Genomic DNA, 72089 nt, shown 5'->3' with positions numbered 1-72089 from the left:
GTACGATATTATAGCAACATACAAACTAAGAAAACATGTTTAAAGCCAAATGGGCCAAATAAAAATAACATGTTTAAAGCCACTGGGCCGAATAACAAGGATATGCCAAAATGGGCAAAATAACAAGTGATAAGATGAAGGCAAAATACACCAAAATAGAAAGGGAAAACGAAAGCAAAGCATAACAAACAGAAGAATGAAAACGAAATAGGGAAAGGGTAGGATTAGGATCAAGGTTGTCTGATGTTGTGAGGGTTGACATAGCCAGGACGAGTACAAAATTCTAAGGAATCGAGACGGTCAAAGCAACTTCGAACATGATCAACTTGGGCAGTAAGGCATGTTTCAAAATTAAGAACCTTCAAACACAAAGCCTTCGTTGCTGCTAAAGTCATTGCTTGATCCACCTTAATATCTTTCTCGTCTTTGACCAAAGCACCTCCATGACTTGCAAGAAAAGTGAGACGATCACCATGGCTAAAGACTTCATCACGGACAGTCACTAATTCCCTTTCCAAATTTTGAAGCCTATCATCAATCCCCTCCATCCAGGCTACAAGCTGTGCATCAGAAATGGGTCCTGCAGTGGACCCGTGTCCAATACCGTAAACCACGGCAGTCAAGGCAGTTGTTTGTTCCTCAAGTTTCGCTATAACAGACCCCATAAACGAGTCAAGCCTAGCTTCCACACCCGTCATTCAAACCTCACTAATTCCCTTATCATTCCCCTTAGAAAACACCAATTCAGGCCCATCAAAACCGAGCCCCATCAACTTCATAACACGGTCACACATACCATCCTTAGGACCCACACCATTGCTTTCCCGACTCACAACCCTCTTAATTTCCAATAGCCTAGAAATACATATACCGTAAGAAAGATCGAGAGTAGTACAATACTTCTCTTTAGTCACAGTTAAGCTAGTTTGGACAATGCGATTAAATACTAGACAAGCCAAATTCACTTTCCTACCTTCTAACCACAAATAAAATATAATAGCTTCGTAGCTAGACACCTTGTCACGTCCCCCTCTTCTTGGAACAATTGTGTTCCACAAAAAGTTCAAAAAGAACTTGAGTTTGGGGGCGAGAGGACGAACCAAGATATTGCTATTTTCCGAAGCATGCTCATCAAAATACCTCTTAATGATCAACTATTGATCATCAGCCGCATTAGACCATTCTTAACCCGGGTTGATCTCGGTTCCATCATGAGGAACCTTGAATGCAGAGCAAAAATCAGCGATGGTGACAGTGATGTCGACACCATTAACAACCGCATGCAACACTCCTCCTTTAGCCTTTACCGTAGCAAAAAATTGAACAACCTCAATCGGGTAAGTAGGACCCGAGAACCAGCTAACATCATTCCATCCTTGGAAATCAAGAAAATCCACAAAGAACCTTAATGACGGAATATTAGACAACTAAGATTTCGGATAATACCTTCCGCCATTAATAGAATATTGTAAGACACGACAAACCAAGCTGCTTTCGTTCTTGGTCATTCGAACATGGTGAAATCCAGCTTTGGTTGCGCTCTTCGAAGGCTCTCGAAACATAGGTCTCGAAATTCCATCTCGAATAACAATCTCTGGTTCACTATCTTTCCCAATACCGTCTGCTACAACCTTATTCTTCCCCTTATTTAACCGTCTCCTTTTTCCCTCTGAAACGGACTCATCACAGCCATGAAACAAGGAGGAAGGTGATTATTGATGTTGGGTTGTTGGAGTGAAGGTAGGGAAAACGGGTTGATGGGATGATGGTGATTGTGGTTGATTGCATGGTCGTGGTTGGTGGTGGTTCCTGGTAGAGGAACGAGTACATGCATGGTGATTTGACATGTTTGAGGGACGGATGATGTTGATGGAGATGGAGTATGATTTTGGTATTGGTAAAAGTAAAAAGAAAGTTGTGGTTTTGACCAAATCATACGGTATAGGGGAGTATATATAGGTAGGTAGGAATCTAGGGTGAGGGGTAGGGTTTAGAAGTTTACACAGCTTAAGTAATTGAATTTGGTCAAAAACCGTATAAGGAAAGAAAATAAAAGATAGAAATATTGCAGCTAAAGGATAATGCGGGAAAGAATTTTGGATAGTTAATCTTGGGAGAAAAATTCTGTAAGAAATAGGAATAAAATTTGAATGGAATTTTAGAAAGGCAAGTATAAGGAAAATATTTTGGATAGAAATTGGTAAATAAAGAGATTTGGTGTATATTATTATTAAGGAGAATAAGTTTGTATGAAACACAATAACTTAAAAGCAGATAGAATATTTACGATAAATAAATTTCTAGAAAACAAAAATATTCAAGCAAAGGAATATACGGACACGATCATACAATCTTATCTTGCACTAATCAATCAGTGAGAGATTAGACATTTATAGAAGCTTAGGTACCACCAATTAAACCAATTTCCAACCGTAAAGTCTCAAAACGTCCTCTAGCTAAAGGCTTTGTCAAAATGTCAGCCCATTGTTTTTCAGTACTACAAAATTCAAGTGTTATATTCCCTTTGTCAACATTGTCTCGTATGAAATAGTGTCTAATTTCAATATGTTTAGTGCGCGAGTGCTGCGCGAGGTTTTTGAAAATAATAATAGCACTCGTATTATCACATAAAATAGGAATATAACCTACAATAACACCATAATCACATAATTGTTGCTTAAGCCATAATAATTGAGTACATACCAGTCCTGCTGCAATATATTCGGCTTCTGCTGTTGAAAGGGCAACTGAATTTTGCTTCTTTGAACCCCAAGTTATAATGCAAGGTCCAACAAATGTGGCAACATCTGACGTACTTTTCCCGTCTAAGGAACATCCTGTGTAATCGGCATCTGAATATTCGACAAGATCAAAATGGCACTCCATAGAATACCATATATATAGTTTGGACGTCCCAATAAGATATCGTAAGATTCTTTTTACGGCCGTCATATGCGATTCTTTGGGAGATGATTGATATCTCGCACAAACACACACGCTAAACATGATATCTGGTCTACTTGCAGTTAAATATACTAATGACCCAATCATTACTCGGTAAGTTGTTTCATCAACAGACTTACCATCTTCATCAAAGTTAATTTCTTGTCTGCGACCATTGGAGTAGACATTGCATGGGAATTTTCCATACCGAACTTTCTTATAAGCTCTTTGATATATTTTTGCTGATGGATCTTTATTCCCTCTTCAATTTGTTAAATTTGAAGCCCTAAGAAGAATTTTAACCCATCATACTCATCTCAAATTCCGAGGTCATCAACTTCGAGAAGTACTTGCACAGATTGCGGTTGGTTGACCCAAAAATAATATCGTCGACGTATATTTGAACAACCAAAAGGTCAGATTCCTCGGATTTTAGGAATAAGGTTTTATCTACAGATCCTCTCTTAAATCCACTGTCAAGTAGAAATTTCGACAATCTGTCATACCAGGCCCTTGGGGATTGCTTTAATCCATACAAGGCTTTATCTAATTTAAAGACATGGCCTTTAAATTTATTATCAATAAATCCAGGAGGTTGTTCAACGAAGACTTCTTCTTATAGATACCCATTCAGAAATGCTGTCTTGACATAATCTATTGCTTCTTGTTGATTATAACCTTGAACCACCAAACGTGCCTTAATTCGAACAATGACCCCAGCATCATCTAGTTTATTTCTGAACACCCATCTGGTTTCAATTACAGATCGGTCCTTGGGTCTAGGAACTAGGTGCCAAACTTTGTTCCGTTCGAATTGTTGTAGCTCTTCTTGCATAGCCACTATCCAATCTGATTCAGCGACAGCTTCTTTGGTATTCGTTGGCTCAATCGTTGAAAGAAATGAATAAAAGGAGCAAAAGTTATTCAAGGACCTTCGTGTTTGAACACCTCTCTGAAGGTTGCCAAGAATATTATCCATTGGATGAGAGTGCTTGTATTTCCATTTTGTTGAGACTGTTGGTTCTTCAGTGTTTGAGCTTGACCCAACTTCATGAGTTTCATGATTGAAGATTGTTCCCCCTAAATCTAATCCTAATGTTATAGTAGGATTAGGTGTAACTCTAGATCCATTACCATGATTTGGATTCAATGTTATAGCTTCATCAACTATAACTTTGGTTTGAAAATCTTTATCTTTAGGTGAAGTTATAGTATCATCAACTATAACTTTAGTACTCTTCCCTTTATTGGAATTATCAAGCTCATCATTTATTCCTCATCTTCCAACTCTGGAGGATTATTTCTGGATAGACGAAAATCAGGTTCATCCATGTCCTCTTCGTCGTCCTGTACAGGCTTATCAAACACATTATCTTTATCAAAAATAACATGAATACTTTCTTCAATACAAAGAGTTCTTTTATTGAAGACTTTATAAGCCTTGCTATGATCTGAGTATCCTATAAAAATAGCTTCATCACTTCTAGGGTCGAACTTACTTAACCTATTTTTACCATTGTTATGAACAAAACACTTACTCCCAAAACAACGAAGATGAGAGATATTAGGTTTACGACTCCTTAGAAGTTCATAAGGTGTTTTCTTTAGAATAGGTCTAATCATAGCACGGTTATGTATATAACACGAAGTACTAATGGCTTCAGCCCAAAAACTACGAGGAAGGCCACTATACAAGAGCATTGTACGAGCCATATCTTCTAGTGTTCTATTCATACGTTCAACCACACCGTTTCAGTGAGGAGTTTGTGGTGCCTAAAAGTTATGTCCTACACCATTAACTCTACAGTAGTATATAAAAGCTTGATTATCAAATTCGGTGTCATAATCCATACGAATGGAAACTAGATTAGACTTATACTTATTTTGAACGAGTTTCATAAGACAAACAAACTCATCAAAAGTCTCATCTTTAGAATGAAGAAAGATAGGCCAAACATATCTTGTGTAGTCATCTACGAGAACAAAGACATACCTGGATCCTCCTCCACTCCTTACCTTCATGGGACCACATAAGTCCATATATATCAATTCCAAGGCTTGATTTGTGCTTACCACTCTTTTAGGTTTGAACGATGACCTTACATGGTTGCAAGGGCACAAGTGTCACACATCTTCTCTTGATCGAATCTGATTTTAGGTAGTCCCTCAACCAAGTCCCATCTCTTGAGCCTATTCAAAATAGGTGAGCTAATGTGACCAAAACGTTTGTGCCACAAACAAGGATCATCAAGTGTTACTTTCATGCACGAAAAAGAATTAGTAGGCACAACATTTAAATCGACCATATAAATGTTTCTTTTCCTATGTCCTTCAAGAATGACACTACTAGTACCTTCAATTATAATGCGACAAACATCTGAGTGAAACACAACCTTGTTACCTTTGTCGCATAATTGTGATACGCTAAGTAGATTATGCTTGAGACCATCCACTAGATAAACATCACTGATTGCATGGGATTTAGAGATTCCAATTTTGCCAACACCAATCACTTTACCCTTCTTGTTGTCCCCAAAAGTCACCTTTCCTCCATTGAAAGGTTTGAGTGAAAGAAACAAATTCTCATCTCCAGTCATGTGTCTTAAATAACCACTGTCAAGATACGATTGGTTGTTTTATTTCACTATAACCTGCAAAAGGATTAGATACAGTTTTTAGGCACCCAAGCTAAGTTGGGTCCTTTATGGTTATTTATTCTATATACCATATCCTTTCGTACCCAAACTTGTCTAATAATTGTACTTCTAAACTTTGGGTAGTTTCGTCTAGGAGGAGTTCTAGGTCTAGGGACTTCTTGGGTCTCACATATCTAGTCTCCTTGTATTTGGGTCTATTTTGTTTAGGTTGACCAGGAATTTGTGAAGTGCTAGCACTACTACAAATATACGCAATAACAACGCCCCATTAACAACGCATATTAAGGCATTATATGTAATACCGTTGTTGATCAGGTTAGCGTATTTTGGCGCAATTTTGTGAAAAGTAATAACAACGGTTACTTCTTTGGAACCCTTGTTATTAGTAATTACAACGGGTTTTATTTTAGAACCGTTGTTAATAGTTGAAAAGTAATAACAACGGTTATTCTTTTTAAACCCTTTTTATTACTTTTAACAACGGTTTTTGTACATATAACCCTTGTTATTACTTTTAACAACGGTTTTTGTACATATAACCCTTGTTATTACTTTTAACAACGGTTTTTTTTACATATAACCCTTGTTATTACTTTTAACAACGGTTGGTTTACATATAACCCTTGTTATTACTTTTAACAATGGTTTTTTTATGTATAACCCTTGTTATTACTTTTAAAAACGGTTTTTTTTACATATAACCTTTGTTATTACTTTCGAACCAAAATATTTTCACAAACCGGATCCCTTATGTTTTTTTCGCTTTCTATTCTTTATTCATCTTCAACATTCACATCTTCATCTCCCTCACACTCAAAAACAAAACCCCTCACTCAAAACCCACCAAATCACCCCCAAAACACTCAAAAATTCCCCCCTAACTCAATCCTACATACTTATAACCACTTTCAAACCTTCAAAACCACCAAAAGCACTCAAAATCGACTTTTAGAAACCTAGGGTTTTAAAAATCCAGGATCAAGAAATTGATTTTTTTGTTTAATTTTCGCCTTATTACTTCTATTCATTGCTCATTGATTATTTCTAAGGCTCTATTAAGGTACTTGGATTCATTTACTAAAGGATTTGAAGCATCTTTTTGGGGTAGTATTTCTTGGGTTAGTATATAAAATGGTGAACACTAGAAGCAAGAGCAAGGCTCCTACCGGTGTTAAGGATTTGCAGGTGTTGTCTCTTATCCATATTGTGGTATATCATTAATGTGTTTGTTGTTTTTGTTAGTTACAAGTGATGTCATTCCCTTCTCCTTCTTTCATTCGGTGATTTTTCTATAGTGACCACCGCTGCCGTGCGTATCCATTGCCATCGCGTTACCACTAGCATCGCCGTCCCTCCTTTAGGTTCTCCTCACTTCTTTAATCAATCTACTTCAATTGTTGCTTAACTAGTTTGGTTTCTTAATTATTTTGTTCAATTAATTAGGGTATGAATAGACGTATTAGCTAAAGTAAAATTATGGTATTTTGATGCTGAAAATTAGGGGTTTTTACTTCAACACCAATTAGTTGTACAATATCGGTATAATTATGCTTATATGAGGACAAACATGAATTATTTATTTTTGTATAGTAGTTTGTTAATTACTCTACTGAATTTGGATGGAAAAACTCAGTTTCATCTAGTACTTTATAATTAGAGGTTTGTTTTTCTGAAAATTAGAGGTTTGTATTTTGATGCTGAAAATTGAACGTATACTTGGATTGAGCTTTTGTGCTTTTCTTCTTACTTGAATTGATATCAAATTTAATATGCCAAAAAGATGCGAACTTTGTTCTAGTCACATGATTTTGTTTGAGTTTGATTAGTTTATTTACTAATTTGCTTAGTTATGATGTTGGGTGCTTACAAATTAATATGGAGTACCATTTCTAAGTAAAAGGATAGAATCTTTTTTGTTTATCTCCCCTGAATTAGTCTAATAATAACTCTAATAATTATATTAGGTTGTGTTTATGTTTTCTGCTTTCTACTAATTTGCTTAGTTATGATGTTGGGTGCAGAATGTGTTTGTTGTAGACATGCATGTATTCACTGTTGTAGCAGTTGGCAACCTGCCAACCTTTTTCCAGTTTTCACATTCATCTTAACAGTTCTTTGTAGGTGGGTTCTCTTGTTTTTTCACATGTGTACTCTTGTTTTTTCATATGTGTACTCCGTATTACTGTTTTCGTTATACAAGTGGTGATCTGAAGGTTTCAAAATTGATTTGTATGAGGTAAGATATGCACATGATGTATGACAATTTTGATTCTTATTTTTACATTGCAGAAACTAGCTTCATCTTCTCTAAAGGTCAGGAGTCAGTCTTCCATTGCTTGACTAAAACGCGACATTCCTCCGGTAACTATATGTTACTTACATTTTGATATGTTTGTCAATTTAAGATGGTTTTTTGTCGGCAGCCAAGTAGTCTCGCCTCTTGAACCAATTTTTTTTAATATCCAGTCACGGATTGATTGGTGTAATAATGTAATTAGTAAATGTCAAATTTTTGCTTAGATAGAATGGATGTAACCGTGTAAGTAAATGTATATTTTTACTTCGTTATAATGGTTGTAACTATGATGTTAGAAGTTGTATTAGACGGCCAACCCATAATTATAATGTATGAATCTTGCTTATGCCTTCTCATTCGCGACTCATATAGGATCGATTTTATGCAGGTTCTCTAAATGTATGTCGTATTCTCAATTGACTTTCATATGTTGAACAAGATTCTGTTAGTCATGTGTGAAATGGAAGAGGAGCAGATTTTGGGATGTCTAGAGGAGCATCAACTTTAATGTCACTTCTACTATGATTCTGTAAGTGCCCTTTTTTTTTTATTAATTTCTCAGTGGATTTATAGTAAAACATAATTTTTCATTTCTTTTGGGATTTTTGGGAGACGATTCATCGTAGCAATTCTTGTTTGATTTATTTCTCCTTGGGTTTGTCGACCCACAATTGTGACGTACAAATCTTGATTGATTATGCCTTCTTATTGGTGACTTGTATTGGATTTCAACTTCTCTAATGATAGTATGAATATTTTTGCAGGTTCCTGTGCAATGGAAGATGAGTAGAGCTCGACTACCAAGAAGTTAATTTGGTGTCAACAAGTAGTCTCGCCTCTTCAACCTTTTTTTTTAAATTATGTCAGCTTATAAATTCGTTTCTGATTTTATTGATCGGTTACTCGGTTAGTTGTCTAAATTAGGATATATCTTTTAGTAATTGGATGGATTTGGATAGTAGGTTGATTGTGTGATGATATTTGTTGTTAATTATTAATTTATCTTGCATTTGAGAAAATCGTTGTGCTAGTGCATAAAACTTTGCAGGTGTTTAATTTAAGGTTAATCAATTTGAAGTGAGCTTTTGTTGTATGTTGATACTACTGCTGTTGTTGATACAAGATTTTGAATGCACTGATTTACATTTAAATTTAAAAAAAATATAAAAATAAACATCAATAACAACGGTTATATGTCACAAAACCGTTGTTAATAGTCACTTTTAACAACGGTTTTTTTTTACATATAACCCTTGTTATTACTTTTAACAAGGGGTTTTTTTTACATATAACCCTTGTTTATAGTCACTTTTAACAATGGTTTTTTTTATATATAACCCTTGTTATTACTTTTAACAACGTTTTTTTTTAAAATAACCCTTGTTATTACATTCGCACCAAAATATTATTTGCACAAGTCACTTCTTTTCACAACAGATAACACCAAATAACAACGGGTGTAAACCGTTGTTAATACTTTCCACAACGGTTTTTTCTAAAAATAATAACCGTTGTTAAAACCTTTAACAACGACCCGAACAACAACGCCCGCTTTTTTCTATAACAACGGTTAATAGCCGTTGTTGTCCCCTATATCTGTAGTAGTGTAGGCTTTTTGGTGTAATCAAAAGCCATGTTGTAGAACCAACGAAAGTTATTATTCCTCTCTTCGTTAGGTTCTTCTATAGGGGATTCATCATCCCTGACTGTTGTGTCAACCGTCTTAACAAATTCGGCATTTTTTCGTATATCATGTATACATTTGACATAATTATCTTGAATGTGACCCGTATGACCACAATAATTGCAAATCAGATACTCAGGAAGATCAGCATATTTTCTTTTTCTGAAATCTTGATCAGAAAGTGTTGATTTGCATTTAGAGTGATGTCTACGGCTGTAGCACTCATGTCCTAAACCCATCTTCATATTATTGTCAGATTGTTCGGTTAGGAAGTTTAGGACTTTTGTGCTACCTTCCCACTTGTCATGGACTTTCCTAGCATGTAAAAGTAAGTCCTTCAGGGTTGTAATCTCCTCAAGACATTTCGTGTGATCTACGTCATTATCCTTCTTGAAATTGTCACGAAAGTCTTGGAACCTTTTGTTAAGAATAAATACAACATCCGAATGTTGTTTCTTAACATTGATCATGTCAGTTTTAGATTCCTTCAATTGCTTTGTGAGAGAATCTATTTCTTTCTTTTGATCTAAAATCACTGCTTCATTAGTTGTGGCTTTAGACTCTAAAAGTTCTTTGGCTTTTTTAAGCTCTAAAGTTATAGCTTCATTAGCTATAACTTTGGCTTGAAGGTGCTTAATATTAAGCTTTAGCTCTGACTCTGAGGTTATAGCTTCATTGGCTATAACTTTAAACTCAAGTTTCTTCTTCTCAGCATTAGCAGAATCTAATGTTGTAGCTGTATTAGTTGTAACTTTAGATTTCAGCTTCTTAGCTTTCGTCTTTAAAATATGATTCTCTTCAGCAATATCAAGAATCTGTTCTTTCAGATCCTTAAGTTCCATATACTGTTCATGACATTTGTCAAGGGATTGCTAAAAAAATTCAATTAAGGCATTTCTAGATAATTTCTTAACTCTTTTCTTAAGTTCAAGATAACTTACCTCATCATCATCATCTTCATCTGATTCTCCTAGAAAGCAGTAATTTGAGCGAGAATCCAAGCTATCATTATCATTGTCAGAAAATAGGTCAAGACTGACACTGCTTAGACAAAGGTTGGCTACTTCGTCATCTTCAGATCCCTCATCGTCTTCTGAGTCGAGATCTCCTCAGCATGAAGCCATCATTACTTGTTTAAACTCCTTCTTTGTCTTCTCACGTTTTATCTTGTCCTTAATTTTCTCCCATGTGAGACAATCCTTGATCATATGATCAGACTCTCCCCACTTGAAGCAACCTCTGTTGACAAACGACGATTTAGATTTTGTTGCTTTCTTATTGAATGACCAGTTGGAAATCCCGTGCGATGCACGGGGCTCCCAATAGGATTATCTTTAACAATATGCATGTTGAATGTTCCAAGAATTTGTTGAACAACATATTGTAAACGTTGGTTTACATTGTCATGGTTTGGTAGCAGAAGTCAACTAAACTGGTTAATAAAAAAAAGTCGAACTATGTAAAAAATTCGAACGCACAAAACTTAGGGTTGGTTTAGTTGATTACTGGTGGATCTTCAGTCCCTGTAACGTAAACGGTAATCTCTTTGGTATTAATTATATCATTTGTATAACATCCAAAGAGACAGTTGTATTATTCAATTATGTAGTTACCTATTTTTATTGTTGTAGACACCATCTGTTTTTAGTTAACATAAAACGGTATTGCCAAAAATGTGGTTTAATTCCTCCAAAATAAACATGTGATAACTAAAGCTAACCTTTATGTGATTCGCAAATTAGATTAACCTACAACATCTACCCATATATTCGACTTTGTAAGCATAAGACGGTGTAAAAGCTGAATGGTGGTACGCAAAACAACAGGTATCTCAATCATATATGTAGCATGTTTGGAGAATTTGTTATATCTTTAACCAATAAAATTTGTTTTCATAATTTACAATTAAGACTGGTAATTCCCTATAAACTTCATGCAAAATATATAATATGACACCTAATTGGTAGATGTGTGAAAATTTCTTTGTAAACAATATCTTTCGTGTGGCACTAGTATACTTGTTCCCTATCATCAATGTAGAGCATTCATCCCTTGCTGATGTTGTTTTTGACGTTGTTACTTAAAGCTAACCATGACTAAAATCTAAGTTCCAACATATAAATTTCAACATGATTAAGTAACTGCCCCTTGCCTCTATTTATCGTCATGGCGAAGCATGACCTCAATGAATACTGTCTCCGCTTAAACACGAAATAGATTTTTGTATCTGAGAACCCATCACTCTCCCCGTGTACATGTATGAAGATATGAGTTATTAAAGTTGCATGTCTAGTACATAAATGTATCTTTATATCTTAGAGAATAACCAAATATTCCAATAACTAAATATTATATTTGTCTCAATAAAATGTTTACATATGCTTCATATAAATACACAAAGACCAAGGTACAAAGAGAGGGGAATTGATTTTAATATTTTTTAAAGATAAAGTAGAGTGATGCGACTCAAATTTGCGCACATTTAGTCCCCTAATTGAGCCTATTTTGCACATTGTTATAACGTCCCATAGCCACTTTATCCGTCAAATGCCTTCTATTTTGCTTCCCCATTGCATTGTGTATGTTTTGTAGGAAAGAAGACAATTAGGCGGAAATTCCCGTCTCTCGTGCATATTTGGAAGGTTATTAATGATAATGGGTGAACAAGTATGGAAGAAGAGGCAAGAACAAAGATAAACAACACAAGAATAAGAATCATGCGAAAGGAGGAAAAACAAGAAGCATTCTGAAGGACAATCCGAGCGTACTAGCATGAAGATGCTCGTCGCCCCCTCGTAGAATCCGAGCGTCCCGATCAATGATACGCTCGTCTCCCCTGCCCAAAATCCGAGCGTCTCCCTCCTTGGTACGAACGGACAGTGCAACTTCAGCACGATATGCTCATCTCCTTGAGGATACTTGCATTTCCCTATTTTAGAACTTAACATTGTTAATTACTAATTTATCCTTACTTAACCTAATGATGCACCACTATATATACTCCATTGTGTAATAATCAAAAGAGGGGGAGATTACATTACATTACATTACATAGTAGGAAGCTCTCTTAGATTAGGAGTAGATTAGAATAGATTACTCTTTAATCTTTCCACAAATCACACATTAATCTTTCCTTAATTATTGTTCAAGTCTATTACTTTTGAGTAATTGAAGATTATTGGGTTATTATTGGAGAATTGACAACTCTTCATCAATCAATCACTATTCTTTTATTCTTTGCTTTATTATTTTGGAATCTCCATAGGTATAATTCTCTTAATCCTTGTTTTAATTATTGTTAATCTTTCTTACCTGTTCATCATGTTTTGCCTTGTTGTGATGATTGACACCATTAATGACATGTTTCTCATGATAATGAGTGAGTAGTTTTCTTAGCTAGGGTTAGTGGGTAATTAGGGGAAACCAACATGGGGATTAATCATGCTTAATATAATATGTTTTCACAATTAAATTGCTTGCTTGTTGTGATGTCAACCTATGCACATGTTATGTTTGATGAAATGCTAAGCCTATGAATCCTTGCATTTTTACCCATCTCTTATCTACTTAACTTGACTTGTAAGATATAAACCAACTCGAGTCTTGTTAGATCATGCATAGAAGTGATTAGGAGGAAATTAAGTCGACTTGTAGGTGTTGTACAATCTAATCGATTCGGCTCCGGGACCCAACTCTTCCTAAGAACCGTAGGATATACACCAACTCAGTTCCTCTACAACAATAAGTGCTTGCATCTAGTAGAGAACATGTTTGTGTGATCAACTCCCATGAATCCCTTATGAACCCATGATATCCTAGTACTTTTAGTCACTTGTTTACATCTTTCCTTTTATTGCTTGTTTTACTTTATTGCTTGCATTAGTCTAGAACACAACTACAAACCCAAATCAATCGTGACACTAGCATAAATTGAGATAGATAGACTTAGAACCCAAAGCACACCATCCCATGGATCGACCTCGACTTAACCACTAAATAGTTGTTTGTTGAGAATATAAATGTGTTTGATTGGGAGACCCGACGATAGTTTATCCCATCATAGGGAGTATAAAACATACCCAAAATAGAAATGTAAACTATTGACTGAAACACTCAAAAAAGGATAATGTAAACTATTGACCAGGGAGGGAGTAAATGATTAGTTTTTTAGAGTTTAGAATGGATAGTAGGTACTACTTGTAAATCCGATTAGATCTAGATTAATTTTATTAAAAAAATTGATTATAGGATTAATTAACTGGCAATATGAGTTATATTAACTTCATTGTGTATGCACTTTATTGTGAAATTTCCAAGAGAAGTGGTGATTGACCCCCCATAACTTTATGCAATTGTGAAATTAACTCCCATAACTTTCAATTGGAGTGATTAGGCCCCATAACTTACATCATAAGTGAAATTAAACCCCTTTATCAAAATCTCACGAGAAATTCAATTTATCATATCGCAAGAGTAAAAATGCTTAGGTTCTTATGAAAAATACGAAATAAAAGTTCGGAAAATTAATAAAAAAATAGCATAAATTAGATAAAATAAAATTAAAAATATTTTACGAAAAGCAAACAATTTATTATTTTTATATAAAGTACATATTTTTCAAATTTTTGTAAAAAAATTCAATTGCAAAATATTTTGTTAGGTAGTTGTGTTAAAATCAGAAGTCGAAATAAAGGATTTTTATGACAAAAAAATATAAAAAAATATAATAGAAGGGTAAAAAAGTATTCAGATTTTTCTATTTTTCAACAATTAAAAAACGTTTACACATAAAGTTGTTAATTGTTTTTTTCCTAAAAAAATCATACCGATTTACATATGAATGTAAAAAATTGTTTAGTATGTAATACGTATGATTTTAGTATGTTATATGTATACTTGTTGGTATAGCTGTTGGTATATAATGATATTTTGGTGAGATTTTTGATTAATTTTTTTAAACTTTTATTTCGTATTTTTCATAAGAACATAATCATTTAACTTTTGTGATATGATAAATTCAATTTCTCGTGAGATTTAAGAAAAGGTTTAATTTCACTTATTATGCAAGTTATGGGGCTTAATCACTCCAATTGAAAGTTACGGAGGTTAATTTCACAATTGCACAAAGTTGTTGGGGTTTAGTTCATTTTCAACTTAAGATAGAATGAGAAGTTAAAGTTAACATTACTTATAAATTTATACTCACTAAACTCTCTATATATATGTGTGTGATTTAATAAATTTAATCTACTTAGATTAGGATAAAATTAAATAAAATTTATTTTGTTCTTAAGAAATCTACTTTTATTAAGTTATTTTTTTTAGAAATCTTACTATTATTAGGATACATTTAATAATATTTTAGTCATTTTTAACTTAAGATAGAATGAGAAGTTGTTACTTACAATTACTTATAAATTTATACTCACTAAACTCTATATATATGCGTGTGATTTAATAAATTTGATCTACTTATATAAGGATATAAAATTAAATAAATTTTTTTTTGTTTTTAAGAAATCTAGTCTTATTAGGATAATTTTATATTTTTAATATTTTTTTTTAGAATTCTACTCTTGTTAGGATAATTTATTAAATTTTTCTTTAAATTATAGGATTTCTTAAAAAGTTGGACTCTCTAATATCGCTCGAAAAGTTCCTGCTTTATATATATGTATTGATTTATTGTTATTAGCAGAAGATTTTGTTTGCTTGTTTCGAAAAATTCTGTTTTTAAAACAGCGAGCAAACAAAACGGTCTCATCCTCTATGTCAGAACTGACATCCTCACTTGCCAAGGCCATGCTCTTTCCTCTACTCGGTTCTGCTTCATCAGCATTTAGAGTGAGTTCATGAGCTATGAGGGCACCAATGAGTTCTTGATAGGATAGGTTTGTAAGATCTCTCGATTCCTCCATTGCAATGACCTTGGGGTGCCACTTTTTAGTTAGGCTCCTAAGAACCTTTCTTGCAATATCCTCGGTATCGAATTTTCTTCCTAGGTTTTTTAATTCATTTATGATACTTTAAAAACGCGCGGACATGCTATCCAAGGACTCATTTGGCTCCATACAGAATAGCTCATATTTCTGAATCAACAGATCTATACGGTGCTTCCTAACAATAGAAGTACCTTCATAAGCTAGTTCTGGGCCATCCCATATTTCCTTGGCCGTTGTGTAAGAAGAGAAACGATCGAATTCTGCAGTAGTCATGCCATTCTGCAATAGACTTATTGCTTTAGAACTCTTTTCGACCTTCTTGTAGTCAGACTCGATATAATCCTCTTCCTTTTTCTCGTAGGTAGTGCCTTCAGCGGATGCAACCAAAATTTTATGCGGTCCATTTTGGATAATTCTCCAGCACTCCCAATCATGACCCTTCACATAGTGAGTCATCATGTTCTTCCATAAACCATAATTCTTCCCATCAAAGATGGGACACTTGAGTTATTTGGAATCCATTTATCACGTGATAGGCAGCGGAATATAAAACGATAAGATAAATAAAGATAGACAGATCAGCCTCTTTGCGGTTAGGCAATCAAGAGCACGAGGCTCTGATACCAATTGAAGAGTCTATCGATCCGAAAAACTCAGGGGGGGAGGGGGGTGAATTGAGGATTAAAAACTTAGCCCACTTTTTAAACGATTTGTTTAAGCGTAAGGATTGATTACTTATTTAAAGTTTATTGATCAAACTTTAACCAAGTAATTGACCGAATTGAAAGAACACGAATAAACGAAAGAGAAGGAGAGTCACACGGATTTTTGAAGTGGTTCAGTTTCACAAATCGAAACCTACGTCCACTATTCTCGATTAATAAATTTAGTACCTTTCTACGGATTACAAATTTACTAACCCAACTCGTACAACTAACTAGAGGCGGCAAACAATGACATGACACGAAAATACGACACGAACCCGACACGAAACTAACGGGTTGGGTTGAGCCTTAATGACCCATTTATTTAAGTGGGTCGACACGAACACGACACGAAATTTAATTGGATCGGGTTTGGGTTGAGCTCTCTAAACACGAACTCGACACGAATGACCTATTTACTAAATTAATCCTATTTTTTCTTGATTTTTCATCACATAAATATACTTACACTTTCTAAATATAGAGAAAACACGAAAACACGACACGAACCCGACACGAAATTAAAGGGTTAGGGTTGAGGCTTGATGACCCATTTATGTAAGTGGGTCGACACGAACACGACACGAAATTTAATTGGGTCGGGTTTGGGTTGAAGGGTTTGTGACCCGTTTACATGTGACACGAATACGAACCTGACACGACCCGATCTGTTTGCCAGGTCTACAACTAACCCTAGTTGTAACTCAAGTGAGTATCGTTAAATACTCGAGTGACTAACTTACGTTAATAAGAAAGCACTAATGATTCCACTAATTTGTTCACGTTAATGAACGAGTAAGAATTCAATTAAGCACTATTATCTTATAACGATAACAATAAGAATGAATGCACACATTAATAAAATACACGACCTTTTCGAAAAAATAACAAAACGGTTTTCTTGCTTTAAAACACGGTTTTTGCTTTTTGAAATAAATCAAAGTTATGCTCAAAGGTCTCTGTTTCAAATGTAGCAAAGAGTAAAGTATTTATAGTACAAGAGGAGCAAGGGTGAGAGGAGTTTCGGTTTCTTTGAAACCCTAATATGGCCGAAACAATATGATATGAAAATATAATCATATCTTATTATTTTTATCCATAAAATCTTAGGAAAAGATATAAGTTGTTAATAGATTATCTTATCATATATTCACCTGATATTCTTTCCTCAAAGCCCTAGATATACCGAATGAAAATAAGGAAAAATCATAACAACTTTCCTTATTTTATTTAAGCAATCTCTTAGAAAAGATATAGGATAATTATAAGATAATCCAATCAAATATATACTTAATATATTTTCCTTAAATCCCTAGATATGATAAGAATTTTATCAACAAAATATCTTGTCATATATACTAACCATATTATGCTAATTATATAAGATATGTTAAGATAATTTATAGAATAAAATCTTAACAATATTTATCTTATAATAGTATGCTTACACGAGAACAACAGATCCCATATGCCTTTTTATCTCGTGAAACCCTAGCATATTATTAGGTTAGATTTAGTGTTTTCGAGTATTTAATATTAGAAACCCTAATTAGTAACATGACTCAACTCATAAGTTGATTCAATACAATTACTAATTATAAGCTTATCATAAAATCATCCTCAATAAGAATAGAACCTCACTTGTATAATAAATACTTTTTGCTAAAATCATTTAAAAGAAACAAGAACCTTTTTCAAAAACAATTTGAAAACATTTTAGTCGTGTATAATATAAATTGCACATCTCAATATTATAGTAGAAGAGCTATAACATTGAGTTCTTATAGAAGCAATATTATAGCTGTGAAGCTATAACTTTACCAATCTAAGAATTGCATTCTTAAGTTACCATTACGAAATAACAACCTACACTATTCTAATCTTCTTACGAGATCTTTGAATGTAGGCTTCTTCATTATTCAGGCTTGATTGATCATTAATGAGCTTCATCTTCTCATGTGCTCTTGAACAATACTTTACTAGCTTGTAGTATCTTGATCCTTGATTGAGGGCTTGATCATGATATGTTCTTGTATACTTCCATCACAATTCTTTAATGCTTGCGATTAGTAAGTCCAATCTAAAAGACTAAACAAACAATTACGCGCAACGAGTATATAGAATATAAAGCACTCTTGACATTATCAAAACATAAACATATATATATCTATATGGCCCAACATTAGTAATAGAATTTTTCATATATATAACTATTATGTTCACCCTAATTTTCAATTTTATTCAAAAAACTAGCACCTAAATTATACATAGAAAAGTAAATTAATTGTTTTGTTTTTTTTTCTTATATTTTGTATTAATTTGTTATTATCTTTTGTGTTTGTATTAATATTGCAGGAGAATTAGTTTCCAACTTTATTCAAAAATTGGTAGGTAAGGTATAGCTAAAGAATTAAATTAATTATTTCGCTTTTTATTTTATTATGTTTTAAATTAATTAGAATCTTATTAGTTATTTTTTTGTGTTTATATTAATATTGCAGCCTTGCAGAAGAATGAATTTTCAACTTTATTCAAAAAATTGGTACGTAAAATATACATAGAGAACTAAATTAATTGCTTCACTTTTTATTTTTATTATGTTTTGAATTAATTAGAATTTTATTAGTTATTTTTTTTGCGTGTTTGTATTAATATTATAGAAGGATGACATACTCACATATCAATAACAATGCACGAGATTCGAAATAATGGCTATGGATCTTCATTACAAATTTTTTCTTGGTTTGGATGACTCATTCATTTTTGTCGGTTTTTCTTTTTTCTACAATGGTGTATTTGAAATATCGAATGGTAGCAAAAATCTTTAATAAGTTGTTGACATGTTATTACATTATCGTCATTCATTCTCTCCTACACTTTAGTCTCCTTTGTAACACTTATGTTCTATTTTTATTTTGTCAAACAGGTTACAAATCAAATTGCTTAGCCAAACTGTTAAAGTACGATGCACATATGTCAATTTGATCTTATCATAGTGTTATAATATGCATAATAACTATTATGCATGATTAGTAATTAGTTAAAAACCGATTCTTAATTTCCAATTCATTATTCCAATTCCAATGCTTTCAAGCTTTTAAATCATTTTTTTCCCATCAAATATACTACTCTGTAACTCACAATATTTTTTGGATAAATATTTTTTTTGAATGATTTTTTTATATTTTATTTTCTCATGAATTAGGAAAGACTAATATTTCGTATTAAGTATAATAGGATTGTTTTGATTATAATTTTTGATGAATGATCGAATATGAAGAAGCTATGTTTGTAGTCGTATATGCATAAATCTCTATTTATTGCGTGATTCCGAGAAATGTGTAATTAGTTTTGCTCATCTTATACTACTAATAATAGTTATTAGAGTTCACCTATAAAGTTTTGATCCTTACTTTACTCTCTTACTTTTTGTCCCAAATCTAATCTTATATATACTACGAAATATATTATTAGAATACAAAATGTGATATTTTAAATATATGTAGCCTTTCTTTGAAATTATTCGGAATAGTTGTTAAAGTTGTTCACATAAAAGTTCACGACCGTTTATTTTCAAGATAAATATAGGGCCAAGTACTTTAAAATGCACCAAAACGATAATAAAAACAATATCTCCATTCAAGCAATAAAGAGGCAAGTTGCAATGTTTGTTGGTGAAAACAGCCATTCATATTCTATAATCTTTAAGCCGATCAAAGCAATGGTCAAATAATAAAGAGACAATTGAAGAATCATTAATTAAAGAGGCAATTGAAGAATCATTAACAACTCAAACGAGAAAATTGAGAGTCATTGATTTTCTTTCTATAAAATCTCATCCAAATACCAATTCATATTGTCTTATTTGATATCAGGTTGTCCAAACCAATATTACCCGTCCTTACAAAAGTTAATTTTTTTTCGTTCTCTCTGTAATTTAGAGTATTTTATTGGAATTTTGTGTCTCCTTTTTCCTTTTCTTTTTGTTCATGTAGCTACTTGAAATAATGTGACATGACAAATTTATTGTGATATGGCAGTAATATATAGTGACATGAAAATAATTTATTGTGACATGGCACTTATCTAGTTCTTTAAAAAAAATGAATGATTACTAAAAGTTCTTACGGAAATATCATTATATATCTTGTAACATACAAATAAAGAAAATCAAAAGACATCAGCAATCCTAACTAGAGTAGTACATTGATTTCATACATTTTTGGTAGTTTTCTCTAATTTCTTACAAAATAAAGTTCGTGTCCCTTCATTTGCCAAACATTACTTATAAAAACGATCAACTTCCTCCTTTAATTAGCATTTTAATGCTTTTGATTATGTGTTAATGTTCATGGACATCAAAAGTCTCTCCTCTACTGAATTCCAAAAATAACAAATTTAAATGTGACCTGGCAAATTTTATTGTGACATGGAATTTTTAATTCATTATTACATGGCATTGATTTAATTCACTTCTCTATAAATAAATCTATACAAGCAATCTAATTAAATGGTACATAAAATGATAAATTTTATGTTAGTAATTTAGACCAAATTAATACTCATCTTATGATATTAAAATTACAAATTAATTTAAAGTGGTCTAAATCTACATGCATGCAAAAAAATGTATAAAAGATGGTATTAAACCATCTTAAGACAAAAGTTCCTTACATTGCTATAAGGCAAAATATGGGCACTATAAAGGTCTCCTACCTTTATAGTTCTTGAGCTATGCAACTATGGATGATCCTCCAAGAACACCAATTACCAATATAGGTAATCTCCTTTGGTGGCACCCAAGAATAACCCAAAATACTACTAAAATTAATAACTAGTTAATAATAGTAGTAACCTTGTAATTGTATATTTGATGTACTAATTAATATTATTACTTTGATAATATTATTAGTTAGTTTTTATATGTGTTTTAAGATGAAAATGATGAACAAAATAAGAAAAAAAGTTGGTCTCTTGGTGATGAAGGTAAACCGGCCAAAGCACACAAAAAGGACCAAATTTTCTTCAAATTTTTCCAAAACATAAGAAATGGTGTGATTAAGTGGGTATTTATAGGCAAAAATGGGGAACAAAACTAAGTGGAAATTGCCACTTAATGGACACTTATTGTCCTCTCAAAAAATCGGTCAAGTGGACATATTTGAGTCCATTTCGGTTTTCGACATTTGTCCCACAAATGCTTATAAGTCTTATATTTAATTATCTTACATAATTAAATATTAATTTAATTATTTAACACTTAAATAATATAAATTAACTACCAATAACTACTTAACCATTAAGTAATCATAAGACCATTTTATCAACATACAATGTGTCAATATTATCCCACTTAGCTAATTTTACAACCTCTTGTAAAAATTAAATAGCTAATTAATTCCATTTCAAAACAAAAACACATATCGTATAAAATTAATTAATTAACAATTAATTAATAAATTCTAATTATTTATTATTTAAATATCACATAATTAAATAATAAATCTCCTTGTCTCGAGTTCGTAACCCGTCCTCAAATAATACTTTTACGTGACTAATTAAAAGTCAAGTAATACAAGGAATTAATTATCTCGTATCTCATACAAACAATTAATTTATTCTATTTGGGCGTCATCCTATAGGTGTGACCTAAAGGGATCACCGATCACCGCCGTCACACGACAAAGAATGTCAAACTCTAGTCAGCCAATCATTACCGATTAACGATGACCAGCTGACAAATAAATAAAATAAATCCCCGATATTCCTTTTACGAGATTTAATATGTAAACGCACTCATTGTGGAGGACACTACTCCAACATTTTAATGTGACAAAAGAATGTAAATGTAAATAAACTTTTTAGTTTTCTCTCATCTTTATGGAGGTGCCAATTCAATTAATTAAACTGACAATTTAATTAATAATGTTATTGTAGGAGGTATGTATATGTTAATGCTATCCTAACATAGATGTGCTTTGAACGTCGCGTAATTATTTTGCATACCCAATAAGCAATATTTTTATGAGACTAGCATAATTATCCATATTGACGAGTTTTAGGATTTTGACGGGAGTATTTATTTAAATTCTTATATCTGTATCACTGTATGTATACCTACTATAGGTGAAGTAATAAGAAGGTTATATTTTTGTAGAGAAAGAAAGGATAATGAATGAAAAGTAATCACGCTTTATATTTCGAAGTTAGGAGGTTTTTAATTGCATATGAAGTAGAAAATAAATTTCAATGCAATTTGTTCATATATGGAAGGGTGACTTCTTTTAATGTTTTGTTTTATTGGTAGCAACTTGTACTCATATTTTTAAATCCTTTGAAAATAGGGCACAACAATGGAGCGCAACTTCATGTTCCAATACTTCTATGGCGTCAAGATTGTCCATAAGACCACAAGTACCCGAAAGTTCAACTTGACGGACTGTATCCTCGCTTCAAAACAACCAAACTATTCACACTTTGGTTTGCCTATCATCTCGAATAAAAAATTTGAAGTGTATTAAACTTTTGTTTTAAAATACCGCTCCCTCAGTCGTGTTCATTTATTTAACTTTTTTTAAATTATTTGTGAATGGTTTTTTAATTAAAATTAAACAAATGATTGAGAGAGAGAGACTACTCCATGTAAGTTATTCACAAATTAAACACTTAAACACAGTCAATTATTAACGATTCCGTGATTTTCACGGGCTCTAAAACTAGTTTATGTTTATATTAAATTTCATAATAATGGAAAAATAATGCTCAAGTCATGAACCTTGATTCATATTTATGCCTATATTAAATTTGACAATAACGAAAAAAAGATGCTCAAAAGTCATAAAACGCATCCTCAATTGTTTATATATTTTTGATATAAGGCAAAATTTGTAAGCCAATTTTTTTTTTATCCCTATTGTCAGTAGAACTAAATTTATCACTAATCCTTCATATCATTCTATTCACATCAAGCTAAGTATACTAAGGTTTTTAAATTATTAACTAATTTTTTTTTTTATTTTTCTATGTATAAGTTCCATTGGGTTATGAAGTGCTCATCACATCGTATATATTTGTTTTTTTCTCATCATTTAGGGGCTATCAAGATTTGTGGTGCTGAGCTATTCAAAGGTTAATATACTTAAATCTCTATGACTTAATTCTAATTCCCTCTTTCTTTCACTATTTAAGAGGAAGTTTAACTTAATAACGATAATATAAAACAAATTTCACTATTTTGTTGGTTAATTACCACTAATTACCGAGTTACTGTTTTTTATAGGGACGATTCATTATTGGAGAAAGAAGATTATATAGAGAAGCAAAAGACTAAGATTGCTTAAACAGTTATATATTGCAGACTAACTACAAGATTGACGACATCAGTGTGAATGACTAATAGTTTTTAGTTTTTTTTTTTCAAATGTATATTTTATTTTGGTATTTGTTGGGTTTTTTCATCGTTTTACCTTTGAAAAAATAGCACTCTTCACCTACTTTGTAACACCCCTAATTTCCGTAATATAATTTTTTTAATTTTATTTTCCCATATTTCATATTTTATTTTCCGGGAAAATATCCGTCTCTTGTCTTTTAGCCCGTTGGGTTCGAAAACGGTGAATACCCGCTTTTTCCTTGGGTCTCACGTGATTCTTGGTGTAGATAGGTAAGTTTTGGGTCTAAGCTTGAAATAAACCCATTAGCTTCTCTATAAATAAGAAGGGAAACCAAACCCTTGCTTTTCTTTTCTCATAATTCTCAAAACCCTAAACCTAATTTCTCTCCTCTCTTCCTCCCTTGTGCCGCGCGTCCCTCGCCTAAGGTTTCATGCCGTTCTTCCTTTCTTCTTCGTTCTTCATCATCTTTCGTGCTTAGATCGATCCTACTTCTTGGATTTATCTATCTTCTTCGTAAGTTTTTATGTTTTCGCGTAGTTTTTGTAGTTTTTATAGTTTATTTATATATAGTTAGTATATTTATTAGATTCGTTATCTTTGGCACGGATGATTTTATGAAGGCGTGGAAGTTGCTCCTGGAGAGGACGTTTATATCGTTGAAGACGATCTTTAGGATTATTTGCTTAATAAGGTAACTAGGCGTTTCTCTTTTAATTGTGTTTATGCCAATTGATGTAAATAATATGATTGAATGATTGTTTTGCATGATTGGGTACATGTTTGATTATTTGTTATCATGATTAAATATGTTTCGCATGTTTGTATATGTTTTTATGCAAATTATATATCATATGTTGCTTATGCATTAAATTATGAGTGTCATGAGCGCAATTAGGGTTTACGAATAAACCCTAGTGGCGGCATGATAGGCGGCCAAGAGTGCTCTCCAAAGTTATAGCTAAAGCTAGTATAACCTTGATGATAATTCGAGTGTTATAGCTGAAGTTAGTACAACTTTGGGTTGTTACTCAAGTTATGGCTGTTTGAGGCATAACCTTGGAAATATGATTCAAGGTAATAGCTGAAACTACTATAACATTGAAGTACGAGTTAAGGTTATAGGTAGAACTAACGTACCCTGAGATTTATGGCTCGAGGTTATGGTTGGAACTAGTATAACTTTGAGTTTCGTGTCAAGGTTATAGTGGAGGTAAGTATAACTTCAAGTCGTATATGTTGAAGTTATAGTCGAGGTTACTATAACCTCGCATCTAGAGTTCATGTTTTGGTTAGGGTTACTATAACATTGAGTGGTTAATGTTAAAAGTTATAGCTAGAGTACTATAACATTGAATGGTTGATACTTGTTTCACACGTTATGTGGTGTTCAATTTCATTATATAACGCTATGTTTGCGTATATCGTTTATTACTCTTGTTCATATAATCATAGGATGGTCAGTTATATTATTCTATGATTTGATAGTGATGTTATTCAGATGTATGTATGGTCATTTATACTGTGCATCGTTTATGGGCTAGTTGTATAGATGACGTGAGGTATCAGTAACATACCGATCGGAATGAGTAAACACTACCCCTTGTGGGATTTGCCGTAGGTCTATGTTCGGGATTGGCTAGAGGCAGTTGTTATACGCTCTGGTCCCCGTGTGTCGTTCGGTGTACAATTATTGCACCGAGAGTCTGGCCATGTCTTAGGCATATAGGCAGTTGATATACGCTATACATAGTACCGTGGATGCAGTTGTTATACGATCCACACCGATGGAGGCAGTTGTTATACGCTCCGTCCGTTCAGAGGCAGTTGTTATACGCTCTGACAGTTAGAGGCAGTTGTTATACGCTCTAGCGGTGTTCGTTCTATACACTATGCTTGGGGTAAGTGGAGGCAGTTGTTATACGCTCCGTGGTTGGTTATTTGGTTCTTTCGTTGTTGATTTGTATGGTTAAGCAATGTTGTTGCGATGTGTTTATATCTTCGTATATCGTTGATCTATGATAAGTTGGTGTCGAGTTTTCATGAGTATAGATGGTCTCACATGTTTACTGTTTATGCATTTCAATTGTTATTGATTGTTGGTTATATTCGATTGTTGTAAACATGACTGGGAGAGCATCTAGTTACTCCCGACTGATTGTCGACCCCCATTCTCAGGTTGATCAGATGTTGCTGACTAGTTGATGCTTGCTTGGGGAATGTGTGAAGCGAGCTTAATAATAAATTAGGAGTGTGCCTTACGTTTTAAGAACCCTTTGAATACTGTATTAGTTGTTTTGATTTTAGTAGCAAACCGGATTGGTCAGGTGTTTCCGCCACCTTGGCCCTTTTATCAGTATTGTACTCTGATATTTACTTTATATAAGTTTTTCCTTTGTTTTATAATCCAGGTTGTTACATACGTGACTTATTTAAATATCAACATTGATCTTTATGTTAACATTTCAATGCCCTTAATTTTAGTACATGATCTATCATGAATTATTCGTGTGGTGATCTTACTATGTGGTTTGATATTTTATAAAATTTCAGTTACTAGAAACACTAAAAACATCATACCAAAAACAAAGTATCCCGTGAATTTGATGGGTTACAAAACTAGTTATATAGTATGTAGACTAGAGTAATTAAAGCAAGAAATTACATGATTGATGCTAATTGATTCCTAATATAATTGTTCTCTATATTTACAATATGAACATATATTGATAGCTTGATTCATGGGATTGTAATCTTGATTGATTGCTTGGAATATTATCTTGTATATTCTCAATAGTTACTTGACTTTATTTTGTTCTAAAATATAATCATCTTCATAATATTTAATACGGTAGGGATTATCGAAATATTTGGTTTGAGTAATTAAGGTCATATAAATTTACTCCATACTTATCTTTTTAATGTACCTCGAATCAGTATTTTCTACCACACGCGTAAAAAAATATCCTTCCGCCCTATAAATTATGATTGAGAGACCACGAAAACGAGTCACTACTAATCCCATCGGGACATCTAGTTTGATACATAGAAGATTAACATGGACCCTGCACAAGGATGACACACATAAATCGAGAAAACGTGTCATTACTATCTCCAAGACTCTTAACAATGCATTATTGCATCAAAAGAACATTACTGTAGGCAAAAACTTGTACAAATGCAGAAACAACTTAGACAAATGGTGCAATATCTCTTAATTCAAATTTCTGGCAGGTCCATCCTATGCAGATAAGCTTAATTAATCTTCAAGCAAAAGTTGTTTTGGATCAACATCGGCCTTGTTTACATAAAACTCAGCTAGAAACTTCGAAAGGAAGTTTTCTCTCAAGAACCTCATCCCGACCTAATTACATTCTTGTAAGAAACCCACCATATGACCTGTAATGGTAAGATCAAATGCTCGCCATCTCTTCTGTCTCGCATAATTTATTAATACAACCTTGATATCCTCATAATTGTCTTGTGGCGGGTAATGTTGTTGCGACTTGAGGACGACTGAAGCTAGGCATCTGGCTAGAATGACTGCGTCCTCAAGAGCAGTACACCCGCCTTGGCCAAGGTATGGCGGCATTGGATGACATGCATCACCAGCAACACAAACATTGTCTTTGCTTATGTTTCCAAACAGTACATCCCACACGGTTCTACATCCGATGGACGAACGCACTATTTCTTCTGCTTCACTGCTTTCTATAATCCCTCTTATTTCTTCTGATCCTTTCCCAAGTTTACTTAGCACAAATTGCTTCAGCTTCAATTGATCCGCGTTTTCCAGTAATTTGTTTTCTGATAGATGCAACACAGTAATGCACAAACTTGAGCAGAACATAGCATATGAGTTACTGGCACGTTGCACTTACACTCGACACAGACCCGACTCAATTGATCCAATTCTCATTCACCCACTTCGATGACCTCAAATCCTGATTGATCCGAACAGACAGATTCAAGTACAAAGATACCCAAAATAACTTGATACAGAATTACAGACTGCAGAAGCTATCCCCATCCTAACCGTCTTATTTAATAAATCGCGGCTATAGTTGTACAAAAAAATGTATATACTGAAATAGGTATGCATACCTTGGGTGGAAGGGTAGAAGGTAATAAACCAAAACACGGCAGAATTATGGCATGGAATAATACCATATCTGTACCCGTTTCCTACCAATAACTGAAATATTGGTTCAAACTCATGTCCTTGATTGTAATATGTGCATCCCCTTATCGCCATTTTTCCTGTCATTGATGGCTGCTTGAAGCCTAGCCACTTGGCCACCACCGAGTTCACCCCATCGCTTCCTATCAACACCTATTTGTGAGGGTCACATCACCATTTAAACATCAGTACAATTCAATTTACCCTATACTAGTCGTCGTTATTTGATCCAAAACAAATCGACAATTAAAAGGCTAGAGATCATCTTGGAACCTTGGTTTTGAGTTGAGAACCATCAGCAAGATGCACTAGCTTCGATAAGGCCGTAGATTCTTGTATTGCAACCACCTTAGATGAGTACCTTATTGTATCACTTGGTAGTTCTTTAGCAAGTGCTTCTAATAACACCTTTCTTTTCAAACAACCAACTTCATGATTTCCGCTGCATTATATGCTAATATCTGAATATCTCTATCATTGAGGCGCATGCATAAGTTATTATAAAACTGTTTACATCATACAATAGTTTTATTTGAGAATTTGCGTGTTCTATTAAGCAGGCCTTTTAATGACTCAAATCGAGATATCGAGAAGCAATGAAGGAAACTAAAGAGAGTACTTACTATGTTCCTTTATGTAAAAATATGATAATAATGGAGCATAATATTGTTATAGAATATATTGAATGTATGAGATATAACTTTGTATTATAATCTTGTGTATTACAATGATAGATGTGAGCTTATATTTATACTGTTAGCTCTACCATCTAACCGACATACTACAACAAACTTTGACTATCTTTAACTAACTTTGACTTCTTTAACTAACTCTTCTATATCTAATATACCCCCCTCAAGCTAGGTATTGGATAATGAAAGACCTAGCTTGCGAGAGAAAAAACGATGCTGATCAGTCCCTAGTGCCTTAGTCATAATGTCTGCAATTTGCAGTCCTGTCCTGAGATATGCTGTAGACAAGAAGCCTTCATCTTGCTTCTCCCGTACGTAATGACAATCAATAGTTAGATGTTTGGTTCTTTCATGGAATACGGGATTAGCAGTTATATGTAAGGCAGCTTTATTGTCACAATGAAGAGGAATAGGCTTAGGGACTGTGATCCTTAAATCAGTCAACAATCTATCAAGCCAAACAAGTTCAGAAGTAGTGAAAGAAAGGCTTCGATACTCTGACTCTGCTGAACTCTTGCTGACAGTGGGTTGTCTTATTGTTTTCCATGACACCAAAGATTCTCCAAGGAAAATACAATAGCCACTGAGTGATCTAGCTGAGTCTTGACATTTGCCCCAATCTGCATCACTGTAAGCTGTGATTGCAGTACTGGATTGGGATTTATAGAAGATACCAACATTGATAGTCCCTTTGAGATATTTCACAACATGTAGAGCAGCTTGTAGGTGGGGTTGCCTGGGCTGACTAACATATTGACTAAGATGCTGAACTGTGTATGAGAGATCAGGTCTAGACAGGTTCAGATAAAGAAGCCTGCCAATAAGCCTTCTGTACTGATCAGGGTCAGTTAATAGGTCTCCTTCTTCTGTAGACAACTTTAATCCTTGTTGCAAAGGAAAGCCAGTAGGTGTGCAGCTCTCCATTTTTAAATCCTTCAGAATGTCAAGTATGTATTTCCTCTGGTTGATCATAATCCCAGACTGATTTCTTGATATCTCCAAACCAAGGAAATACCTCATTGTACCTAAATCCTTTATAGAATAAGCATTATGTAACTGTTGCTTGACATTGTTGATTTCATCAAGAGAAGTCCCAGTCAGAAGTATGTCATCTACATACACCAGTAGGACTGTAAAGGCTTCAGTAGCAGGATCATACTTGGTAAATAAAGAGTAATCCTGCTTTGACTGAATATACCCTAAGTTCTGCAAAAATCTTGTAAGCTCTTTGTTCCATTGCCTAGAAGCCTGCTTTAGGCCATAAAGTGATCTTTTAAGTTTGCAAACCAAACCATTCTCAGCATTATAACCCTCTGGTATCTTCATATAAACTTCTTCATCCAAATAGCCATGTAGGAAAGCATTGTTTACATCTAACTGGTACAAAGGCCACTCTTTTAAGGCAGCAACAGCAAGCAATGTCCTAACTGTTGTCAGCTTTGCAACAGGAGAAAAAGTATGTTTATAGTCTCGATCTTTGACCTGATTGAAGCCCTTAGCAACTAACCTTGCCTTGAACCTTTCCACAGACCCATCAGATTTGTACTTGATTTTATACACCCACTTTGAACCAATTGGTTTCTTACCAGTGGGTAAGGCAACTAACTCCCAAGTGTTGTTCTTCTCTAAGGCTTGAATCTCATCTTGCATTGCCTTGACCCATCTAGGATCTTGCTGAGCCTCACTATATCTATATGGCTCATGTTCTTGCATTGCAGATGCTAGAGATGCAATATATTCAGAATCATAGTCTTGTAATTGAGATAGTACTGTAGCTTGAAAAGCAGCAAAATTTGCAGCACTCTTATTATGTGCAGGAAGCTTCTGGGTGCAATGATAATCCTTGAGCCAAGAACTTACTTGCCTTGGCCTAGAAGAAGTTCTCACTGGAACCTCAGCAGGAATAACAACAGGATCATCACCATGTTGTGCTTCTGATGTTGGATTGAGAACTGAATCCCTTGCTGGCAAAGGATTCTCTTGGGAACCAGACTGACATGAAGTCTGATTGTATAATATTTGTGCAGAAGAAGCTGGATTTACCAGACTAGATGATGTAATATGGAATTCTTCATTTGGCTTGTTTAAAAAATAAAATTCTTTTTCTTTGAAAACAACATCACGACTGACAAAAACTTTGTGCAAATTGACATCATATAGCCTATATCCTTTCTGATTGTGAGGATATCCTATAAAGACACACTTTCTAGCTCTATTTCCAAACTTGTCTGAGAATGTAGGTGGCATTGTGGCAAAACACACACAGCCAAACACTCTCAAATTATCATAAACAGGATCAACCCCAAAAATGAGTTTAAAAGGAGTATTGTAATCAATCACTGGAGAAGGCATGAGATTTATTAAATGAGTTGCTGTTAAAATGCAATCTCCCCAAAATTTAATAGGCAAATTCCCTTGAATTTTAAGTGCCCTAGCAGTCTCAAGAAGGTGTCTATGTTTTCTCTCCACCCTCCCATTCTGCCGAGGAGTCCCTACAATGCTAGTCTGATGGACAATGCCCTTAGATTTAAACATTTCAGAACAGTATTGCTGCAAAAATTCTGTGCCATTATCTGATCTCACAGTTTTGACAGTCTTATTAAACTGAGTATATACATAAGATAAGAAGTCCTTAAACAAACCAGGGACCTGATCCTTATTTTGAAACAATATGGTCCAAGTGTTTCTAGAATAGTCATCTAATATTGTTAAAAAATACTTTGCTCCAGAAATAGAAGGTATCTTATATGGACCCCATACATCAATGTGCAACATATCAAAGCAAGCATCAGCTCTCTTAGTGCAAATAGAAAATAGAAGTCTATGATGCTTAGCAAGAATACAAGTTTCACAAGAGAAATCATGTTTTATTTCTTTCTGAAAACCAGGAACATATCTGAGTTTATTTACAGACAAATGACCTAACCTATTATGCAAAAGAGATAAAGAACTTGTCATTGCTGCTGAGCACAGCTTAGTATTTGTACCAACAGATATTTTATTGCCTAGTAATTGCTCAACTAAATTGGAAATACTCTTTTGCAGTATAGAATTGTCATCATAAAACCTATACAGATCAGCTACTCTCTTTCTTGTAGCAACCACACATTTACTTGAACGGTCCTGAAACAGGCAATCAACAGAATTGAACACAACAGACAAAGCATTGTGGTCAATTAACTTACTGACAGACATCAGATTTTGTTTAAAATCTGGTATATAAAACACATTGAACAGTCTGATTCTGTCTGTTAAGTTAACTGTACCAGTTTTATAAACTAACTTAACTGTCCCATCTGGTAGGCCAACTTTAATGGGAACCTGATGGTTCTTTATATCAGTAAGAATACCTAAATCATAGGTCATATGGTCTGAAGCCCCAGTATCAATTATCCAATCATTTAAAACAAAGGACTTATGTACTGATGAAACAGAAGAATGTGAAACAATACCTGCAAACTGAGAAGACGAAAGACCTGGTTGCTGATCAGACATTCTTTGCATAACCTGATCAATGACAGATGTAATAATACCATTCAACATATCAGAAGATAATCCAGAAGCTTGAGCATTTGAAGTATTTGCTGAACTTCCAGAGGCAAGCAGGACCTCATCTTCCAGTGGTGAATTAAAACTTTTAACATCAGCAGCATTAGCCGTGTTCTTAGAAGTATAATGAGCAGGATTAGCAGTTGCAGCAGACTTAGGATTAGCTGCTTTGCCTTTCCCTTTTCCCTTGTCATTGGGAAAACCTTTGATGACAAAACAATTTAAGGGATTGTGACCAAATTTGTTGCAATGTGGACATTTATTCAGGCCAAAACATGTAGCCCTTGTATGCCCAGCCTTCTCACAATGATCACAGTACTTATCAGAAGTAGGTGGATTCCCAGATTGACCATTAGTATGAGCAGCATTCTTCTTGTAGTCTTGTATCTTATGACTGGCATATGCACTAGCCTCAGTAATAGTGTGTACAGATTCAGTAATCTGCTTTTGTCTTTCTATTTTTTGTAAAAAACCCAAAGCTTTATTGATGGAAGGCAAAGGATCCATGGATAGGATTTGAGATCTGACAGTATCATAACCCCCATTTAATCCCATCAAGAATTGGATTAACTTTGCAGTATTCTCTCTTTCAATGATCTTCTTAAGTAGAGAGCAAGTGCACTGATCAATCTTTCCACAAGAACAAAGTGGTATAGGGTCTAAACCATCCAAAGTCTCCCAAAGATTCTTCATTTTGCCATAATAATCAACCAAGGACGAATTATCTTGAGAAATTCCCTCTAACTCTTTTTTTAATTGATAGACTTCTAAAGCACTTGCTTGTCCATACCTCTCAAGCAATTCAGACCATAACTCCCTCGCAGAATTCACATACTTCAAACTGTCCTTAATTGACTGTACCAAAGAATTTAGTATCCACTGTCTAACCATGAAGTCACAGCGGACCCACTGACAATATTTTTTATCAGTTTTAGGTGGTTTGTTAAGGGTACCATCAACAAAACAGTCTTTATTCTTGGATGTTAAAGCCATTAGAACCTCTCTACGCCACCCCAAGAAATCATGCCCACCAAATGGATTAGTGACAAGATTTGCAGTGGGGTGATCAGATTGGGACAGAAACAAGGGGTCATCAAAGTACTCATAAGATGAACTAGATGCAGTAGTAACATCAGGCATAATGGAAATTTGATAAAGAATCTAGCGATGAATTTGGTAGCGGAAGCGTGTAATAATTGTGAAAAACAACAAACAAACCCAAAAATCTTGATAGAGAAAGAAAGGAGATACCAGAAATGGAATGATAAATCCTTAAACAGAACCAAAAAACCCAGAAAAACGAAAGGAAGGAGATGAATTTGATGTGTTAATCCCAGAATTCGTAACTCTATACTGATACCATGTAAAAATATGATAATAATGGAGCATAATATTGTTATAGAATATATTGAATGTATGAGATATAACTTTGTATTATAATCTTGTGTATTACAATGATAGATGTGAGCTTATATTTATACTGTTAGCTCTACCATCTAACTGACATACTACAACAAACTTTGACTATCTTTAACTAACTTTGACTTCTTTAACTAACTCTTCTATATCCAATACTTTGTCTGTAAATGAGACATATGAAGTCAACTCCCCTGTTACTATAGATGTTGTTCATACCCTACATCCAAAGAAATTAACTTGAGTGATACAGAATACTCGTACTTGATTAGACGATCATGACCTGATTTTGAAACCCGTTAACTAAAACTCTACGCTAACCAAAAAAAAATTGTTACTCAAATATCTTGTGTAAGAGTGACAGGGTACTGTAATAAAAACATATGTTGTGCCCTAAGAGAATCGCCAATTCCGAGAGAGTCTAACGCTCTCCACGCATTGGTCCTTGTTGTAAACGCAATCCCTGTAGCTCTAAGACACTCCGATGATTCGAGCACCAAACTTTTTATTCCCAACTTGTAAAACCAATGACATATTTTAGTCTCCATTGACCAATCACGAAATTGGCGGGAGTTTCGGGAATTCACCAATGAAGTCCTAACGCTGTTGCAAGACCGGATATTCCAGCTCCAACGATCACAATATCACTCTTTACTTCCATTTTCCTCTATGTTATTATGAGTACCTTTCAAGGATCGAAGTCAACTTAATTTTATCTAGACCTATCATATACTCGTATTGACTAATTATTGAGACAAAAATTAATTTACGATAAAAATAATTGCAAATTAAGTAATATTAGAAATTTAGTCGTTGGAAATGCATCCCAGTAGCTGGAAATTAAACAAATGTTCCAATCCAAGAATAAAAAACACATTAAAACTAAACAATTAATTAGGAATGACCCTTAGGTGAACCGAGGGCCATAATATTTTGATTTAACGCGTAATGCATACACTAGAGTGCATCATATATTCATATACACAAGTCGCTTAATTTGATCAATGCTCGTGTCTACAAGCCAACCTGCACATGAATTAATTTCCCTTTAAATATGAACTATGTCAACACGCGAGTGATATCGCCATTTTGGAAGGGACATTAGCCATTGCAGGAATTAGGGTTCGTAAGTCCACAACTTGATGTATCGGCCCAATGTTGAGCTTTATTGGATGCTACTGAGTTTCAGTATCACCCTCACGTACATTATATGCTATTTGTTTTTGTATTTTCATAAAAACAGAACCATTTTTATTTTTTTGATATGATAAATTGAATTTCTCGTGAGATTTTGATAAATGGGTTTAATTTCACTTATTATGTAAGTTATGGGGCCTAATCACTCTAATTGAAAGTTGTGGGGGTTAATTTCACAATTGCACAAAGTTATGGGGGTTAATCACCACTTTCCCGAATTTCTAGAGGGTAGTACTAAAACTCTATTAGTAAATATTGTAAAGATATTTCCGTATATTCCATTAGCTATAATTAGTTAGATTGATATGGGAAATCCCTAGATTTCCGATGTAACTTTGGTAATTGTATCATGTAAATGTTTATATATATTGTTAATACAACTAATCACCCTAATTAGGGGATTACATCATAATATGGTATCAGGACTAGGTTTAGCATCAATCCTAAACTAGCTGTGCCTCTTCCTTCTTCTCCTTCATTTTGTGTGATCTCACAGTCATGACTAACCCAGTGGATAATCCCCCACAAAACTCCATCCCGTATACTCCGTATCTAACATTCTACATAAGGTACGGGTTCTTGATGGAACCAAAGTTATGTACTCGTCATGGGTCAAGTTATTCAAGCTCCATGCCCGTGGGTACAAGGTGCTCTCTCACATCGATGGAACAACGGCACCGGCTACAACCGATGCTACCAATGCGGACTGGTTCGAAATCGACGCACATGCCCTCAAATGGACCTACGGGACATTGAGCGATGATTTTCTAACCCAAGTTCTTGAAGAGGACTCGACTACCCATGCCGCTTGGACCCGTGTGCAGAATATATTCACCAATAACAAAGGCGCACGCGTTGCCACTCTTGAACACGAGTTCATCAATCTCAAGCTCAGGGCCATGCCCTCCCTTGAGGCCTATTGTTAGCGTCTCAAAGAGATTGCTGGCCAACTTAAAGATGTCGATGTCGCCGTATCCGATCAAAGACTCATCCTGCAATTGGTTCGCGGCTGTTGGACCTTTAGTCCTAATTAGTTGTTTTGATAATGACAGTAATGATTTGTATGTGGACTTAATATTATAAACATATGCGTGTAATTGTGTGCTCAAGTCTTAATATAGAAAGGAACAATTACAATGACGCAAGCTTGAAGTTTGGCCCAAGGAGGTATAACTTCAAAAAGAAGCAAGCTTGAAGTTTGGACCAAGGAGGTACAACTTCAAAGACATTTGATCGTAATATTCAAGATCAAGATCAAATAACAACCACGAGACTCAAGATGAGAGACTTGTGAAGAGACGATTCGTTTACTGAAGATCTTCTGAAGATTAGATAGTATAGCTCGTCATCCGGTAATGGTTTTACTTTGTTTGATTTAAAGGTTAGTAAAGTTATGACCTTATAGCCATAACTTTACTGCTAGACAAAAATGATGCGTTAATTTTTGGAAGAGATATTTTTAACGTTTTATAAGAATAAGAGAGTATTTATATAATTGGAATTATTTAATTAGAATTTAAGTTGGATGTACTATCGGTTTGTAGCACGATATTTATGTCGTCATGCAACCTAAGGTTTCAACTAAATTCTATCTCGATTTTTTGTGAACAAGTGGAGGCCAAATTGGACTCATGAGAGCCCAATGATGGGCCGGCCGAAACCCTAGAGGCCGAACCACCAAACCCTAGCCACCTACTTGTTCGTCAAGTTATTTAGGGTTTCACACCTTCCAGAATATTCTAGACCCTAATCTAAAAACTATAAATATCTCTCTTCATTCAACAATTATGAGAGATACACATCTACAACTTTCAAGAGAAAAATATTTAAGCAAAAATTATTTGAGCTTTAATTCTTATTTTACAAATTGCTTATACAAAAGTTGCGCATCATATTTGTCAATCACTCAAAGGAAATCGTTATAGGATACTAAGTACACAAAGATATTATACTCACTCGCATAACGTGAGATTAGTATTTATCGTTGTGCTTTTCTTATTAACGTAAGAGCAATCTAGAGTATTTAGCGATACTCAATCTGAGTTATAATCATAGTGTTGATTATACGAGTGGATTGATAATTTTTGTAATCCGTAGAAAGGTACTAAAAAATTATTAATCGAGAATAGTGGACGTAGGTTTCGACGTGTGAAACTGAACCACTTCAAAAATCATGTGTGTCTCTCTTTCTTTCTTTATTTTTGTTATTTCGATTTTGCGTTGATTATTAGTAAATTAATTAGTTGATTTAATCAATAAAATCAAATAATTAATTCTACATCATATATTTCGAAAAAGTGGGCATCGTTTTTAATACTCAATTCACCCCCCTCTTTCGTATTCGATCAATAGACTCCTCAATTGGTATCAGAGCCTCGTGCTCTTGATAGCCTAACAGCTAGAGTCTGATCTTTTTTTTTGAGTCTATTTATCGTTTTTCCGCTGCATTTATTTTTTATCAAATGGATTCCAAACAGCTTAAGTGTCCTATATTCAATGGGAAGAACTATGGTTTATGGAAGAATATGATGACCCATTTCATTAAGGGTAACGATTGGGAGTGCTGGTTGATTATCAAGAATGGTCCGAATAAGATCTTACTTGCAACTACTGATGGCACTACCGTCGAAAAGAAGGAAGAGGATTATATTGAGGCGGATTATAAAAAGGCTGAGAAGAATTCAAAAGCAATAAGCTTATTTCAAAACGGTATGATTTCAACTGAATTTGTTCGTTTGTCAACCAATTCATCTGCCAAGGAAATATGGGATGGTTTAGAATTAGCCTATGAGGGAACCGTTGTTGTCAAAAAGCAACGTATGGCATTACTGATGCGAAAATACGAGCTGTTTGCCATGGAGCAAAACGAGTCAGTTGACAGCATGTCCTCTCGCTTTTCTAGTATTATTAATGAGCTAAAGAATTTAGGAAGAACATTCGACTCTGAAGAAATTGCTAGGAAAATTCTTAGAAGTATGTCTCGCAGATGGAGACATAAAGTGTCTGTTATAGAGGAATGTAAGGACCTAACTTCGTTATCCTATCAGGAGATACTCAGAACCTTAATGACTCACGAGATTACTCTGAATCAGGATGAGGAGGATGCTGGTACAAGCAAGAAAATGACCTTACAAGCTGAGTCTAGCAAAAAGAATGATTCTTCAGATATTGAAGATGAAACTGTGTTATTGGTCAAATGACTTAGGAAAAATTTCTTCAATCGAAATCAAAATAAAACAAATAACAAATCAAAGCAAACTTCCAAGAAAACTTCTGAGTCAAAAGGGTCTTTCTCTAACCGTGGATGCTTCAAGTGTGGTGATAATGATCATATGATCAAAGATTTCCCCACATGGAAGAAAATAAAAGACAAAGATCAACGTAACAAGACAAAGAAGGAATTCAAGTAAGTTATGATGGCATATTGTTGGGGAGACTTGGACTCTGAAGATGGCGAATCCGAAGATGAAGAAGAAACTGCCAATCTTTGCCTAAGCAACGTCAGTCTTGACTTATTCTCCGACAGCGACAATAAAAGTAATGTTTTTAATGCTGAGATGTGTCTTGTTGGAAATTCAGATTCAGATTCAGAGGATGAAGAGGTAAGTTTTCTTGAACTTAAAAAGAAAGTTAAGAAACTTCCTAAGAATGCTTTAATTAAGACTTTTGAAAAAACCCTTGATTATTGTCATGAACAGAAGTTAGAGTTAAGAGACCTTAAGGAACAAATTCTAGACATTGCTGAGGAAAACCAACTTCTAAAAGCTAAAGGCAAAAAGCTCAAGTCTAAAGTTATGGCTACCCCAGCTATAACTACAGACATGACAAATGCTGAGAAAAACGCTCTTGAATCTAAAGTTAAGGCTAGTGATGCCATAACTTCAGAGCTCAAACTCAACATTAAGCATCTTCAAGCTAAATTTACAGCTAGTGATGCTATAACTTCTGAGCTGAAGAAAGTCAATGAGATTTTAAAAGATGAACTTAATGGCAAAGATAGTGTGGTTTCCGAACATAAGAGAGAAATTACATTTCTGTCTAAGCAATTGAAAGAAGCTAGTGATAGTATGTCTGAACTTAAGAAACAACATGATAATGAGAAACGTGTCTTGAATGAACGCTTTGATAAATTTCGTGAAAATTTTGAGAAAGGTAACTCTCCCAAGGATTCAAGTGTAGATCATTCGAAATGTGAAAAAGAAATTGAGTCCTTGAAAGAATTACTCTTACATGCACGAAAAGTTCATGATAAGTGGGAAGGAAGCACAAAGGTTTTAAACTTCCTTACTGAACAATCTAATAATAACATGAAGATGGGACTTGGTCATGAATGCTATAGCCGTAGAGACCATGATAAATGCAAATCTAATCCTTCTTATCACGATTCCAGAAAAAGAAAATATGTTAATCTTCCAGAATACTTCATTTGCAATTACAGTGGCTCTACTGGACATATTCAAGTCAATTGTGTCAAACTTGCTTTGGATAAGCAAAAGAATGTCGAATCTGTTAAGACTTGTGATTTCATAGTGGAAGATGATGTCTCAACTATAGATGAATCTAACAACAATGAAGAACGTAATAATGAGTTTAGATGGACTTATGATATGGCTTTTGATTACTCATCTGTTCCTCCAAAATCAAACAAAATAAATGAGAATCAAAAGCATACATTCAAGTCTAAAGTTCATAACACTAAACCTAGAGTGTCTCATGAAGGTATTAGACCCAGAGCTACTTTTGTTAGAACAAAACCTAGAGTACCTTATGTTCCGATTGTTAGACAAAGACCAAGACAACCTAATGTTAAAGCCAAAAGAATAATAAGACAAGTTTGGGTTAGAAAGGATCAAATCTAGAGAGTCACTAACCATAAAAGACCCAACTTAGCTTGGGTACCTAAAAGCCTTATTTGATTCATATGCAGGAAGTGGTGAAAGAAAATAATCTATGGTATCTCGACAGTGGATGTTCGAGACACATGACAGGAGACAGAAATCTTTTTCTTTCACTAGAGCCCTTCTTTGGTGGCAAGGTTACTTTTGGAGATAACAAGAAGGGTAGGATTATTGGAGTAGGAAAAATTGGAATTCAACCTCTCATTTAATCGATAACGTATATCTGGTAAGTGGTCTTAAACATAACTTACTTAGTATTTCTCAATTATGTGACAAAGGTAACAAAGTTGTTTCTCATGCCGATGTTTGTCGTATCATAATTGAAGGTACTAGTAATGTTTTACTTGAGGGTCACCGTAGGAGGAATGTGTATATGATTGACTTAAATGTTGTCAATACAAATTCCTTCTCGTGTATGAAAGCAACCTCAGATGATTCTAGCTTGTGGCACAAGAGGTTTGCACACATTAGTCCAACTATTTTAAAGAAACTTAAGTCTATGGATTTAGTTGAAGGCTTGCCCTCAATTAAATTCGAGCAAGAGAAAATGTGTGACTCATGTGCCCGTTGCAAACATGTTAGATCCTCAGTTAAACCTAAAAGAGTAGTTAGCACTAAACGACCACTTGAGTTGGTACACATGGATTTATATGGACCTATGAAAGTTAGTAGCCGTGGTGGATCAAAGTATATATTTGTTCTAGTCGACGATTACTCAAGGTATGTCTGGCCAATCTTTATTTCTTCTAAAGTTGAAACTTTCGATGAATTTGTGGCATTAATGAAGCTTGCCCAAAATAAATATGATAAAAAGCTAATTTCGATTCGGACGGATCACGGCACGGAATTTGATAATCAATTGTTTATAGAATTTTGTAGGGAAAATGGTGTAGGACATAACTTCTCCGCACCACGAACCCCACAACAAAATGGTGTCGTGGAACGTATGAATCGAACCCTAGAGGATATGGCTCATAATATGCTTTTGTGTAGTGGCCTCCCTAGAAGTTTTTGGGCAGAAGCTGTTAGTATCACATGCTATGTGCATAATAGAGCTATGATCCGACCTATTTTGAAAAAGACTCCCTATGAACTTTTAAGAGGGAGAAAACCCAATATATCACATCTCCGTTGCTTCGGGAGCAAATGCTTTCTTCACAATAATGGAAAAGACAATTTAGGAAAATTTGACCCCCGAAGTGACGAAGCTGTTTTTCTGGGATATTCGGATCATAGTAAAGCTTACAAAGTGTTCAATAAAAGAACCTTGTGCATAGAAGAAAGTGTTCATGTTCGCTTTGACGAACATAATGTGTTTGATAAAGCTGAACAGGAAGAAGATGATCCAGATGAGCCCGATTTCTTTTTAGCAAGAAATGATCCTTTAAATGAAGATGAAAATATTCAAGGTATCAATGATGAACTAGATAATTCTGCAAATGATCCTAAGAAAAGTGATGAGTCCGTAGTTAATAATACTATTGACCCTTTCTTAAATAAGAAAAAAGATCTTGAAGTTATACCTAATGATGTTGTAACTTCCGATCCAAATCATGATAATTCTAATGAAGTTAGTGATACTTCTGAAGAAAATCCCGAGTCTAACTCAGGGGGAACAAGTCATGATTCCTCGTCTGCAGATGGTGCGAGTTCATCAATGATAATGAGACTAGAGTTCTCAAAAAGTGGAAACATCAAAGCTCCCACCCTTTGGACAAAATCCTAGGGGATCTAGAACAAGGCATTAAAACTAGAAGGTCCTTGAATAATTTCTGCTCGTTCTTCTCTTTTCTGTCAACCATTGAACCTACCAATATCAAAGAAGCTCTTGTTGAACCTGATTGGATAAATGCTATGCAAGATGAGCTTCAACAATTCGAACGCAATAAGGTATGGCACTTAGTGCCACGACCTAGTGATCGAACTGTTATTGGTACAAGATGGGTGTTCAGAAATAAACTGGACGATGCAGGACTTATTACAAGAAACAAGGCACGACTAGTTGTCCAAGGCTACAATCAACAAGAAGGGATCGATTATGACGAGACCTTTGCACCCGTAGCAAGACTTGAGGCTATTCGTCTCATTATTGCCTTTGCTGCTCATAAAGGAAAGAAATTATTCCAAATGGACGTTAAGACTGTATTTCTTAATGGCTATTTGGAAGAAGAAGTTTATGTAGAACAACCTCCCGGATTTTTAGATAGCAAGTTTCAAAACCACGTTTATAAATTAGACAAAGCTTTATATGGTTTGAAACAAGCTCTGAGGGCATGGTATGACAGATTATCCAAGTTTTTATTACAAAATAATTTTAAAAGAGGATCTGTCGATAAAACCTTGTTCCTAAAATCCGAGGGTTCTAATTTACTTGTTGTGCAAATTTATGTAGACGATATAATATTCGGTTCTACTAATGAAAAATTGTGCAAGTATTTTTCAGATCTAATGACTTCTGAGTTTGAAATGAGCATGATGGGAGAATTGAAGTACTTTCTGGGTTTACAAATTCAATAAACAAAGGATGGTATAAAGATTCACCAACAGAAATATATCAAGGAACTAATTTGAAAATTCGGTATGGAAAATGCAAAATCTTACGATACACCTATGGTACCTGATAAGAAGATGATTATAGATGAAAATGGTAAGTGTGTCGATGAGACTACATATCGAGGTATGATTGGTTCACTTTTATATTTAACTGCAAGTCGTCCTGATATAATGTATAGTGTATGTGTCTGTGCGCGATATCAATCGTGTCCTAAAGAGTCACATATGATTGCAGTTAAACGTATCTTGAGATATTTAATTGGTACATCAAATTTGTACTTATGGTATCCACTTGAGTGTAATTTCGATCTAGTAGGGTATTCAGATGCAGATTATGCAGGATGCTCTTTAGATAGGAAAAGCACTTCTGGGTATGCAACGTTTGTTGAACCTTGTATCATCACATGGGGATCAAAGAAACAAAATTCAGTTGCAATGTCTAATGCTGAAGCCGAGTATGTATATGCTGGACTGGTATGTTCTCAATTACTTTGTTTAAAGCAACAACTATGTGATTATGGTATAAATGTAGGTCGTATGCCTATTATGTGTGACAATACGAGTCCTATAGTAATTTCTAAGAACCCTGCTCAGCACTCGAGGACCAAACATATAGATATTAGACACCATTTTCTACGAGATCACGTAGAGAAGGGCAACATTTCACTTGAATTTTGTAGTACCGAAAGGCAATGGGCTGATATCTTGACTAAGCCGTTAGCTAGAAAACGCTTTGAGTTATTGAGACTAGAGATTGGTTTAATTAGCAATAATTAAATCCGTCATAATTATGTCTGGGAACCTGAATGACTGGCTAGGAAGATGAGATTGTACGATTTTGTCCGTATGTTTTGTTGCAAGTTTAATTATGTTAAATAATGTTTATTTTACGTGATATATCTTGCTTATGTGTATGGTAATATTTAATATTCTGTATATTCACATATTCTTACAAAAATTCGACAAAATCTACAATAAAATGCCTAAATATAATAAAGATATTTCTATCTTATTATATTCCTACACAAATCTCTATCTTTACCATATTCTTGTAACCACCTCCCCACAATCCTACCTAAACACCAACACAAAAGATTCTTTCCTTATCTCACAACAAATAGAATTCTTTTCTTATTCTTATCATATAAGAAAAAAGGAGATAATACCAAAAATAAAAAAAATTGTGCCAAAAAAAAAACGAGAGTGCGAAAAAAAAAGAAAGCACGAAAAAAAAAACACAAAAAAAGGAAAAGGCACCGAAAAAAAAAAGAAGGAAAGTTGCCGAAAAAAAAAGGGCACCGAAAAAAATATAGAAATTGGTATTATTTTCTTTCCTTAGAATTCTATGGTTACCAAAACACAAACTCCTTAATACTATTTAAACCCTCTTAACCCCTCCGTAATTCTCATCAATTTACTCATCTTCTTCACCTAATACTTCTTCAAAACCTTCAAAATTAATAATGACAAATCATCCTACAACCCGTTTTCAATCCAAGAAACCCGTTGTTGTTGGAAAGAAGGTAACCCGATCACCCTTGAGAACCACCCGCTCCGTCACGCCACCCGAGACCGGTTCACGGTCACCTCGGTCCGCCGCCGACGGCACCGACACCGCCAATTTACCTATAGTTAGCAAGAAGAGAAGGTTGATTAAAGGTAAAGGAAAATTGGTTTCGGAAACTGAGGTAAGCTCGAAAACTGAGAGCTATATACTTCAAGATGGTTCTTCACGTGTTCTTTACGCACAACATATGGATGATTACACTAACAATGGACTAAATAATCTTCGATTAACTCAAGTAGAACGAAGGAATATCAATCAAGTTGCTCAATACCGCATTCACGCAGGACGAGTATATTCCGTTGATTGGTTAAAGCAATATAAAGCACTTGGGTTCTTTAGGAATTTTCTCAAAGATCAAGGTTGGGAGAATATTGTTGCTGTAAGTGGTCCGGTCTTTCCTATTGAGGTATATCAATTTTATGCTACTGTTCAATTTAAGGAAGGAAATTTACTTGCTGTGGTTAATGAGACGTCTATACGTGTCTCAATTGGTGATTTTTGCGACTTGGCTCGAGTTCCTAGGGAGGGAATCGAAGTTAATCCAAGTGTAGAATGGGGAAGTATGTCGGCTGATGAGAGATTAGTAGTGAAACGGTATTTCAAACAAGATGCGACTTCGTCTGAAACTATCTTAACAAGTAAATTGTCGCCTTCTTTGAAATTCTTTTTTACTTTTATTTGGACTACTATTGTTCCACGAAAAGAAGGTCGAGATAAATTTGGGGTTCACGAGATGATTATTATGAAGGCATGGCTTGAAGGAGAAAAGGTTAGTCTACCTATGCTTGTGTTTCATAAAATTATACAAGCTAGTGTAACGGCTAAGTAGGACGATTTAGCTTCTACATTGAGTTTGCCTTATGGAAATTGGATTTCTTGTCTTTTAGAAAAGAAAGAAGTTATTGGGAAACATAGCTATAGAGTTATTGCAAGTGATGAATGAATGATATTTATTTATCTTATATGAAGCTTGCTATTAATGGCTCGAAATTGTGTTTTGAAACAAAAGGAGAAAAAGGAGGAAAAAGCAATGTGAATTTGGAGATGTTGGATTCTAAGATGGAATCAAATTTTACTAGTATTCTTGGAAGACTCAATGAGCAAGATAAGAAATTATGTGAGTTGTTTGATCTTGTTACAAAGGAAAGGAGAGTTGATTCTAGTGGACCGAGTAGTGTTAGCCCGGCGAGATTATACACCATGTTGTCACGGTTGGACACGCAAGTCGACACCGCTTTAAAGGCAGCCATGCGAACACACTCCGAATCTACTCATATGAGGGAAGGTATGGATAGTTTGGTTAAGTTTGGTAATGAGCTATTACAATCGGGAAAGGAAATGAGGTCTGAGATGCATAAGATATATGAAGCACTTAAAGCTATGACTTTGAGGATTGTTAATTTCGACGCTCGATTAGCTGCTCAAGCTGCGCTCCTAGACCATTGTCACACACGACTTGAGGATTTGGAGTATCGGACCCGTCCGTGGTCACGTCCACCGAGCCCATACAACCCGTGACCACCTCGCCCTACCCATCCAAATTTCCAACCTAGCCTTATCTTTTTAATTCCTTTGCTCACAATAAAAGTCCATTCTTATGGATATTAGCTTTTTCAATTCCGTATTTTATTCCTTGTGTGATTGCAGGTTTATAATATTATTATGCTAATTAAGAACTAGATTGCGTTTAATATAATATGTTTTTCATGATTAATTCTTGTCTCATAATATATTATTCTAGTTGTTTTATGTTTGTTCTCATCTTTTCAATGATGCCAAAAGGGGGAATTGTTTTTATGATTTGCGACCGTCTCAAGTTAATTCTCTCAAGGCGTTCTATAGTTATAACTTTGAAAATATTATTAGTTTCTGCGCTCAACTATTCTATAATTTGAGAAGTATTATGTTGAGGGGGAACTAGACTTAGACACAAATCATAGGAGACTTGTCATCATCAAAAAGGGGGAATTTGTTGGACCTTTAGTCCTAATTCGTTGTTTGATAATGACAGTAATGATTTGTATGTGGACTTAATATTATAAACATATGCGTGTAATTGTGTGCTCAAGTCTTAATATAGAAAGGAACAATTACAATGACGCAAGCTTGAAATTTGCCTAAGGAGGTATAACTTCAAAAAGAAGCAAGCTTGAAGTTTGGACCAAGGAGGTACAACTTCAAAGACATTTGATCGTAATATTCATGATCAAGATCAAATAACAACCACGAGACTCAAGATGAGAGACTTGTGAAGAGACGATTCGTTTACTGAAGATCTTCTGAAGATTAGATAGTATAGGTCATCATCCGGTAATGGTTTTACTTTGTTTGATTTAAAGGTTAGTAAAGTTATGACCTCATAGCCATAACTTTACTGCTAGACAAAAATGATGCGTTAATTTTTGGAAAATATATTTTTAATGTTTTATAAGAATAAGAGAGTATTTATATAATTGGAATTATTTAATTAGAATTTAAGTTGGATGTACTATCAATTTGTAGCACGATATTTATGTCGTCATGCAATCTAGGGTTTCAACTAAATTCTATCTCGATTTGTTGTGAACAAGTGGAGGCCAAATTGGACTCATGAGAGCCCAATGATGGGCCAACCGAAACCCTAGAGGCCGAACCACCAAACCCTAGCCACCTACTTGTTCGTCAAGTTATTTAGGGTTTTACATCTTCCAGAATATTCTAAACCCTAATATAAAAACTATAAATACCTCTCTTCATTCAACAAGTATGAGTGATACACATCTACAACTTTTAAGAGAAAAATATTTAAGCAAAAAATATTTGAGCTTTAATTCTTATTTTACAAATTGCTTATATAAAAGTTGCGCATCATATTTGTCAATCACTCAAAGGAAATCGTTATAGGATACTAAGTATACAAAGATATTATACTCACTCGCATAACGTGAGATTAGTATTTATCGTTGTGCTTTTCTTATTAACGTAAGAGAAATCTAGAGTATTTAGCGATACTCAATCTTAGTTATAATCATAGTGTTGATTATACGAGTGGATTGATAATTTTTGTAATCCGTAGAAAGGTACTTAAAATTATTAATCGAGAATAGTGGACGTAGGTTTCGACGTGTGAAACTGAACCATTTCAAAAATCCTGTGTGTCTTTCTTTTTCTCTTTCTTTATTTTTGTTATTTCGATTTTGCGTTTATTATTAGTAAATTAATTAGTTGATTTTAATCAATAAAATCAAATAATTAATTCTACATCACATATTTCGAAAAAGTGGGCATCGTTTTTAATACTCAATTCACCCCCCTCTTTCGTATTCGATCAATAGACTCCTCAGCGGCCTACCAAGCGAGTATGACACCACGACCGCCTAATGTATCTAAAATTCGGTCTATTTTTGTTGGCAATGGTCATAGCATTCTAGTTCGTGGAACGGGAAAATCCACAATACCCACAATAGACCGAACCCTGTATCTCCATAACGTCCTGTATACGCCTAACATTATAAACAACCTTATCTCCGTCTGACAATTTACTAAACATAATCATGTCTCCGTTGAATTTGACCCCTTGGTTTTTCTGTGAAGGATCTCCAGACTGGGAAAACGATTCTGAGGAGCAATAGTCATGGCGAGTTGTATCCAGTGTCATCATCTGCGTTGTCCTCCACAAATACTCCCTTTGTCGGCTTAACTACTTCCACGTGGCATCACCGTCTCGGCCACCCCAGCCCCGTGATTGTCCAACGTCTTAAGGGTCTTTCTCCTATTAGCCATAATAAAGAGCATGTGTCTCATCTTTGTTCGTCTTGTCAAATCAGCAAACATCGTCGTTTACCTTTTGTCGAGTCTCAGAATTCTACTCTTACGCCTATTGATATTATCCATGCTGATTTATGGGCTTCCCCAATTGCTAGTCACACCGGTTACAAATATTACTGTAATAATTTGTAAATTAAGAAAAGAGTGTTAGGAATCGATGTTGGATTAGTGTGGGAATCGATGTGGGATTAGTGGATTAGTAGCGTTGGTACTATGGAACTTGATAGATAGTAATAATGGTGTTGCGGTAGTGAGAGTCACTTGTAAGGTTGACCTTGTCCTTTGAGTGGATGCTACGAGTTTATGGGACATCTTTCAGATAGTGTTACCTTGGCTTTGTGAAAGGAGAGTAAGGACTGAGATTGTGATGGGATATAGAGTATGTAGTTAGTAGTACCTTGTTAGAGTCAAGTGTGAACTTCGGGGATGAAGTTCCTTTTAAGGAGGTAAGATTGTAATACCTTGTAGTTTCTAAGGTGTTCACTCGATCGAGTAGACCAAGTGGACCGAGTATGACCTATATTAGACTTAGTGGAGTTGTGATCATGCCTGTCTGTAGAAGGGTTGCCTTAAAACTGTCATAAATTGATATCTAGACATGATATTGATGTGATTCTAATTGGAGGCGATATCTTGTTCTCTTACGATTCTAACGGTAGGTCACACGCCCAAAATGACCAAGAAACGAGTGAGATATGACTGTTTTACGAAAACTGGTCATTGCTGAGAAATGCGTCGCACTCGACCGAGTGAGTGACACTCGACCGAGTGGCGCTGAATCAGAACACGAGATAAGGAAATTTATCCACTTATCCTCATTCATTCTATCTTCATCCTTATCTCTCCAAACTCTCTCCCTTCTCTCTAAAACCCTCACAAACACCATATTAGGGGATTCAAGCTTGCTCTAGGGGATTGTTCACCTTATTCATCATCCTTTCTACCTTGTAAGTAAAGATCTAACCTTTCTTATCTTGTAGTAAACCCTAACTATTGGGGGTTTTGATTTAGGTAATTAATTAGTAATTAGTATGTGTAATATGGGTAATTAGTGGGTAATAATAAGGGGTTTTGTATTGTGTTATAGTGTAGGATGGTTTGTGATAGTTATTATGCGGTATTGTAGGATGAGACAGTCTTATGAGACGGATCTTGCTCATTAATTGGATTGCTGGTGAAGAATGCTAAAAGGTAGGTTAATCCCACTCGGTATCAATAATGTGATTTTGTTTATGTTGATGTTGTAGTTAGTCTTACATAATTAGGGCATTTACAATATAAAATGTTTAGTGGTAATCACATCATTAAGAGGATGATTATGATATGTTGGTTGTGGTTTATGCATTGGTCATTATCATATATGTTGTTGTTGTTGTTGTTGTTGTTGTTGTTGTTGTTGTTGTTGTTGTTGTTGTTGTTGTTGTTGTTGTTGTTGTTGTTGTTGTTGTTGTTGTTGTTGTTGTTGTTGTTGTTGTTGTTGTTGTTGTTGTTGTTGTTGTTGTTGTTGTTGTTGTTGTTGTTGTTGTTGTTGTTGTTGTTGTTGTTGTTGTTGTTGTTGTTGTATTGTTGTTGTTGTTGTTGTTGGAGACGTAAGACGGTTGGGAGACCGTCTTACGCTTAAGTCACCTAATGGAGTTTATCACTCCAAGAGGGATGTGCACATTAATGGCTTGAGTTACGGAGGGACTCGTGTGGTTGAGATACAACGTATGGTAGCGGATCCGGTTGGTTTCCGGACCCGGTACGTCTGGGCGTTTCCCGGTACCTATTTGTGGTTGTTGGTATGTCTGGGCGTGTCTCGGTACCAGTGTGGTTGTCGGTATGTCTAGGCGTTTCCCGGTACCATGGTGGTTGTGGGTACGTCTGGACGTGTCCCGGTACCGGAGTAGTTGTTGTTTGATAGCGTCTCATTCATGTTTTAGTCATATTGCATACTCACACGCATGAGTTGAGTCACACGGTATTTATTTATTAAAACTGACGTATGTCTGTCTGTGTAAATGTCACCTATTTCCGGGGTGGCCTGTGTCGATCCATATGATATTTCCGATCATATGGGGAGCAGGTTAAGTACAGGTTTGCTTGTTGACGTGATCGGGATTCGGACCGTGCTACGGACTTTGGAGTTGAGTATATAGTCACTAGGTAGATGACATAGTCATAGACGAGTTGTATTTCATTTATTCATTAGTTTATGTTTGTAATAACTAAACTTGTTATTTATTTAATAAAGTTTAATAATTTTAATTCCTATTTCACTGCCTCGGGAAATCGAGATGGTAACATCTCCCAATTACCTTGGCCGGGTAAGAAGGAGGTGTTACAATTACATTGTGCTTATCGATAATTTTATACATTTTTTATGGGTGTGTCCGCTTAAATTTAAGTCCGAGGTATTCAATAAATTTCAACATTTTCAGTCCCTCGTTAGAACCTAATTTAATCGCCCAATTAAATCTTTTCAAATGTGACTTAGGCAAAGAATTTGACAACAGCTCCTTTCGAAATTTTGCTCATAGTCATGGTCTTATTTTCTGTTTTTCATGTCCACAAACGTCACCTCAAAATGGGAAATCGGAACGTATGATACGACGTCTTAATGAAATTATGCCCGTTCTTCTATCTCATGCCTCCCTTCCACCTAAATACTGGGTCGACGCCTTACATACAACCGCTAATCTACATAATATCCTCCCCTCTCGTCTCCTCAATTATCGCTCACCAACTTCCACCATTTCTCTCAAAGAACCCACCTACACTCACTTTGTACTTTCGGTTGTGTCTGCTATCCCAACTTAACCGCCAAACAACGTGACAAACTCGCCTCACATTCCACCACTTGTGTCTTCCTTGGTTATCCATCTGAAAATCGTTGTTATAAGTGTCTCTGTTTATCCACCGGTAAAATCATCTTGTCTCGCCATGTGACCTTCGATGAGTTCGTAGTCCCGTTTGCGTTATCCTTCACAGCTCAACCCGACACCTATACGTTCCTCCACCCCATGAACAACCCCCCCTCCCCACCTGTTCGACCATTACGGCCACCCTCAGCCTGTCCCTGATACGGCAGAACCTAACCTCAACTCACCCACCTCTCCACCTCTGAACAATCCTCTACCACCAGTCCCGTGACACCACCCACCCCACCAACTGCTCACAACACCCCTCCCCAGCCACCACCTCCTCCACCAAAGCCTCTCGTCCTTACCCACACTATGACCACTTGAGCAATTAATGGTATTTTTAAACCAAAAGCTCTCACCATCGAAACCAAACCGACCCTTAGGCCACTACCCAAAAGTTCTCATCTCGCCCTACAAGACCCGAACTGGAATGCGGCAATGAAGGTCGAATTCAGTGCATTACAGGAGAATCATACATGGGACTTGGTACCCCGTCCCGTGGATGCTTCAATTATTCGCTGCATATGGTTGTTTCGTCACAAGCTCCGCTCCGACGGAACTCTTGAAAGGTATAAAGCCCGACTCATCGTTAATGGTAAAACTCATTAAGTCGGCATTGATTGTGATGAGACTTTTAGTCCCGTGGTCAAATCGACCACCATCCGGACGGTTCTTAGTCTAGCTGTGTCCCGTTCTTGGCCTATTCATCAGCTAGATGTTAAGAACGCTTTTGTTCATGGCGATTTAGCAGAGACCGTTTATATGCATCAGCCACCTAGCTTTGTGGATCTCTCGGTACCATCTCATGCTTGCCGCCTCCATGAGTCCTTATATGGTCTGAAACAGGCACCACGTGCCTGGTATCAGCGTTTTGATAACTTTGTTTTATCACAGGGGTTCCGCAGCAGTGTATGTGATACTTCATTATTTATTTTACATCATGGGTCCGACACTGCTTATCTGCTTCTTTATGTGGATGACATTGTCCTTACGGCCTCCAGTCAGTCCCTTGTTCGTCGCATTATTTCTGATTTGTCAAGGGAATTTTCTATGACGGATTTGGGTGTCCTCCATCATTTGTTAGGCATCACTGTTTCTCGCACTTCAGCCGGTTTATTTCTCTCCCGGAAACAATATGCAAAATATATTCTTGGTCGTGCTAAAATGACTAATTGCAATCCGACATTGACACCCGTTGAACCGGGCTCTAAACTAAGTGTCGATTCCGGTCCTCTAATTGATGATCCTACTTTATACCGCAACCTTGCTGGGGTGCTGCAATATTTGACTATCACTCGGCCCGACATTTCATATGTCGTCCAACAAGTGTGTTTATTTATGCATGCTCCTCGTGAACCGTATCTTCATTTTTTGAAGCGGATATTACGTTATTTATAGGGCACACTTGATCTTGGACTCACCCTTACATCGTTCCGTTCTCATACACTTAATGCATACTCCGACGCTAATTGGGCCGGTTGTTCCGACTCCCGCCGCTCTACTTCTGGCTACTGTGTGTTTCTCGGTGATAACTTGGTGTCTTGGTCCGCCAAACACCAACCTACCCTATCTCGTTCTAATGCCGAAGCAGAATATCGAGTCGTCGCCGAAATGAATTGGCTTCGTAACTTGCTTCTCGAGCTTCATGTTCCTATAAAAAACGCCACACTCGTGTTCTGTGATAATATATCTGCCGTATATTTGTCCACCAATCCAGTCCAACACCAACGCACTAAGCATGTCGAATTGGATATACACTTTGTCAGAGAAAAAGTTCAGGTTGGTCTTGTGCGTGTGCTCCATGTTCCCTCCGAAGATCAATATGCTGACATTTTTACAAAGGGGTTGCCACGCCATCTTTTTACGCAGTTTGGTACCATCCTGACCGCCCGTCCTCCTCCCGGTCCTACTGCGGGGGTGTATTTGTAAATATTGTAAAGATATTTCCGTATATTCCATTAGCTATAATTAGTTAGATTGATAAGGGAAATCCCTTGATTTCTGATGTAACTTTGGTAACTGTATCATGTAAATGCCTATATATTGTTAATATAACTAATCACCCTAATTAGGGGATTACATCATAATAAACTCCTTATCATTAAGTGTTCATTTACACAAATTGTCAGATAAGACTGTTTACCATAAGATAAGACAGAGAGGTCCATGTGAAAGTTGACCCAATAAGAAAGTAAATTTTCATAATTAAATTGTCAGCCTTATGGAAAACGGACGACGTTATCTTTAATTTCTTATCTCTTTCCTTCTAGAGTAATAATCTCAAAATTACAAAACAATGATGGTGGATCACTTCGAATCAACATCTTGTTTCCAAAATGTGAGTATCTATACCCTTCTTTATCTGTATCATTGTACGCCTTCTTGATTTTAGTTGGTCATTTCGTACGGTATACACTAATGCTTTTAACAATCTTAATTTCTATTGAAAATACTTTGAGTTAGAAAAATCGAATCTCTAATTTAGATATATAATTCTTCTCACTTTACAAAAATTAAAGTAAACTGTCAGATATTTTATGGACACTATCATTGGATACTATTGCAAATGACTTGCGATTCTATGCGGGCAATTGAAGATTTTATATTGATGGTTATAAGATGAATACTAAATGCAGACCCGCAATGTTTGTTTGTTGCTCAGAACTTCTGCTTCTATGGTCTTAACTGATGGTTATAAGATGAATACTGCTGTATTTATATCAACAGCTGCTTTTATATTGAAAACTTAGGGTGTTAGTCTTAATTCGTTGATGCACTTTTAGCTTGAAAACTAACTTTCTTTGTTCGATTACATGTATGTATCTTACCAGATTTGGTAATCAACTAGTCAACATGTCTCAATAACACACTTGAGAGATTACTAGATGTTAAAGACAACTAATGTTGATTTTTTGATTTGTTTGATGGTTTCCATTATTGGAACGGCTAAGATACAGTATGTGCTATATTCTAATTTTGTTAGATGTTCATAAGTCGTTTAAGCATAATTCTGGTAGTTTTGTAAGGCTTAGGATTTTGATCAATTTAGTCCACACCTGAATTTACATTTGGCTAAAATGTTTGTATAAATTAAATGTTTATTGATCTCAATTCTCAAAGACTATTGGAGCTCGGGATCAGAATATGTATTAGTATAATAGTATCCTAGGTGTTTGACACTTCATGTTCTCTGAAACGTACTACTCCGTAGATGTCAAGAATATTGGTTATGTAGTACATGTAGAGTTCAAAAACTTGTATCTTCTTTAATTTATATGAACTTGATAAAAGATCTTTTTTCTAAATAAAGTTGAAACTTAAGGCTTTTATAACATAAGGTTTTAATTCTAAAAACGGTGGTCTTCAAGGTAAATCATATGCTATGTGCGTTCTCTAACTTGAAAAAAAGGCATGGTTTATAATTCTGCTTATAGTTTTTGTTTGATAACATTGGTTTTACACTTGAATACTCTGAACTTTAATACACTAAAACCTTTAACTTGCATATTTATAATGTGAAGTTGTAGGTATAAAACTACTTAGTTTTGAAATTAAAATCTTACTTATCAACATTAAAAATTTAAAATAAGCTAAATTGTGACAAACTTTGAATAACATTTATCAAAGACAAAGTTAGTTATGAAAGAAATTGATCTATGCGTGCCCTCTATACTAAGCTTTACAAACTTAGAATGAACACTGTTTGCTTGTCTTGAATCTCATCTATATCCATATATATTTATAAAAGAGGCTTTTTTTCGAGTGATTTTAAGCTGTCCACATCATCAGAAAACAATTTAAGAAAGTATCATAAATAATATTTTTTGATATAAAAAATAAAGTAAAAATCTTTTAATTATTATGATATATATTTCCTAAATTATATTCAAGTGATTTTGCTAATTTTTATATAAAAACGTTTTACATTCATTTGAAGAAAAAAGTATCGTTAAAAAAATTATGAAAATAGTATAACTAGATTCGTGGTAAAAAAATGCCATCATTAGAGCATAGATTTCATATTATTTGCACATATTAAAGATGCTATACTTCTTAGTATTTTATATGTTCCACATTGAACATATATAAATAATAAAATTGTCTCTCAAGTATTGTCTTAGAGAGTTCTTGAGAGTTTGTATCATTATCTTCACAATATGATATAAAAAATAATGTGGAGAATGTTTTAATTATTATAATAATATTTCCTATATTAAAATGGGTTATAAGGTTTATAATGTTTTAATTATTCAATTTAATGAGAATATAAAAATGAGTTACGTATGATTTCATTACAATGAGACCAACTGTGGACACCGGGGCCCGCGGGGTCGCTTGGGAAACAAGCGTTTGCATTTGTGGAGTCGCCACCAATTTATTGTGGAAAATTGGAAACCGTTCGAATACTTCGCGTCATGTCAAGACACAAAGTAATGACATAGACACTAAGAACTCGTTACCCTTAGCATTCTATGTCTAGAATGACTCTCGTGGATGCCAATGAACACGGATGTTCACAGAGATCTGGAGTAAGGGGTGAGGGTACGTATTATTTTTTTTTGGTAGAAAGTAAGAATTTCATTAACATTGAATGCCCGCATACATTGTTTTATCAACCATACAACATATTATCGAATTGGAGAATCCAATTCTGATCAACTACTTATGACTCATACAAAGATCACTAGACAGTGAGCCAACTTAAGGCTCTCCTCACCCTATCTTTATATTTGTAATTAACACGAACCATTACATCATTCTTTAATCGCCTAAAAAAAATTCAGGAGACCAAACCATCTGATTGACTCGACATTGGTTCCGAGCCCACCAAATGTGATATATCAGTGCCAAAATAATTGCAGCCATGACATCTTTTTGCTCTGCCTGACTAAGTCCCATCCACCAGTCCATCAACTGAAGAGAAGGAATGGAACTGTGAGACCACCAATTCACCAGCTGCAAACACCTCTGACTGTACTCACAACCAAAAAATAAATGGTCATGACTCTCAAAGAACAAGACCACATAACTCACATTGTGTGTCCGAACTAATACCCATGGAACACAAATCATCCTTAGTGAGCAAACGACCTTGAATCCAAAGCCATCCAATGAATTGATGTTTAGAGACATGAATGTTATTCCAGATGCAGTTATACCATGCTACAGAAGGAGCTGCATTACCCAGCCACTGGTATCCTTTAGCTATGGTATACTCACCATCCTCTGTAATCCACCCCTGATTCACATACCCTGCAAGAAGCCTATCTTTTATCCTGCAAATGCGTTTCCGTGCCCAAATACTCCCCCGAGATGGTTTGTAGTCGTGCCAAGCAACATCCTTTATATAAATGCTATGAACCCATTTAACCCATAGGTGGTCTTTCTTGTTCATGATCCACCAAACATACTTGCCCACTGCAGCAATATTCCATCTTTTCAGATCACAGACTCCAAGCCCCCCTTGAGTTTTAGGCATACATACCCTATCCCAAGCAACCAGAGCAGGTGAATAAGATACAGCTTCACCTTTCCAAAGGAAACTTCTGCAAACAGATTCAATTTTATTCATAATACTAGTAGGAATTATATATATTCTTGCCCAGTAACTATGAAGAGCACCCAACACACTCTTTATCATCACCAATCTCCCTGCATATGATAGTTTCCTGGCCCCTAGGGCTCTAATACGATCCACAATACGCTCCACCAGAATATTACAATCCAAGACTGACAATTTCTTAGCAGAGATAGGCACCCCTAAATATTTAAAGGGTAGTGTACCTATTTTCAAACCAGAGAGCACAACAAATTTCTCCAAGATCTCTTTAGACATTCCATTACCATAGACATTAGACTTCTGCTTATTCATTTTTAATCCAGAAGCAGCAGAGAAAGTATTAAAGGCTCTGATAGTAACAATCATAGAATCCCAGTCTCCTCTGCAGAATACCAATAGATCATCAGCAAAGCACAGATGGGTAAGATTCAGTTTCTTGCACAAAGGATGATGTTTGAACCCATCAATTTCCTTCATTCTGTTAAAGATCCTGGTAAGATATTCCATGCAAATGGAAAAAAGAAGGGGGGATAAGGGATCTCCTTGTCTTAATCCCCTTTGTCCTTTGAAATAACCAAAAGACTCACCATTCAAGGACAAAGAGTAATGAGGAGTAGTCACACACTCCATCAAAAGCCTAGTAAAATGAGAAGGAAATTTCAGAGCTTTCAGCATCCCCTCCAAAAAATCCCATTCAATAGAATCATAGGCCTTTTGAAGATCCAACTTCATTATCACTCTGGGAGAACAATGCTTCCTATTATATAGTTTGGTAAGGTCTTGGCAGATCAAAATGTTCTCCACAATATCTCTATCTTTGATAAAAGCACTTTGAGTAGGACTAATAATGTCAGGAAGGATTTGTCCTAATCTATTGCATAGAACCTTAGCAATGCATTTATAAATCATATTGCAAAGATGCTATAGGCCCGAATTGAGTCACACTTTTAGGCATATCAACTTTAGGTATAAGGGTTAGAGTGGTATTGTTTGTCCGCTGAGGAGCGCCCGAGTTAAAGAAGTCCCGAATCGCAAGCAGAACATCGACACAATCACCCCCAAGCATCCTTAAAAACCGAGAGTTAAACCCATCAAGTCCTGGGGATTTATTGCCGGAATAGAAAAGATCACTCTCCCGACCTCATCCCCAGGACTGGTCTAACAAGGCAAACTGTAATGATGTTCATCAACACAGCCCCTCGTCTAACAAAGAGGGAAATGAACTCGATGAATGACAACTAGTACCCAAAATCTGCTTGTAATAACTCTCAAAAGCATCATTAATTCCCTGAATCTGAGTATGCACAATCCCATTTTGATCTTCAATTTGCATCACCTTGTTAGCTATTCTTCTTTTCTTTATGGCAGAATGGAAGAATGCAGTGTTGTCATCACCCTCCTCTAACCAGGAAACTTTTGCCTTTTGAGCCAGAAAAGAAGTCCTAGCTTCATCCAGAACTTTAAAACCATCAGCAGCTACCTTCTCTGCCTCAATGAGTTGAGGATCTAAAGGCCTAGTTTGAAGTTCAGTCTGAATACTATGGAGAGTCATAAGCATAATCTGAGCATTTTTTTCCACATCATGGAAATTATCCCTATTCAACTGCTTGAGATCAGACTTCATGGCTTTCATTCTATTGACCACTTTGTACATAGGAGTGCCATATATAGGAGCATTCCAATGTTTAGTAATGATACCCAAGAATTCAGGAGATTTAGCCCACATATTAAAATACCTAAAAGGAATGTTTCTTGTCTTATCATTAGATTCCAGCTGAATGAGGCATGGGCAGTGATCATACACCCCTTCAGGAAGGAAATTAGCAAAAGACTCAGGAAATAAATGCAGCCAGGCATCATTAATGAGAGCTCTATCAATCCTACTGTAGACCCTAGAACTTGCCTCTTGTTTGTTTGTCCAGGTGAAAAAAGAGCCTATAGCCTTAATATCCTCAACACCACAAGATTGAACACAATTTTGGAAAGGAGACAATTCAGCACTAGTAATGTGAGCCCCAATCCTTTCATTGGGAAACAAGACATTGTTAAAGTCCCCCCAATCAACCAGGCCCCTGGAGTAACCTTATGATAGTGTTCTAAGGTACTCCAAAGCACCTTCCTCTCAGCAACTTTATTATAACCATAAACAAAAGTAACCCAATATGTCAAATTCCTTCCTCTGTCAGTGATCTTAGTATGGATAGTTTGAGCAGATATATGCTGAATGTCTAGAGTGAGCACTTGGGGATTCCAAAGAACCCATATTCTACCCCCCTTGTGACTTTGATGATTAGTGCACACAGACCAGCTTTCACTAATGAAATTACTAACTTTCTTCCATTTATTGTTTTTCACCCTAGTTTCAATCAGTCCAAATAACTCTAACTTATTTAAATGCAGGAATCTCCTAATATCCATCTGCTTATTGATTTTATTAGGCCCCTCACATTCCAGAAACCTAATCTAACCATTATCACATGTAGTCCTTGATACACTTCCCATCTCCTGATTAGGTGCAACATTGTCCTGCTCCTTCCTTAAAGACATTTTGACAGCTTCAACATAAGAGTGGCTACCAGGAGTAATAACAGGTGGATGAGTATCCTGTCTACTCAGTCTGGATGCAGTCTGAGCAGGAGACTTGCCCCTGTTGGTGCCAATAGTTCCAACCACAATTGGGGTAGTTAAAACAGAGGCAACAAGGACAACTTTCTTCCTCCACACCTGAGTAACTTTCTGAGTAGTAACCTTCTTTCTGCACTGCCCTGTAGCATGCCCTATGCCCCTGCAAGTGTTGCATGTAATAGGAAGCCAATCATACTCCAATCTCACTTTCCTCTCTTTCCCTTCCTCATCCATGAAACTTAATGATTCAGGGAATTTCTGATTAACCTTAACTTCAATCATCAGTCGTGCATACCCCAGAAACATTTTCTTCTCAGTTGCTTCATCCCTTCTAATAACTGTCCCAATTTGACCCCCAAGTTTATGGAGACAGGTTTTACCCCAGAACTTAAGGTCCAGACCCACCAGCTTCACCCAGATAGGCAATTTGTCAAGTTTCTCCTTAACCAGGTCAGTTGTGGGTGTCCATTCTCTAATTATGACAGGTTTGTTATCAAACATAACATACCCTTGCTGTAAGACTCTCTGTTGGATGGCCTTGGTCTTAAACCGTACAAGGAAAATTCCATTAGGCAAGAAAGACACCTGGTTATAATCATCCTCTTTCCACATTCTTTTGATAAAACCATCCAATACGTTCCAAGGAGGGTTAGCTCCAACAACATAACCAAAGATAGATGTAGACCAAAAATTAATCTCATCCTTAACATCATCTAAGGTTAATTTGAGTAAAGGTGACGACTTTTTACGAGAAACTTCAGACCACTCACCAGATGATTCAGTAGGAATAGCATCCGTAGTGACAAAGAGGGCACAAACTTCCTCCCCGTACCTCCTCCTCTTCTGGAATAATCTCCAAATCCTCATCCAGATCATATGGTGCAAGATTCTCTTCAGTAAAATCCAAAACCCTTGCCCTAGATTCCGTTTCCTCTATCTCAGTTTGAATATGATCATATGGTACGTATTAGGAAGTCCTTTTAATGAACACCTAATCCCGCCCGCCTCGATAGCGGCCTCTACTAATGATTAGGGAAGTTATTCATACTTGATATGTTGTCGATTATATGCATGCAATGCAACATCCAACGTTTTAATCCTAGCATGTGAATTAAACTAAGTCGGTGAACAATTAATTAGCTCTCATTAATGTCGAAGTAGGGTTTAGATTAGTTACATGTGAGAACAAGTAAATAAATCATCCATGATAAATAAACACGATAAATAAATAATTACAATAAATGAAATTACAATGAGTTACAATGGGTTAATTGATTTACGTCAAAAATACATTTAAGACGAATAATTTGAGAAAAATAGTAGAAAATAAACTAGGTTAGAAAATAAACAGATTACGAGCGATAATACGAATAATAGTCGATTAATACGTAAACTAAATGAATCAGGTCAAAGCAATAACGGAAGTTCAGAGATAGAACTCAACTCGGAATAAAGCAGTGCGCGAATGCTTTCGTCTCTTGGGAGAGGCGCAGGTGGTCACTGCGTCTGTTTCTCGAGGTGAGTTCGCAGTAGTTTAATCTATGAATTGTTAATGTTAATTGGTAATTTTAATGATTGATCATGGATATTTAACTCGAGTGAAAGTGATTTAACAGGTTATTTACATGTGAACTTGGTCATAAAAATGGTAGAGACGAATTAAAACGGATTAATTACAAATAAATATTGATTACAAATTAATTGAGATTATTTAATGAATTAGACAAACGCGATAAACTAATAGAAACATATACAAAAAGGTCGAATTCCAGAGACTTGATATGAACAAATCGAATCTCTAAAAATACGGGTTTGATTTAATTGACGAAAACCCGCAAATATTGATCATAAGGGATTTAACTCGATAAATATTAGGAATTATGAATTAAAATTGTTATGCGAATGAAATAAGAAGAAAAGACGGGATAAAAGAGATGAATTAACAAAGGACAAAGGAAGAAGATGAAAGGCAGAAACTGCCGCAGCCTCAGGAAGAGGCGCAACAGATGCTGCGACTTTTCGAAGAGGCGCAGCAGTTGCTGCGTTTCTTCTCGACATCTGTGTTCTGCTAATCCGTAAAAATAGGTTAATAAAGTGGTTTTAGAAATCGGTTTTAAGCATATTTTTGATGTAAATCTTACATTAATTAATACAAAAATAAAAGTACAATAACAAAAGTGGGATTTACACCCTCAGACTTACATGTTTGACGAAACGAGATTAACTAAGTTAACGTTTTAGTGATTGCTCGAGTCGAATGTATGAAGAAAGTGCCCTCGTAAGAGGATTTAGATTAAATTGATTGATTGATTGATTGAGGTGGAGTTGGTCAAATTGGTCGGTCATGCAACGTGACTGGTACTCAGAAGGATCCGAGCTTACATGATCGATTTGATCAAGCACATAGATGTTAATAAGCTTAGAGCACGGTCTTAGAATGCAAACGGAGAAGAGAAGGGCGGACATTCGCGTGAGAAATATGAGGAACGTAGGCCCCTATTTATACTAATCACACAGAGGAATTAGGGTTATGGTAAAACTTTGGAAACAAATCTCGAAAAGATTTGAAAATATGCAGAAAAGAGCTGGGGAAGAGGTGCGGCGAATGGCCCGCGATCCTTGAAGAGGCGCAAAGTGTCTTTGCGTCCTTTCCCCGGAGGTTTCCTCCTGCGAAAGAAAGATTTTCCGTGTTTCTTTTAGGGAATTGCGGTAGATCTCGACTTCCATATTCTTTATCATAAAATTTTCGGGATATATTTTACCAAAAGATTAAAGATTGATTTTATGGAATAAATATCTGGAACATTCTAAAACATTCCGACTCGGCATTTTAAAACGGTTATTAGAAAATAAAGCGGTTTTTTACCCGGACCCCAAATGAACTCTAATTACTGTCAAAACGACCGTAACGGCGCGTAGATGACAACCAAGGGGTAACGGCGTGTAGATGACAACCAAGGGGTAGACAAAAGTATTTGAGCTATAACTTGATGATAAACTTACGAACTGTCATAAATCGTTCCGCGTACCAAACATGCGGCCCAATCATCACCGGGTGTTTGGCGGGACATGCAGAAATGAAGTATCTACAGAGCCCTCACTTTGACTGAGGCTTGGACAAGGCGAAAGTCAAAGTATAGCCATCAGGTCAATCGAAGATTATAACTTGACGACTACGGCGACGCGAGGCGGCTCAATGGGCCTGAGCCAATGACCTATCGTCGGGAACATTTTAGAGTTTGTCGACTATCGGGGAGGGTCGTTTAAAGTCCATTAGACTACGTAAGGAAGCTCGCCAGACATAAGAAGAGACTATACCAGAGACTTCTTTCTCGAGATGTTTCTGGAGTTGCGTAGGAGCTAAGGTTAAGACCTAAAAAGATATGTAAGGATTGTGCTAGGGTGTGGGGCCCTAAAGGAAAACATCGACGGGAAGGAGGCCAAATATAAGTTCAACCTAAAGGGTAACCAAAGTTTGGGTTTAGGAACTCTAAGAAAAAGGTGATCCTAAAGGTAGAAGCGTTTGAACTCTAGGGAGTTTGGGAACCTAAAGAGCTAGGCGTATGCACCTGGGTGTACGAACCTAAAAGGACGGCTGGTATGGGAACATAAAGGCTTATGAACCTAAGAGGAATTGGGATCCTAGGGTTAAGTTTAGGAACTACTGGGTTACTAATTCTTGTTTTAAATGCGTGCGTTTAAGTTTTTTGTGGTATGAGAACTCCAAAAGGATTTATGGGTTTATGAACCTACGGACATCTGGTATGAGAGCTTTCAGGTTTACGAACCTAAGGGAAGCCATTTTGGGATCTAACAATCTAGGGGGTAGGAATCCTAACTTTGGGTTTACGAAACTAAGGACGGAGGCGCTGGTTTGGGAACTTCTGGAGAACGACACCTTTGCCAAACTCCGTGAGGAAACAATAATATTGAGGGTAGCAGGACGTCGGTAGAAACTGCTGGGGAATCTGCTTCCGTCGGTCTCAAGAGAACTCTGGCAAAAACTTGAGGTTGAATCTGCTTGCGTCGGTCTTAAGAGAACTCATGCTGGGGAATGACTCTGTCTGGATTGAATCATTTCTGGGAAATCTGCTTGTATCTGCTTTTAAACAAACCCCGTCTCTCGAGAAGTGCAATCGGCTATCATGAAATCTCGCTGGGGAATATATTGAGGATTAGGAACATCTTGATCGTCATGGGAAGAATGTATACTTGAGCGAAGCCCCCAGTTGGACCGAGCACTGCTTCTGATACTCACCTACATGGTTAGTAGCCATACAACAATGCAATATAATAGGCAACTAGCACATAGCATATAAGCACATAAACAATTAGCACATGGACCTCAAATGAGGAAGCACATAGGTTTCTCAAAATTTGCTTCTTTATAAAAGTTATTTAAAACTTGCTCAAAGAAAAATTGTTGTTTGTAATGTGTTACGCATATTCAATGGGCTTTAGTTATAGGACTTGACACGACATCGACTCACTAGGATGCAAGACGATATACTGACGCAATACTGACTTAGATTTGATGCGACACAGGGGATGACCTTGACAGACTTTGCCTAAGTATGCGCAACCCCTAGCCAAGTGTGGGTGACAATGCGTATCAGTTCCAAAAGGTAGAATAATTGAGAGAATGATGAAGGCAATTAAATGAAAGGCATGAGCCATGGTTAGCTGTCTACTTGGACGTCTTTTGACATTGTCTTGCTATAAAAGAGATCCTTCTTGAGGCACGATAACTTCGAAAATCGATCTAAGACCTCATCATCGCCTGGACCGAGTACTAGCTTGACTCAAATGAGAGAGGAGTAACGGAAGGGTGGCATCTCGGAAGAGAAGCCCCAAGGATGAGAAGGTGACTCTGGAATTTGGTAAAAAAAGAAGACTGGGCGACAAGAAGGAGCCCCCAGTAAAGAGGAAAATTTGGTTGTGGAAGGGATGTTAATTGAGGTTGGAAGGTTGAAAATTGGGATGGTTGATAATTGAGGTGGTTGAAAGTTGTTAATTAGGATGATTGATAATTGAGGTTGATAGTTGGGATGGTTGTATCCTTGAGGACTGCCTACGTATTCACGTGAAGTGAAATCAAACCAGATCGTAGTTCTGAGGTTTGGTTAATTTTATTTGGGTGTTGTGGTTGTATCCTTCTTGTGTAAGAAAGGACTGCCTACGTATCCACCTGAATAGCTGAAATTAAACCATGCTCGTAGTTCAGGTGTGTGCCTAAGCTTATGTTGGCAGGACCTTAAAGTGCATGGGTAAGGAGAGTATACTCCTTTGGTGACTCGAAGAATCAATTTGAGATAACTCCCTCTGATTATAGACCAAAGAGGTGTAATCAAGTTTGTAAAAAATTCCTTGTCATGTCAGCACACTTAATGGACCCTAAGGATGATATGGGTATGTCCCGTTCTAGGTAGCAAAGTATCTGAAGACTCCATGTCTGGGTCAAGGTGAAACTGGATTGGATATTTGGAATGTGGAGCTCGGTAATAAGAGGCTTTGATGAAACAAATCTCTGGAGATTGATTTTGTGGAGTTGAGGCTTGATGGGATTATGGCTTGTAATATGGCTTGGAAATGGAGTCTCTGGCTTGATGTAGCCTGAGCACATAAAGGTAGGTTAAAATAACGTGGGTTCAAGTTTCCATGTCTTGGCCCTAAAGGATGGGTATATTTGACAAGCTTGAGAGGATTCTCAAAGTTCCTAACTATTTCCCTGTAACGGTCTCGAGAAGGACTTAGGGTGTGTGATGTGTGAAAGGCTAAGTGAGGGTGCTAGCTGACCATCTTCATTCTATATAGACTTCAGCAGTATTCCGCCCAGTATCTGATTTGAGGCTTGTTCTTGATTCAGACTCAAATTCTTGATCTTAAATATATCTTGGCTTTTGCTCAGATTCTTGATTCAGGTTTTTAAAGATAACTTCGACTTTGGATATTGACTTTGACTTGTTTGATTGAGCCTTGTTCTTATTTTGACTCTTTTGTCTTGGATATTGATCTTGGTCATTTCTCTTGATTGAGCCTTTGTCTTTGATCATGACTCGTATCGTCTTGGATTTGCTTGTATAACTTCGACCTTGGATTTGGGTCAGACTAGCACCTTTGGTGTGAAACGGGTTGTTTTTTTAGTAACGCGGGTTGTTTATTTTGGGGAATGGGCTTGTCTTCCGTCATAGATCGTTAACAAGGGAGATGGTTTGGATTCGTCCTAGAATCTCTTGAGATAGGCTCGTCCTAAACTGGGGTATAGCAAGGTTTCTATTGCTAGATATGGAATAAGTAAGAAAAGAACACGGAGTTTCGGATCCTCTACAACTTGGAATGGAACATCAACTAAGTGCACTTACATCGACTGTCGTGTTGTTGTTGTTCAATTTAAAAAAAAGTCTCAAACCAATTCTTGTTGTCACGGGAAAAGGGTAAAGGAAGAGATAGGATAGAATATTTGGATTGAAAAGTGTACTTTTATTGAAATGAATAAATGTATAGACTCGAGAAGACATGTGACTCGTGGGACAGCCCCCGGGTTGTCACTAGGAATGGAAATGGACACGATGAAAGACACTAGAAAAATTATGGGAAAGAAAGCCTAAGACTCTGACTCGGACTCGAACTTTGATTAGATCTTAGATCTAGACTTGTAATCATGTAGATACCTCATTTCTGCACCTCCCGCAAACCACCCGGTGATGATTGGGCCGCATGTTTGGTACGCGGAACGATTTGTGACAGTTCGTAAGTTTATCGTCAAGTGATCGCTCAAACACTTGTGTCTACCTCTTAATTGCCATCTACGTGCCGATACGGTCGTTTTGGCAGTAATTAAAGTACATTGGAGTCCGGGTCAAAAAACCGTCTTCATTTTCTAAAACCGAGTCAGGATGTTCTGGGATGTTCCGGATATTTCTATTCCATATTTTGCAATCTTTTTAATCTTTGGTAAAGAATTTCCCGTAATATTCACACAAAATATTAAGGAAAACAAGATTAATCCGTTATTCCATAACCAAAACACGGAAATCTTTCTTCCGCAGGAGGAACCCACTTGGGAAAGGACGTAGCAAGTGTTGCGCCTCTTCCCAAGTCCTTTCTTGCGTATTTTTTCGGATCTTTTCATATCTTTTCGAGATTCACTTCCAAAGTTTCTCCAAAAAACCCTACTTCCTCCGTGTGATTATTATAAATAGAGACCTTCGGTCTCTCATATTTCTCACGCGAGTGTCCGCCCTTCTCTTCTCCCTTTGCATTCAAGACCACGTTCTTACTTTTTGGCGTCTACGTGCTTTAACTTTTGACCACGTAAGCTCGGATCTTTCTGAGTACCAGCCTCGATTTGCATGACCGACCAATTTGACCAACTCCACCATAATCAACTTTAATCAATCTTGTTCGTTTTCCTCTTACGAGGGCACTTTCGTCTACATTCGAGTCGAGCATCACTAAACGTATACTTAGTTCATCTCGTTTCGTCAAACATGTAAGTCTGAGGGTGTATAATCCTTCTTTTATTTATTGTTCTTTATTTTTGTAATCATAATGTAAGGTTTATGTCGAAAATACTCTTAAAGCCGACTTATAAAACCATGTTTTAAATTCTTTTCACGGATTATCAGAAGACAACCGTCGAGAAAGGACGCAGCAACTGCTGCGCCTCTTCGAAGGCACGAAGTACCTGCTGCGCCTCTTCGTGAGGCTGCCGCAGTTCCTGCTTCCTTTCTTCTTCCTTCGTCTTTTGTCAATTCGTTTGTTTTTATTTTGCTTTTGTTTGTTCTTTGATTCTTTGATATAATAATTTAGGCATAATAACTCTAACATGTAATATATTATTCATCGTCATTAGTATTAAATTCGTCATTAAATCCCGACTTAAATCCGTTATAATTCATATTTGCGGGTTTTCGTCATTAAAGTCAATCCGGTTTTTAGAGATTCGATTCATTAATATTGAGTCTCTGGAATTCGATCTTTGATATATTCCCATCTGTTATTCATCATATCCATCATTAATAATTTTTTTAACCTAATTAATTTGTATTCATAATTAATCCTTTTAATCTTGTATTAACTCGTATCAATTAGTTTCGTTCATGTTTTATCGTTTTTATGACCTCAATCACTTGTAAATAATCTGATAATCATTTTTATGCGAGTCAACTATTCATAATCAACCATTAAAATCACCAACGAATATTAACGACTTGCAATTTCGGCTTCACAGCCAGAACTGAGCCAAGGAACAGACGCAGCGACTGCTGTGCCTCTTCCAAAGGACGCAGCTCTACTGCGCCTGTCCCTGGTTGATTTCTGTCTCTGAACTCCCGTTTTGCTTTGACCTAGTTTATCAATTACGTATATAATTAACTATTATTCGTATTATCACCCTTAATCTGTTCGTTTATTTGTGTATTCTTTCTTTTCTCAAACTATCCGTTTTAAATGTATTTTCGACATAAATCAATAAATCCGATGTAATTATTGTAATTTTCTTTATTGTAATTTTTATTATTGTATTGCTTGTATGTTTTCACATGTAATCAATTTAAATCTCTACTTCGACCCACTTGTATGATAAATTACGTGTTAACCGACTTAGTCTAATTCTCACATGTTAGGATTAAAACGTTGGATGTTGCATTGCATGCATATAACCTTCAACCTATCGAGTATAGACGATTTTCCCTAATCATTAGTAGAGGCCGCTATCGAGGCGGTCGGGATTAGGTGTTCGATCAAAAGAGCTTCCTAATACGTACCCTCACCCCTTACTCCAGATCTCTGTGAACATCCGTGTTCATTGGCATCCACGAGAGTCATTCTAGACATAGAATGCTAAGGGTAACGAGTTCTTGGTGTTCATGTCACTACTTTGTGTCTTGACATGGCACGAGGTATTCGAACGGTTTCCAATTTTTCACAATAAATTGGTGGCGACTCCACAAATGCAAACGCTTGTTCCCAAGCGCCCCCGTGGGCCCGCGTCCACAGTTTGACGACTCCGCTGGGGAATAATACACTTACGTGTAGCCAAAAGGGTGAAACTTGAACAAGGTTAGGGAATAGTTTGTATGAGACAATTGTCGGTTATCATAACTCGGTCTTCCTAGATCGTTTCATTCGGCCTTCCTAGGCCCAACCCAACCCATTCGACCAATCGTCCCGTCTAAACGGTCCTAATTCTTATTTGGGCGTAAGGATGGATTGCGATTGACGTCATCCATACCATGGTACTTACTCTTATTTGTATCAATGACTTTCACTACTTGAGGAAATGGACTAGGAATCGGCCTTACTCTTGTTTGGTACGAACCTCTCCACAGACTTCGGGTTTGATTGTTCAGTATGGCAACCCACCCTTTAAACCAAGACCCTTTTAAATGCACTCAGCATCCCGTTATAATGCTTGTATAATGTTTTACCATATGTGATCACCATTTCTAAACAAACCATGACGATTTTTGTAAAATCAAAATCCTTCTCTAAAAATGTAAATTTTCGAAAATAGGCCAATATTAGCGTAAAACAAAGCCAAAACTCTGTCCAATTAACAAGTCAAACTTTGGGCCTTAAAACCCATTTCAAAACCTCACTTCGAGTCCACTCCTAGAACTACACTAAAGTTGACTAGGACGAACATTTTCAGGCTTGGTCATTTCCTCAAAACTCACTTGACACAAGTGGCACACTCCCACTTCTCGAGTCAAAACATTTCTTTTCAAGTAAGTGTGCTAGAATGGTCGATCGTATTTTGATTCGTCGTTGGTCTCTTATCCAGTTTCCAAGATGCCTGAAACAAGCGACGTGAACTTCAACCAACTCCAGAATAGTAATGATCAAATCCTAGCCGCGCTAGCTCGTCTCCAAGTTACTCAAGACCAAGTGTATGATCGTCTTGACACAATTGAGGGCCGAATATATGCCGTGGAAATGAGGATGCCTCCTCGAGAAAGTGAAGTGTCTGATGAATTTGTGAACAACTTCGGGGACGAAAACCCTCCCATAGGTATGACCGCAGCTGAGAAACGACTCCAATACTTGGAGGAACAATTGATGTATCTCAAAGGGGATGACATTTATAGGGAAAACAATCACAAATATGAAGCCGTAAGTTCCAAGTTGCCAACCAACTTCAACGTGACGGATATCCCTAAATTCAAGGGGCATAAAAACCCTTTGAACCATATCCGTGCCTTCAAGGGTTACATGTCTATCAAAGGTATTAAACCCGAGATGTTCTTAAGGATCTTTCCTTCTTCTTTTGACACCATCCCAAAACAATGGTTCTATTCGCTAGAGCATAAGAAAATCGCTACCTGGGATGATGCCGCAATCGAGTTTGCTAAACAATATGCGGATAATGCTGAAATCCAAGTCAACATGCGCACTTTAGAGGTTCTTACCCAAAATGACAAAGAAGGTTTCACTGACTTCCTAAGTCGGTGGAGGAAGACTAGTACTCAACTTGTTGAACGTCCGGATGAAGCTACCCTCGTGGAGAAATTCGTGGACAACCTAAAACCCATCTATGCAAATCATTTGAGGTATCAAAACATTAAGACCTTCAAAGATTTAACCGTACTAGGGATAAGGATCAAAGATGACATCCGTAAAGGGCTCTTGTCCAAAACGATAGGTCGTGGATATCAAGGCTCAAGAAGTCGTTCTTACGGCTCTACTAGCAAAACTGATGAAGTTAACCTTCTCGAGCCATCTAAGAAGAGTACCCCACCAAGGAAATTCACAAATATTGGGGACACATATTCCAATGCTCTGAAAAGGTTGATGAAGCTGGGTAAACTTCAACCCATAGGCCCTACACCCGAACCAGAAAAGAAGTCCAAGTTCTGGGATGAGAATTCGTACTGCGAATATCATAGAGGTAAGGGACATGATATAGAAAAATGCTACAAATTGAAAAATGTACTTCAAGATATGATTGAAGACGGTCGCCTACCAATACCACCTGGAGGTAAGCCTAACAACACTCAGAATCCTCTTGGAATTCTAATGATCACAACTGAAGAATCTACCATAGATTGTTCACATCTCATTTCTTCAGTTGAAGATGAAATTCATGCAATAGAGAATGAAGGGAACTACTCTACCATTTCTCCAACCATCACTGATTTCATTATATGGGCAAAGAATGTGAATAGGCAAGTCATAGAAGTAGAGAGTGCAGTGGCAACCCTACGTGGTACCAACGCCACACCTAAAGAACGTGCACCACTAGTCTTCTCTCAAAACACTACAATGCAAGAAGTCGTAGTCGTGGTTGATGAGCTAGTCAACCAAATTATCCAATTAGAGGCTGTAATCATGAGAATGAGAGAACTTGCTGCATTCAATGGGATATGGGCCGATGATGATGAAGACGAGTATCTCACTGAACACTACCTAGTCAAAATTAGTGAAGAGATAGTCCAAAATGGTAAAGACCAAGATGTAGACCACCTTACTCGTTCGGGACGGCCATACCAAAACACTTCTCAAAACAACCCCATAGAAAACGGTCCAACCAATGTGGTCATACCAAATGATAATGAAGAAGGCTCTACTGACCATTTGCTAAAGCAACTACAGAAGACAAAGGCTGATCTTTCAGTCTGGCAACTAGTGGCAAGCTCATTCCCACATCGCCAAGCTTTACTGTAAGCCTTGGCCAAACTAAATGTGGCACATAACTACACACCCGACGACGTGGTCAACTTCGTTTTCCAAGAATCACCGAAGCTAAGTAATCCTATTACTTTCTCGGATGAAGATTTGCCACCCTTTGGTGTTAGTCATAACTTGGCTCTTTACATCACTGTCATTTGCCTAAAGAAGAATGTGCCAATGACTTTGGTAGATGATGGCCCCGCAGTCAATGTCATACCCCTGAAAACGGCATACAAATTGGGCATGAAAGAGTCGGATTGGAATCCTACCAATCAAGGTGTTCGCGCATATGATGGTGCACGGCGAAAGGTAGTTGGACTCGTTAACCTAACCATAGCCACAGGGCCAATTGAGCGAAAGGTCAACTTCCAAATAGTGGACATTGAGGCATCCTTTAACATACTTCTGGGAAGACCCTGGATTCACGCTTCCAAAGCGGTAACATCCACACTCCACCAGAAAAACAAAATCCCACTAAATGGTAAAGTGGTGACGATCACTTCGTCACCCATCAAGGCGATAATCGAAAAGAAGTCAAGTAATCAAGTCCTTGCGGATCCAGTACATGAACTTGGGGGCTTCCATATCATAAATGTCATAGAAAGTGAGTTGGCACCCTTATACTTCAATCCCTAATCTAACTTAGTGGTCAACCACATACTCAAAACCCAGGGATACTTCCCGGGAATGCCTTTGAATCCTATCCAAAGAAACACCTTTACACCCTACAAAGAGGGTAACTCACAAAGAATACCCCTTGGACTAGGATACAAACCCACTAAAGAGAAAGTTCTCGAGATGCTCGCTCAAGTTCAAAACCGTAAGAACGTGGGAATCCAAATACGGCCCTACCTCCCTACCCTAAATGGATACTTCGTTAGGGAAGGAAGTCAAGATATCTTTCACGGATTTCCTGAGCCCTGGCACTATCTCGAAAGGAAGCTAGCCGGAATCGAGATCTTTCACGACTACTACTTCATTCCTCCAGAAACGGTTCCTACCGTCAAGACTCGTCAAGCACCTTGCCTAGACGAACAAGCCGTGAGTCTACTATTTGGAGAAGATCGAATTTTTAGAGCCGCACAGGATGAGATCATTACCATGTTACTTCAAGACGATCACTTCAACCCTACCGCGTTAATCACATAAACTAACACCAATCAGCAGAAAGGATGGAGAAAATCGATCAAGTGGACAAATAATCAAGGAAGACTCTTCAAGCTCACCACTGGAGAAAGAGAGATGTTCAAAGGAGAACCAGAAGATGATGAATTCGAGTCAGAGTCGGAGTCAGAGTCGGAGTCTAGAGGAGTTCCTAGGGAGTTTCCTCCTATCGTCATTCCCACTCCCCTTGTTTCTCCTAGCTTAGTGTCAAATAGCAACAGTAGTTCGGGAAATGTCCCAACGGTTGTCCCTTTACCGCCACTGACTACAGATCATATGGCTTCTTTGTTTCAACTTTTCTCAAATCTTAATATGAATAAATCAGGTTCTGCTTACTCTTCGTGTTATCTTGAATGCAATTCTGTTTGCGATGATAATGAGGATGACCCAGACCCAAACTCAATCGAAATACCTCCCTACATAGCCAAAGAAATACTACAAGAGGGGGAAGGGGGACCAGTGATAGAAAATACTGAACCCATCAATGTAGGAACTGAACTAGAACCCCAAGAACTTAGGATAGGGACGACCTTGAGCCCCACCGAAAGGGTCAATTACATAGACCTCCTGCACGAGTTCAAAGACGTTTTTGCTTGGTCCTACAAAGATATGCCAGGGATCGACATGGACATCGCAGAGCATAGAATCCCAATCAAACCAGGTTTCAAACCCGTGAAACAGAAGCTTC

The 72089-nt window shown here is 36.2% G+C and overlaps 1 protein-coding gene and 2 pseudogenes across 1 annotated transcript; 1 reads left to right on the top strand and 2 right to left on the bottom strand.

The window, feature by feature from the left end:
• The first annotated feature begins 26635 nt into the window (after window positions 1-26635).
• On the top strand, window positions 26636-26728 carry LOC141624289 (U6 spliceosomal RNA; annotated as a pseudogene).
• Window positions 26729-26876: 148 nt separating this feature from the next.
• Window positions 26877-34115, bottom strand: LOC141617050 (monooxygenase 2-like; annotated as a pseudogene).
• A 23010-nt stretch (window positions 34116-57125) lies between these two features.
• LOC141617049 (uncharacterized) lies at window positions 57126-58357 on the bottom strand. The gene is made up of 2 exons (XM_074434218.1): window positions 58005-58357; window positions 57126-57960 (listed from the first exon to the last, which is right to left on the bottom strand). The coding sequence occupies exons 1-2, from the start codon at window positions 58355-58357 to the stop codon at window positions 57126-57128; spliced, it is 1188 nt and encodes a 395-aa protein (XP_074290319.1).
• Window positions 58358-72089: the final 13732 nt, after the last annotated feature.

Source organism: Silene latifolia, chromosome X, assembly GCF_048544455.1.
Source record: "Silene latifolia isolate original U9 population chromosome X, ASM4854445v1, whole genome shotgun sequence".
NCBI classification, from domain to species: Eukaryota; Viridiplantae; Streptophyta; class Magnoliopsida; order Caryophyllales; family Caryophyllaceae; genus Silene; species Silene latifolia.
This window is presented reverse-complemented; position numbering and strand designations above follow the sequence as displayed.

What these genes read in the sequence shown, in the direction of transcription:
- LOC141617049 (XM_074434218.1), bottom strand. Translation starts at nt 58,357, where the DNA reads ATGGATATTAGGAGATTCCTGCATTTAAATAAGTTAGAGTTATTTGGA. An exon ending in AAGGTTACTCCAGGGGCCTG is followed by an intron (nt 57,961 to 58,004) that starts GTTGATTGGGGG and finishes TCCCAATGAAAG; the next exon opens with GATTGGGGCTCACATTACTA.